The 60,578-nt window shown below is 38.7% G+C and overlaps 2 protein-coding genes across 3 annotated transcripts; one reads left to right on the top strand and one right to left on the bottom strand.

The window, feature by feature from the left end:
• Positions 1–3,486: 3,486 nt before the first annotated feature.
• On the top strand, positions 3,487–28,591 carry pax3a (paired box 3a). Of its 2 annotated transcripts, XM_058066749.1 has the most exons (10): positions 3,487–3,547; positions 3,699–3,804; positions 4,060–4,295; positions 4,434–4,563; positions 4,653–4,796; positions 18,319–18,518; positions 19,031–19,196; positions 20,721–20,944; positions 24,824–25,087; positions 27,689–28,591. In XM_058066749.1, exons 2-10 carry the CDS (start codon positions 3,720–3,722, stop codon positions 27,704–27,706), a joined length of 1,467 nt encoding a protein of 488 aa, XP_057922732.1. In that variant the 5' UTR covers positions 3,487–3,547; positions 3,699–3,719; the 3' UTR covers positions 27,707–28,591. The 2 variants fall into 2 exon arrangements, with proteins under 2 accessions (XP_057922732.1, XP_057922731.1); XM_058066748.1 differs by having other exon boundaries at positions 3,491–3,804.
• A 14,881-nt stretch (positions 28,592–43,472) lies between these two features.
• LOC131125474 (MAM and LDL-receptor class A domain-containing protein 1-like) lies at positions 43,473–54,805 on the bottom strand. The gene is made up of 28 exons (XM_058067065.1): positions 54,599–54,805; positions 54,448–54,500; positions 53,485–53,562; positions 53,238–53,375; positions 52,898–53,154; positions 52,726–52,810; positions 52,575–52,634; positions 52,275–52,409; positions 51,934–52,190; positions 51,752–51,836; positions 51,426–51,662; positions 50,138–50,275; positions 49,798–50,054; positions 49,623–49,707; positions 49,472–49,531; positions 49,171–49,305; positions 48,830–49,086; positions 48,648–48,732; positions 48,321–48,539; positions 48,101–48,238; positions 47,182–47,438; positions 47,020–47,104; positions 46,480–46,944; positions 46,144–46,352; positions 45,927–46,080; positions 45,531–45,844; positions 45,316–45,445; positions 43,473–43,910 (listed from the first exon to the last, which is right to left on the bottom strand). Exons 1-28 carry the CDS (start codon positions 54,673–54,675, stop codon positions 43,768–43,770), a joined length of 4,593 nt encoding a protein of 1,530 aa, XP_057923048.1. The 5' UTR covers positions 54,676–54,805; the 3' UTR covers positions 43,473–43,767.
• Positions 54,806–60,578: the final 5,773 nt, after the last annotated feature.

Here is a 60,578-nt window from a genome sequence, read left to right as displayed (position 1 = left end):
GAAAACAACCTGACCGGGTCGTTTTTTACCCACTTACGGAAGGTTGGGGTAGTAAGACTAAAACAAAAATTTCTTAAAATGTATAAAAGGTAAGTTAAAAATGTGAATGGCATGATATCAAAAAGATGTTTTTTGAGGAATACTAGGGATATGAAATGATAAAAATTTTTCATTACGAAGATATTTCAAGAATACAACCTGACTGGGTGATTTTTGACCCACTTATGGAAGGTTGGGGTAGTAACCCAAAACCAAAAATTTCTTAAAATGTATGAAAGATAAATTAAAAATGTGAATGGCATGATATCATAAACATGTTTTTTGAGGAATATCTGGAATATGAAATGATAAAAAAGTTTTCATTACAAAGATATTTCAAGAAAACAACCCGACCGGTTCATTTTTGACCCACTTATGGAAGGTTGGGGTAGTAACACAAAACCAAAAATTTCTTAAAATGTATAAAAGGTAAGTTAAGAATGTGAATGGCATGATGTCAAAAAGATGTTTTTTGAGGAATACCAGGAATATGAAATGATAAAAAATTTTCATTACGAAGATATTTCAAGAAAACAACCTGACCGGGTGATTTTTGACCCACTTATGGAAGGTTGGGGTAATAACACAAAACCAAAAATTTCTTAAAATGTATAAAAGGTAAGTTAAAAATGTGAATGGCATGATATCAAAAACATGTTTTTTGAGGAATACCTGCAATATGAAATGATAAAAAATTTTCATTACGAAGATATTTCAAGAAAACAACCTGACTGGGTCATTTTTGACCCACTTATGGAAGGTTGGGGTAGTAAGACTAAAACAAAAAATTCTTAAAAGGTAAGTAAAAAATGTGAATGGCATGATATCAAAAACATGTTTTTTGAGGAATACCTGAAATATGAAATGATAAAAAAAATTATTATGAAGATATTTCAAGAAAACAACCCGCCCGGGTCATTTTTGACCCACTTATGGAAGGTTGGGGTAGTAAGACTAAAACAAAAAATTCTTAAAATGTATTAAAGGTAAGTTAAAAATGTGAATGGCATGATATCAAAAAGATGTTTTTTGAGAAATACCAGGAATATGATGAAACATTTTCATTACGAAGATATTTCAAGAAAACAACCCGACCGGGTCATTTTTGACCCACTTATGCATCTAAGGGTTCCAAAGACACCACCTTTTCACCTACATCCCAAAGCTGAAATGCAGCTTTTTTTTAAAATAACTTCTGTGAACATTTTTAAAACATCAAAATGGTCCTTGCGTCCTTTCATTTTTCAGTATGTGGCCCTCGGTGGAAAAGGTTTGGACACCCCTGCTTTCCAGACAACCACAGCACTCATCTAAATTTAAGCATGCCGACTGGTTGAATAAAAGCAGGATTTATTCCAGTCTTTGAAGCAGGCATCCTGCTTATCACGCTACATGCCAAAATCCACACATGAACTAACTTTGTCTTTGAGGGACAGCAAATGACTAATTGTAAAGTCGCCACTGAAAGGCCCCAATTGCTTCTTCTTCTTGTTCAGTAAAGGCAACACACTGTGTCTTTTCAGGGACATTTTGTACTTGATTTTTAATGCATTTTGTCCGCCGCCACAGTACATTTCTGACTCAGCTTGCCCCGCTAATTGATTTGACACGCTGGATCCAATGTCCTTTTCATGATAGTCAAACTTTACTATGACTTTTATGGACATATAATGTTTCCACATGTTCTCTGTCCTTTTACTCTTTTGTCTGCATAAAGAAACATAACTATTTCATGCAGTGTGAGACTGAAAAATGCTTGTTTTATGATGCTTTTTTTGTGTTTGGCTTTTTAAAATGATTTGATATCTATATATAACAATGCATTGGTTTGTCCTGTGGAGGTCATGACCAGTCTTCTCTTGCATGGAGATGCAGGCTACTCTGCAGAATTGTCTTATTCCTGGGGGAGAAAAAGGGGTCCCAAAAAAAAAAATGTATCGGTCTGTTAAACACGCCTAATTATGATAATTATCACAACTCGACAAGGCTTCAGCAAAGTCAAATGATCCCTCATGTGCTTCTATGTGTCCATAATCGAGCATTTGCACGGATGTGTTACACTGCCGTGTGTCGGTGCACCACGTGCCCCCCCCCCTCCATTGTTGCTGCTACTATTTTAAAGGAGGCTTTTTTTTTTTTACTTTGAAAGGGGTGTTGTGTAGTAAAACACACACACACACACACACACACACACATATATATATCACATTTTAGTGCATTCGCTGTATGTGCACCCGATTTCCTTTTTAATGTGAAAAATATGGCACCACTTTGCAAGGTGTTTACTGCCCTGGTAGTGACGTGCAGCAGGCAACACTTTACAGCTCAAACCCAACCCACGCAATCTGGAAAAAAAAAACACGACAACACATCCGGGGTGTTATGAAATGATGCTTTTTTTATAACGTATATTGCAGGCAAAATTACGACTAAGGACATTAATCGCACCAAATGCATTTTCATTTATCAGCTCCATTTATCATAATCCACAAATTAAAAACACACACACAATATGATAACAATATGTCATTTATTTAATTTCATGAATAATAATAACAGCAGCAACGGCCAGTCCAAACTCGGAAAAAAGCGTAGAAACAAATTTGACTGTACAATCAACATTCATTCATATAATGAAGTGTAATTTATTTGAAGTGTGAGATTAATATCAAATATCATATCTGTATATTTGTAAACACATTTTAAGGATTTACAATTGTCCTAAATGTAACAAGATGTACAGATAAAGCATTGAGAATAAATGTAATGTACATGAATATACTTGAATAACCGGACGTGGAGGATAAATGTAATTTTTTTTAAAACAAAGTTTCCATTTACTAATATGTAAAAAAATAAAAATAAAAAAATAACTCAATACGCACATTTGAATGACTTAACTATTTGATATCTTTGCAGTAATTTGCAATAAAGCAAGACAACAACAACAAATAGGTATGTTATTTTAAAAATGATTATTGTCAACCTTTAAATAAGTCATCTATTGAACGTTTGGATATTTTGCTAAATAAACGGTCCAGTTTTGATTTAATGCCCCCCTCCCCTTCTCCCCCACCCTCAAGGAAATGAAGTTTACACCTCTCATCTGTTTAAAGACAATATGCACTCTGTCGTGTGCCTCCAAGACAGCGATCAGGTAAAAATGTGGTAATTACCTTGTCTTGTGTGTATGTGTGTGTAGTTTCGTACAAGCAGCATGAAGCTTGTGACACCGCAACCAGACGACCCTCATGAGGTCGAGCCACCCTCCAGAGGAAGTGTGTGTGTGTGTGTGTGTGTCCAATCAGAACGCTCCTCCAGCCCGTGGACGTCCGCAGCATTGCGCCAATCAGGGAGCCGCAGCAGCGAGTCAGAGGGGGACAGCCACCACAGATAAAAATGTTTGACTATCCCCCATCCTCCCAAAACATCCTCCCAATCCTCACAGGACGGGTAGAGAGCTGCACTTTGACCCAAACTCCACCGGAACCGGACTGAACTTTGAAGGGTATTATTATTATTATTATCATTATTATTATCCTTGGCTCGCATTGGTGTGAGAAACCTGTTGCGCATAAGTGGCGTGTTTTTCAAATACTTTTGAAGGATTAACAACGAGAAGAAGAAGCACTTTGGGACGAACTTTTTTTTTCATTTAGCCTGACAGACGGTCAGGAGGCATGACAGCACTGGCAGGAGGTTTAACCAGGATGATGAGACCCAGTCCGCACCAGAACTACCCGAGGGGAGGCTACTCTCTGGAGGGTAGGTCCATTTTAACGACACGTTTATTTTTAGAATTGTGTTAATAATTATTAAAATTAAATTGACACTTTAAAAAATGTTTAAAAATTACTTCCTGCTTTAAAAATTTGTTTTAATTAATTTATTTTATTAATTTATTTTATTGCTTTTTAATTTATGAAAAAATACTTTTTAGCCAATATAAACGCATAAACGTTATTCTTATTTATTTATTCTTATTTGAACCATATTTGTCGCCTCGCCTCCCCCGTCCAGTGTCCACCCCTTTGGGTCAAGGTCGCGTTAACCAGCTCGGTGGTGTCTTCATCAACGGCCGGCCGCTGCCCAACCACATCCGCCATAAAATCGTAGAGATGGCGCACCACGGGGTCCGGCCTTGTGTCATATCCCGCCAGCTGAGGGTCTCTCACGGCTGCGTATCCAAAATCTTGTGCCGGTACCAGGAGACTGGCTCCATACGACCCGGAGCCATCGGAGGCAGCAAACCAAAGGTAAATAAGAAAAACTTGATTTAAATGTCATTATTATTACGCATTAAAATAAATCTGGTGCTGTTTTTGTCGCACAGAAATGTTATTATTATTACTATTATAAATGATGTTTTTATTTACTTTTTTCTTGTTGTAAAGCAAAGTGCAACTCCAGAGGTGGACAAGAAGATTGAAGAGTACAAGAGGGAGAACCCAGGGATGTTCAGCTGGGAAATTAGGGACAAATTACTAAAAGATGGCATCTGTGATAGAAATAGTGTTCCTTCAGGTAAAAAAAAATAAATCCACATATACATATTTTAAGAATAAAATGTACCACTTCCTTTGAAATCCATTTTTTGTACCTTATGAATAAAGTGAGCGCCATCAGTCGCATCATGAGGTCCAAATTCGGCGGCGTGGGTGACGATGATGAGGATGGGGACGACGTGGTGAAGAGGGAGATGGAGGAAAACGAACCCAGGACAAAACACAGCATCGATGGTATCCTGGGAGACAGATGTGAGTTTATTCTAATTTTTATCATTTAGTCAATTTGGTTTCAAATGTGTTTTGATGATTTGAACAACAACGCACATTTATATCGGACATATTAAATCACCATTTGAGGATGGTCAGTGGTCCGAAATCTCAGGTCTGTATAAACCCTCAATAATAAAAAAACTCACCCAAAAGCTTGTACATAATGTCTTTCTATAAAGGCAGCAATAAATTATTCAGTTTTCAACCCCCCCTCCCACCAAAAAGTGACATTTGCGTCATGCGTACAGTGCATGGAGCCACTTGGCACCTGTTGATTTAAGACTTGTTGGAGTGTTTTTCCCCTCGCAAAAGGAACTGGCGTGTGTATTTAATGATTGATGACAAACTTCCCCAGTGTTCGATGTGGAATCGCGCACATTTACGCACAGATTGAACCACAACTTTTTTTTTTTTTTTGCGTTTCCACCCAGAAATGTAACTAAAAGACAGCACTCAAATAGCGCATTTGGCGCTTTGTCACGCTTTTCCACACTAGATTAAAAATCCCAACCTTTTCTTCTTCTTCACTTTCATCTCCCACAAGGAGTCCGCCGCCCTCCTCCTCCTCCTCCTCCTTTTTCCTTCCCGCCTCAGGCACCCTCTTTTACGCGCTATCTGCAGGCACTTCCTATCACCTCCTCCTTCAGAAATAAGCTTACAAATTGCAAATAAGCACTATAAATATATATAATAAAACACTTGCCTCCGTCGTAAAATGTTGTCAAGAGGACTTTTTTAAAAATGGGATTATCAAAAACAAAAATATCTGCTCATAACTTGGTGCAATATGCCATTTATTGTTCACCAGGTTGTATTGATTACATTTTTTTCCATTTTAAAAATGAAAGGATGCAAGATAAAATAGTTACAAAAACTTTCAAAACAATATTGAGCTTGGTGGACAAGGTACAGGGTATTATGATTGTAAATAATTATATAAATACATATTGAAATCCACATCTGATATAAATAAAATATATAAATGTTATAATAAATATATAAAGTTAATATTCCTGACAAATAAGTATCAAGATGGTGTAATATGTCATGTATTGTTTACCAGGTTGTATTGTTTACATTTTTTTCCATTTTAAAAATGAAAGGATGCAAAATAAAACAGTTACAAAAACTTTAAATTAGAATAAAAAAATCAATATTGGGCTTGGTAAACAAATACATAAATACATATTGGAAGGTACATCCGATATAAATAAAATATATAAATCTAATAATAAATATATAAAGTTAATATTCCTGACAAATAAGTATCAAGATGGTGTAATATGTCATGTATTGTTCATCTGAGGTATATCCCAAATTCAATAATAAAAGTATAAAACCTCAAATGTCAAAAATCGTACAAAAATATGGAGTAACTATATTCTAATATGTAAAAAAAAAGTCTGTTTTTACACCTGTGATGATGAACTCCCGATATGAAGTATTTCCATCAAATAGATGACATCCTATACAAACAGCCTGCATGCTTGCCTCCTATTCATATACAGAACAGCAGTATATCTTTCTTGTGTGTCTTTGTGGAAGTAGTTGTTGTTTTTCCCTTTTATGGCTTCTCATTAGAATGTGAAAAGGTGGGGGGGGGGGGGGGGAGAAGGAGGAGGGGAGTTTGGGGAGAGTGTCTTCTGGCCAAATATTGATTAAGTAGGTGTTTGCAGAGGCCATTGTTGTGGTGCAGAGAGGCCTGTTGCTCTCTGCCCCTTTCTCCTGCAGCACCATTGTTGCCTTGCCTCAAGTGCTCACATCAAAGCTGACTCATTTAGATTTATTTGTCTGGGAAAAGAACGGCGAAAAGGTTCGGGACATGCATCTAAAAGTGCCGGTCCAGTTTTGCTCTGTGGTCTGCATGACATACGTAAGCGGCTGAGGAGAGCATGGATGTTGTTTTCTAGTTTTGGATGCCAGTGTGCGGAATTTAAAGATGCGATTGAATTGTTTGAGCCACTTATTGCAAGATTGTGTATTAATTAAGTGATAGCATCCTCACTGCTGTTTATTGCTGTTTGCATTTTAGCCTCATTGAACCAATTGAAGCAGGCCATGAAAGGCCACTCTTGCAAATATCCATTTATGGCAGCGGGGGTGAGCCGGGAGTGAAACAGAAAAGCTCAGAAATGCAAACAGTCAAAGGGATAACTTTTCTTTTTCTAAGGGAATCCTGCCGTGCCCTCTTCAATGAGGGCCCACTTCTTTTTTTGCCCTTTTTTTTTTCCTACCGTGCCATGGTGAACGCAGTCAACATGTAATAATTGCTCTCATTGAGGCGCATTCCAACAATCTGCTGCCATTCTCCCTGCCTCAATGGTGCAGGCCAGCAGCCCCGAGGGCCGGGAGGAATCAGGCACTGACAAAACATGAAAGATTGAACCGCTTTTTGTCGCTAAAAGGAACCGAGCCGGACTTTGTTTGTGTAAATTGCACTCACCGGAATGATAATCCAATCTGAACATTTACTCTCAGAAAAGAATATAAACACAAACTTTTCTCTCATACACTGTCAACCCAGGCCTCAAACAGGATTTCTATGTGTTTGTTATTGGGTGATGGCGTTTCCACCGTGAATGTCTTTTAATATGGGATGTTTAGCGAGACAGTATAGGCCTCAATGTGGCCTCTGGAATGTCTGCTACACGGCTACAGTTCCATTTTTCCTCTCGGGGCAAGGATAATGGAATGAAATTTATATGTGGGCCTCACTCACTGTGTTTATTAAGCTTAAAATATCCAAGTACGTTGGTGGGAAATAACAAGACAAATTCAAAATCTTGTGCAAGTCTTGGGCCAGCTGGCCTTTTTTTAAATGACAGTCAATGGTATGGTATTAAATATAGGGCTACTTTTCATTTATTTTGAAGAGATGCAGTCATTTGTTTAGAGCTGCAATAATTAATCGATTAATCAATGGTTAATTAATCACCCAATTAAGCGACAGCTATTTTGGTAATTAATCGATCATTTTTTTTATTTAAATATGTAAATATACTTTGATTTCAGCCTCTCATATATTCATATTTTTTACATTTCCTTAGACATCCATGAAAGTAGGACTATTTTCTTTGTGTTTTATCCAAAACGAGACATTCACACACATCAGGATTGACTTTTTCTGATACTTTACGGACCCAACCACTAACTCGAGGTGTTTGCTTCATCGTAATTTGGCTCGTCTGTGGCCAATTAACTGAAACAACAAACTTTGCGTGACTCGGCTAAGAAAAGGATGATAATTGTATTTTTGTTTTACTGAAGCTACATGACAAACTTTATTATTTAACATTATTTGAATAGAATATTCAAGCAGCAACCTCGTGTTTGTGCACTTTATTTTCTCTCTTGTATGTCTAAATAAAAACCGGATTCATTGATTAATCCCCCAAAATAATCGACCGATTAATCGGTTATTAAAATAATCGTTAGTTGCAACTATAACTGTAGTTGTAACTATATAATATTATATTTAAGACCCCTGGGATCAGAACACTCTATAAAAAAAAGATACGCCACAACTACTCAATAAAACTGAGCAAACAAATTGCATGTGATATTATTAGTGAATCAAATCAGACTCTTAAGAATTACATGTTTAAATTATGTACATTCAAATAAAGCATAATAACAATCTTAATTGCATATGAAGCACTGAATTAAATTAATTCAATATAACTTAATGATTCTCATTTATAGGCAGTATATTTTTACATTTTAGTCTTGGAAAATATGTCCTGTGTGTCATTTGTCATTTGCAGCTAAAATATACCCCTTCAACAAATAAAACATTCTTTTATATTAATATTTTGGAATATTTTGGGGTGTAATCGTGTAAACGGTGCAGTATATGAGGAGTTGTCATACATGCATAAAGCAACAGGTGGAATGACAGTCTAAGACTTTTGCACTGTACATGTTCAGAATGAATGATGGACCCACCCCCCCCCCCCCCCCCCCCATCCCCACTGTCCCTCTTCTCCTATATAAACACACTTAACACTTTCATTGGAATGATTCTCAGGACTCTCTTCAGTCCGCGCCCCCCCAAAAAAGAAACCCGAAAGCAAATCCACTCCAAGGCTGATCTGCAACTGAATGCAGACTCTATGCTTCATTAAAGCCTCTTTCTCCGTTGGCACCAGCATTGTGATCCTCCCAATATTAATTCAAAGGACAATTAATGAATTCAAGCCAACTTTGAAGTAATGGAGCGGGGTCTTGCCCTGCGCCGGCCCCCTTAGCACTGATGTACTCTACTCGGCATTCTAACCTCAGAGACACTGTGAAGTGGCTGAAAGAGAAGCCAATGGAAGCAATGGAAGGTCAAGGAGAGGAGGCCCAATAGAAAAAGAACCCTCTTATTTCCTTGGAAGTATTAGCCAAGCAAAACTCTGTGATGGGGAGGATAAAGGAGTGGGAAGAGAGAAAAGGGGGTCGGGGGGTGAGGAGACTCTGCAAAGAAGAGCACAATGGGATAGTTAATTGACTAAAGCCAGACAGCGTTGTCAATCACTTAACTTTGTTTAGCTTTTTTTTTTTTTTTTTTTTGGTCACACTCTTTTTTTTTTTTTTTGGTCATTGGCACATTGCACATCATAGACACGCCAGCAGCATAGGGACGATTGTGTGAGTTATGCCTTTTGGATGCAGTCCATAAAGAGCAAGCACCTTCATATGTGGAGTTCTTTTTGTGTTAAACGGCGTCATCATGGATTTGAAATAAAACGGCTAACATGTAGACTTTCAGCTTTAAGCGATTTTGGACGAATATTATATTTATGTAAAATTCAGTTGTCCCTCGCTGCTTTACAGTTTGAATTTTGTGACGTCACTCAGTCACATTTTGTCTAAAATATATTCATGAATAAATAATGCTGTTTCATGGTTGAATACGGCCTATTTTTAGTTTTAAAAATATGCATATTGTAGGAAGTTTTACATACTTTTTGCCTAAATGAAGCAATAAAATACAAATATAAGGCATGCAAAAGATGCATTCAAAGACGTTGAGAATGATATGTAGTATTCCACACTGGTCACTAGGTGTAATTAACTCATTCAATCCCAGTCATTTTTCAAAGCCAACCCCTTCAATACTGGGTTCTGTGGCTATATAAACGTGGATTAGAAAAAAAATTTGTTTCTACCTTTTGCTATTCTTTAGTAATCAGCAGTATTTCAGGAAAATGTCAGTTCAAGCGTAACTTTCACTTTGACACAGATTTTTTTTTTTGCTTTTGTGACAGCTCAAATATTTAAACAACTATACCACAACATAAACAATATTAAAAAAAATAAACAACCCAAATAACACCAGGAACTATTTCCAATTTTTCATACTTGCAACTAAACTGTGTGTGCGTTTGTGTTAAAATGTCCACCTGCAATGCATAACCTTTTGCACGCTACACTCCTCCATCCTCTTCCACTTCCTCCTTTCTGTCAGTGGGTTTATACAATACATGCAAATGATCCATCAAATGCACTTCTGCTGACAAAAAAACTTAAAATGCGTATAAATACTCCTTCAGATCACATGTTTGGGTTTATAAAAACTTATAAATACGTCTTTGGTATTGAATGAGTTAATGTTATTGACACAAACGCCAGACTTGACCGCCGGAACAACAGGCTTTTATTGCTGTTTTGAATGATCTTGCATGTTAATTTCTAATAAAAGCACGGGCTACTGTTGCTGCAGCTAAAACTCAACTCTGAACCCACCCACGTGAACGCCCACGTCACTTCCTGTCCGCCTGCCGCTCAGTTCCCATTTATGGTAACACACACGAACACAACTCCAATGTATGTATATTTCCTTTATGTCAATTCTCGTAATACCCTCGAGCCCCAGAAAATGAAGGTAGTCTGCATAAATGTTCATTTTAAATGGAATATTCTTGTGGAATTCGTAAATCATGCTGTCATTGTTTTATGTCAGACACACAGTGGTGGTGTAAATCATAAATAACTGTCCTGGTAGAAGGGAATGTAGTGTTGGTGAAGTGGACTCTGGAGGGTCAGAAGCGAACCGATCTTTGCACAGGAGCTGTGAAAAGGTCAGGGGCTAAGCGAGGGTCACTTGACTGTTAAAACTATCAGGCCCCCATGTAGGAGGTTAGAATAATGTTTAGGAAAAAGCACCACGGCATGACTAGCCTCCTCAGGGGGACGATCAAAGGGTGTATTTTGGTAGTACAAACAGGTAGAAACTACGTTGTTTGTTTTGAGGACGACTACGTTTTGAGAGATAAACATGTTTTTACTTCACATTGCTTCTATGTTATTATTTTTATTCTGAATTATGTGGTATGTCTGAATGAATTGTAGTAAATAATGCACACATTTTTCATTTATTCTTCAATTCAAGTCTTTATAAACATTTTTGGCCACGATTTTGTCCTCATAACAAGCTAAACACTAATGCATGAATGTGAGTGTGAATGGTTGTTTGACTATATGTGCCCTGTGATTGGCTGGCGACCAGTCAAGGGTGTACCTTGCCTCTCTCTTGAAGACAGCTGGGATAGGCTCCAGCATCCCCGTGACCCTAATAAGGATAAATTATAATTTTTATTTGTTATTTCAGTTGGAAAGTGGCCAACCATTGTAGCTCATGGTATTAAGAGGTATTGAAAAGACTGGCTAAGATAACCAACATATGCATATTACAGCCTATTTTGATATTTTACATAATGATTTATATTTGTATACACCAAAAGTGTCCCAACAAATTAATGCAGCGATCAATTTAAGGATGCGTTTGCAACCTTGATGTTGTTTTTTGTTAATGAAACACATTAAAATCATATTTAGTTTTATTTTCGATGATCGTTTAATATTTGTGGTGCACCCAGAGACCCGGGGTTCAGTGTTTGAGTGTCCGTCAAGACCATTCATGTGATGGATCGGAAAAGCTGAAAGTGGGAAAACATTTTAAAAATGAGCCAGACTTTGGACACCCCCGGTGGAACCCAAACATAAGCAGGCTAGTTAGCAGGCCGTTTGAGTGGAACATGCAGCCTGTTGCTGCATCCCCGCGTGGGTTGTCTGCTGCCTGCTTTGTCCCTGCCCCGAGGGTGGAACTACCACCGTGAAACTGTCACCTAACTGCACCACAAGTGGAACTAAATAATAAGCGGCGCACACCGAGCGCGTATAATGGCCATGCGGTGCCATTTGCTGATTTTTTTTTATCATCAATATCAGACAGAGATGCATCATTCAATGTCGCATCACCCGCTAAGTTCTTTGTTTATGAAGTGCCAACCGCGTTGGGGCTCATTCACTGCATCTTTTTATGTCCATCATCATCACAGTCCCCCCGTTTTCCCAGGCAGCTGCAGGTTCCTGGGGGCTCTTTAGCAAGTCAAGTGAGCAGCCCACTCACTCCCATTTTTTTTTACCCCCCCTCCCCTTAACTGTTAACCCCAGCTGAGCCTATAAGCTGTCAGTTAACTATTCTTTTCCTCCCATGCATCTGCTCGCACTGACTCTATAGTGGCCTGCCAATATTTTATTCAGGGTGCCCACTCACACTATGAGCGGCGCTCTGAAAGGGGCCAGATCTACTTCCCTGGGCAAATAACTAGTTCATTTGTCTCTTCTGCCCTTTGTTTTGCATTGCCAACACATGTCAGCAGCTCAATTACCTTCTCTATTAAGAGCCCTTGGAGGAAGGGCAAAGCCGGCCCCAGCCGAGGCAAGGCTGTAAAGTGGCCCATATGCTCACTATCACTGCTGATTTCACTCCCCCGTCGCTCTTTGCTAACACTTCTTCTGCCTTTAAGAACTGTTTCACACTCTCTGATGTATGTTTTGGTTACTTGCAAGATTGATATGCAGTACTTCAAAAATCTTAAATAAATAAATATAAATTCTGCAAAAATAAAAAATGCTTTATACCAGGGGTCGGGAACCTTTTTGGCTAAGAGAGCCATGAAGGCCAGATATTTTAAAATGTGTATCTGTGAGAGCCATATACATTTTGAATGCAATAAAATGTGTGCATTTTTATGTAAGACCAACAGTTTTAGATATAATGGGCTCTAATTATGTAGACCAGGCACACTACCCCACGCCAAGGGGGTGTGGCCAGCATACTTTCGTGAGCAGCGCAGTGTCTAATAATAAATCAAATACTTGCTGCCATTAATGCAACTTCTGCTGCTGCATAGTTTTGAACCGTATTCAGTACACGTATTTCATTATTTTGGCCATCTTCACCAGAAGGCTTGGTTCTGCAGCTTTAGCTATTTGACTAAAGGAGGAAAGTTTACATTTACATGTTTTTTTGACATCTCAATGACCGAGGTAGACTACCGCATTACCCAGTAATAATCAAGTTTTGGTGTTTGACCTGGAAAATATCATCAGGAAAGATGGATATGGTCGGCCGTATTGCAGTAGAAAATAGATGGGCGAATTAAAATGCATAAGAAAGTTTTGATTTTTAATATTATTTTTAACAGTGATTTCTGTGATGTTTACTTTAAATGTTAGCAAAAATACATTTTTATTGTGGTAAGAAATGCTTGAGAGCCAGATAGCGTCATCAAAAGAGCCCTACCTGGCTCCCGAGCCATAGGTTCCCTACCTCTGCTTTGTACTATGAAAAAACAATGAACACAGGGCTAAACGGCTAGGAGACCCAAGTTCGATTCCACCCTCAGCCGTCTCTGTGTAGAGTTTGCAAGTTCTCCCTGTGCATGCGTTGTTTTTCTCCGGGTACTCCGGTTTCCTCCCACATTCCCAAAACATGCTAGGTTAATTAGCAGCTCCAAATTGTCCATAGGTATGAATGTGAGTGTGAATGGTTGTTTGTCTATATATGTGCCCTGTGATTGGCTGGCCACCAGTCCAGGGTGTACCCCGCCTCTCGCCCAAAGACACCCCGCGACCCTCATGAGGAAAAAGCGGTAGAAAATGAATGAATGAATATTATGAGTTTAATCTTGTAAAATTCCTTCTTTTTTCAGGTTGGAGTCCAATTATTTTGTCTTAATATTTTCACTTAATTCTTGGAAAATTACATACCTGCGACCCTCGTGAGGATAAGCGCTAGAAAATTAATGAATGAATTTCGTTAAACTTTTTAGTGCATGTGCATCATGTCAAGCCACACCTCTCTGTTATGACAGCACTGACACTCTTTTATAACTTTATTATGACATGGAGATATCAACAACAGTGGAATCCCAACAACACATTTGTATCGCCAACCCACAAACACATCACTAGTCCGCATCAGCATCAGTACAAGACTTCCTCGTTGTCACAAGATGATCGCAAGAAGCATTCACGGACACTTTGTCTGTGAATGCATCATCATGATAATGTTTTCATTATGCGTGTACTGTATGTGTGGTCTAAATTGGTCTAAAAGACAAATTAAATGTGAATTCATCTTAAATTACGTGGTGCCTTTGAACACAACCACAACACAATTCAAATGTTCTGCTATAATTAAAGAAACTATCCATCCATCCATTTTATATGCTGCTTATCCTTACTAGGATCACAGATATGCTGGAGCCTATCACAGCTGACTTCTGGTGCGAGGCAGGGTACACCCTGGACTGGTGGCCAGCCAATCACAGGGCACATATAGACAAACAACCATTCACACTCACATTCATACCTATGGACAATTTGGAGTGGCCAATTAACCTAGCATGTTTTTGGAATGTGGGAGGAAACCGGAGTACCTGGAAAAAACCCACGCATGCACGATCTCCCGACGGTGTGGCCTACATGCTAACCACTTGTGCACTGTGCGGCTTTAAAGAAACAAATATTAGCCCCCAAAAAAGTGTTATCTTTTAGCTTGATATACATTTTCTGTTTATTTGAAGCTGTTAATACATATGTATATATACTGTATAATTGCATCCTGTCATTTATTGTTATGTTCATAAAATTCAGGAACAATTGGCATATTTCACACAGTGTTGCAAAGGATTAATCATGATTAATTAATTAGAAAACAATTCTTAATTTAATTACAATATTTAATCATTTCACAGCCCTAAAAATACATATAACAATATATATATAATATATATAACAATTTTTATGTTATTTGAGAAAAATGAGTAAGGGTTCCATTCTGTTTAGCTGCAACTTTATATTGTTATTCACAGTATTTTTTTGTTTCAGTTTCAGTTTTGGATAATAGTCACCTTTATTGTGCATAGCCTTAGACGGGATTCGGAGGAAGGCCTACATTTCACTGCATGTGATACAATACAACTATTTCAATTAAAAATTAAATGTACAGATTTTTATTGGATTTTTTCCCCCCAAAAAAGTCATTGATGACAATGTGGGCTCTTCTTGGATAAATCCTGACTTTATTTTAGAAGTTTGTAACATAATTCTATTTGTTGCAAACCTATAAAAGCAACTTTTGGAGCATCCTTTCCTCTTCTTTTCTATTGGATGTGTGACTAAAGCAACTGAAGCTATCCTCCTAACCTTGAGGCGTTAATCTGTTTGGCGTTATCAGTGCTGTTGCACGAGTAGTGGGTCGGTAGCATAAGCCACCTGTTTTTGATGCCCTACACTAATAAACCTGTTGAATTCACCCACCATACCCCCCAAAACTCCACTATCAACCCAGTTGCAGCCAATGCAAATGTCTTGTTTTAAGGATATTCTGCTGTAGGCTCAATTTCCGCCCCCGCGAGTAATCATCTATCTTTCTATTAAGATTCTTGTTGGAGCCGCAGCCAAACTGTGAGCGGCTATGAAGTATTTTCAGCTCCCCAGAGCTTGAGCTCCAGCGTAAAATTTGATTTGGGTGTTTAAGTAAGGAGGGTGAGGCCTCCCTTTGTGTGTTTAGTATCCTCTTCTGCTGCTTGCCGTGGGGAATGTGTGGGAACAAATTCGCGACAGTGTGCCTGGTGATTGCTTTGAGAGTGGACACGTTCCGAGAGCAAAAGAGAGAGTTTGGCGCCCAACGCAAGCCTTCCCGAGCACCTTCAGGTGGCACCAGCCTCTACTCCATGTCGACCCCCTTTTTCACTTCACCATCCCCCCCCTTAAAAAAAGCCAATGATCCCGAGGCAGTCGAGGGAGGAGATGAAGGGGTGATCCCCTGCTGTGCCCCTCTGCAGCCCCCAGTGGCCCTTCTTGGACCCCTTTGTGGCCTACCCCTCTTTTCCACCCTTCATTCCCCCACTGCACCCCCCCTCCCTTACGCTCTCTTCCCTGCTGGGCAGGTGACAGGCCCCTGAATGCGGGCCCGGGCGCCCCTGATGGCTCCTACAGATGGACCGTGGTAATCGGTCCAATAGAGCCCTGCCACAGGCTTTTCCCTGCTAAGATACAAAGACTTGGCCACATCACTTCCACAAAAAAAAGAAGGACACAGAGCAAGAGAGGAAGAGAGCAAAAGAGAAAAGGAGAGGATGACAAAAGCAACACTGTCATCCGCCATTAAGGGACAGTCTGTGACGGAGTGTTTTCTCCAGTTTCTAATAATAAAAACAAGGAACAAGAGAGGGGGAGAGAAATATAGGGGGCCTAGGAAGGCGAGGTCCACCCCCACTCTGCAGTTAACACGAGTTACTGTGCCAATGAGGACCTTTTACCTTTAAAAATGCTGGGTTATTTTTTTGACCCAACCGCTGGGTTGAGCCTGTTGGGTCATTTAATTGGGTAATTTTTTATTGAATTGGGTATTATGAGAACCCAATTCGCTGGGTTATCTCTGTTGGGTGCTAAGTTATTTGCTGCTGGGTTGTGATTGACAACCCAAAGCGTTGGGTAGAATTTTGGACATGCGCACAAAGCACCGTCCACAAACTTACTTCATTCGGACGGCACATTTCATCTGAGGAGACGAATTTCAGCACGGAGCAAAGTTTGTTACATTCCCACTATTGTTTTACCGTAGAATTGACTTTATATTAGTATATACAGCTTCATAAAGTTGTTACAATGTAAGTAGAGTACTAGCTTCAGGAATCGATCAGTAACCTTAGCAAACTTCCATTCCCTCCAAAAGTGGCAAGCGAACAGATTCGCTGGCGAGGTATTTAGCAACCAAACTTTGTTATATACCAAATATAACAAATGTATGTATGTATATATATATATATATATGGTATATTGGCAACTCAACTTGCTGGGTTGAAATAACCCAGCCGTGTAGTAAATACGAACCCAGCGTTGGGTCATATGAACAACCCAATGTACAACCCAATTGTTGGGTTAAGAGAACCAACCCAACTTGTTGGGTTAAAATAACCCTACGCGAGGTTGGTCCAATATTTAACCAGCGTTGGGTTGGGAAACAACCCAGATTGGGTTGTTTTTAACCCAGCATTTTTAAGGGTGTATATGAGCTACCATAATCTTCCTTAGAATTTTTGTTTGCTGCCAATTAAGGGACGTTGCAAAAAGTTTGAAGAGTATCAAGTGATGTTTTCATAACGCCAACCACACAGATGATTCAAGCATCCAGACTGTGTGAGCCCTCATGCCGGCACTCACATGGCACTCCTTTGTATAAATGTAATAAAGACCTCCTCTCAGCATCAAAATCTTCTGTGCTGGCGGTTCGGAGCGCCGCCGACTTCCCGGGGCCCAAATCCGTGTGTAATGCCTGGTCAGACGCACACTAGCAACCGGCGCAAACATTTCCTGCTTGGCTCCGGAGGCTCCAGAGGCAAGGGGAGATCCCTTCTACCCCCCCTTTCCTCTATGTCTGACTTGGCACTTTTTAATTAAAGCTTTACATCTGGAGAGTGGGGAGACAGACCGGCCTCTGTCCTGGTGCTCGCTCTAACCTCTCGCTTCTTGTGTTCCAACGTCGAAAAGGTGCAATGAACCCTCCTCATGGATTTGGGAGTGGATTCTTTCTCTCTGGAGTCCATCTGTGTTCTTTGAGCAAAGGGCCTGCATAGGCCGAGACGTAGCAGATGCATGTTTGTGACTGAGAAAGCGAAGGGGGGACCGCATACGTGTAATTGGGGACAATAGCTGGCTGTCACGCCAGTTTGCGGCGCCTAATCATTATTTAATAGATGGGTAACCTCCCCCCCCGAACTCGGCAATAGTCCTCGTCTTCTACTTTCAGGCCTTCATTGATTCCCGTCTTCTGCTGAATTAGACCCCAAAAGCGGTCCCTCCATCGCTCACTCTGCCCTCAGCAGAACAAACAGATTAAGAAGCACCTGCAAAAGAGCCAAGTGCCCTTAACTCTGGGACCCTATCGGCATAGCGCACAGCATGGCTAAGACCAGGAGAGACACAGTGTCCCAGGGAATGGAAGCCCCCGGAGAGATCTAGTCCTCTTTAATCCGTGTTCAAGCAGCCTCTGGCTTTTGATCCCTTCAGGAACCACAGAGGAGTTTAAAAGAAGCAGTAGAAGACAATTTAAAGTGGCTCTGTACCATGTGTTGCATTCACTGACACCTTTTGTCTCTGAGCTGGCTATTGTGTGGCAGCTTAGCGAGCCTCCTGAAGTAACACTTTATTTGTTTTCCAGCCAGTCACTCGGACGAGGGCTCCGATGTAGACTCCGAGCCGGGCCTTCCGCTGAAGAGGAAGCAGCGTCGCAGTCGGACCACATTCACGGCGGAGCAGCTGGAGGAGCTGGAGCGGGCCTTCGAGCGCACGCATTATCCTGACATCTACACGAGGGAGGAGCTCGCTCAGAGGGCTAAACTCACCGAGGCTCGCGTTCAGGTTGGCTATCTTGACTGTCAGGCGATGAGCTGCGCTTGTCACGGATCTGCGGGTGTTAAAATGCCTGGAGATGTTGCCACACATTCCGTACAGCGCTCCTAGACATGTGTTAAACCCTCACAACCCTCCACAATCCCAGCCCCCCCACCCGCCCCAGACATGCATACACTGCACCCACTGTGTGTCAGGACAGCTTCCTATTTTTGTCATAGGCGATGTAAAGATCCCCAAAATACATTATGGCTCATTGAGATGGTGTGCTGATATAGGCTTTAACAGCTGGAACAGCCCTCTGGCTTTATTTGAACCCTCTGACTGGCCGCGCTACACAAAGATGTCTGTGGTTTCACTGCACGCTCCACATGTTAAGATCTCTATCAGTTCAGCTGCCTGTAATGACACAGAAGGGTCTTTACATAGTGCTGTGAAAGTCAACTTTTTTTTTTTTTTTAAAAACAAGGTCATCTGATATATAAACACAGCAAACGTGTTTCTTCTTCTTCTCCTCTTAGGTGTGGTTCAGCAACAGAAGAGCACGCTGGAGGAAGCAAGCGGGAGCCAATCAGCTGATGGCATTTAACCACCTCATCCCAGGCGGTTTCCCTCCGTCAGCCATGTCCGGCCTGCAACCCTATCAGCTGCCCGAGAGCCCCTACCCCGCAACCTCCATAGCTCAGGGTGGGTATGAATGGTACACTCTGGCACACCTGCATCAGATTCAATACTAGAGTTGTGTATACTTTATGGTGCATTAGTGTAAGCCGGGGGTGTACAATTTTTTGGGCTATACACATTCTAAAAATAGAATTTAACAGAAAAACTAAAAGAAAAAAAACAACAAAAATGGCAAGATCTGCAATAAAATTTAAAAAAATCACAAAAACAGGACAAAAAAGGAAGAATCAACTTTATTAGAGTAAACAAATATTACTAACTATTAAAGTTGGGGAAAAGCTAGAATATTATGAGAATGAAGTCAAAATATAATGGAATTAAAAGCATGTTACAATTACAATTTGGAATAAAAAACCCCAATAAAAATTAATTCATTCATTTTCTACCGCTTTTCCTCACGAGGGTCGCGGGGGTTGCTGGAGCCTATCCCAGCTGTCTTTGGGCGAGAGGCGGGGTACACCCTGGACTGGTCGCCAGCCAATCACAGGGCACATATAGACAAACAACCATTCACACTCACATTCATACCTATGGACAATTTGGAGTGGCCAATTAACCTAGCATGTTTTTGGAATGTGGGAGGAAACCGGAATACCCGGAGAAAACCCACGCATGCACGGGGAGAACATGCAAACTCCACACAGAGATGGCCGAGGGTGGAATTGAACCCTGGTCTCCTAGCTGTGAAGTCTGTGCGCTAACAATTAGACCACCGTGCCACCACCAATAAAAATCTTCAGGAATTTTCCAAGAATTAAGAGAAAATATTAAGACAAAAAAATTTGATTCCAACCTGAAAAAAAAAGAAGGAATTTTACAAGATTAAACTCATAATATTCATTCATTCATTCATTCATTCATTTTCTACCGCTTTTTCCTCCTGAGGGTCGCGGGGGTTGCTGGAGCCTATCCCAGCTGTCTTTGGGCGAGAGGCGGGGTACACCCTGGACTGGTGGCCAGCCAATCACAGGGCACATATAGACAAACAACCATTTAACCAATTTTCTTTTTTTTCTAATTTTTTTCGGACTTTTGTCATGAAGATGTAAAAAAAAAAAAAAAAGACGCAAAATTTGCACTGGAATTTAGTGGATGATCTCACAATTTGTCAAGCTTTCAATTATGACATCATCTTTTCAACATTTTCATACAGCCTCTTTGCATTAAAAATAGCAACTATTCTCCGTAAGATATGATTCTCATGTATGCACACATGTCTTAGAAAGCATTTTGAACAGCGGTGCCAAAAATGTTAGGTACAGTTATCCGGATGGGGTGTCCTAATTTTTTTTTTCCTGACTTTTGTCGTGAAGATGTAAAAAAAAAAAAAGGACACAAAATTTGCACTGGAATTTAGTGGATGATCTCACATGTTGTCAAATGTTCAATTATGACATCATCTTTTCAACATTTTCATACAGCCTCATTGCATTGTGCAGGTGTACCTGAAGTTATCTCACATGTTTCATACATCTTTCATACATGCCATAAGCATGTTTGTAAATGGTTCTGTTCTATTGCGTACAGCCACTGAGCAGCCCAGTACGGTCCACCGGCCGCAGCCTCTGCCGCCCACCTCCGTACACCAGAGCGCCCTCAGTTCATCGTCCAGCTCTCAGGACGGCAGCTCGGCATACTGCCTCTCCTCCGGCCGCCACGGCTTCTCAGGATACTCGGACGGCTTCGTGGGCCCGACCGGACACACCAACACCGTCAACCCCGCCGCCATCGCCAACAGCCTCTCACCTCAGGTTTGTCTGCACGGCTGCTTTGTTATTGCCTTGACATTGATGAGATCCTTGTTAGGTAGCTTTTCATTTGTGTTCATCCGGACGGGTTGATGAATTTGCAATGCGGCAAATGTCAGTCTTTGAGGAAGGCTGCAGATATAAGGATGCCATGCGATGACACAAATCAAAACTGAAAAGACAATTATGGTCGATTACACAGTCATCAGGCTCCATCAGTGGCTCCCTACCGGGGCCAGAAGATGGACTAACAGGCGGAAAACGAGCTTTTAGTCGCCACAAAGGGTGGCCGGGCCCAGATGCAAAGCACGCTGGGTACTAATTCCCATGATGGAGTGCATCTCTGCATCCTGTCAGGCACAGATAAACACAAGAAATGCCTCAGGCTGGTTTGTTACTAACCTAAAATGCCTGAGGATGTATGTATTTAAAGTATCTTTATTACGGCCTGCACTGGGAGGAAGTGATAGGTGCCTCGCATGCTAATGGCTGCCTTTGAAATGAAGAATGGAGGCCAAATGAAGTCCTCAATGCATTTGTCATACACATGAAAGGTGTTGCTTTTGTACCGAAACTGAAAAATTAGGAGAGACCCGTAGAGTGAACGTGGCACACTCAAAGGGTCACAGAGCGACCGGTCTGCCAATAAAAAAGGCCAAAGGTTGTGTGGACTAGTGGCTGGTTTCAGCATTAACCTTTTGCGGGCAGCTCTTCATCAGAAGGTCTTACAGCGATACGGAGTTCCCGGAATGTCAGTCTGGAATTGCAATCACACAGCTTCTTAATTGATTCGAATGAAGTACTCTATCCTGTTATAACGCAGTGTGTAATTTATGCAAATGATTCACTTTGTTGGATAATTTCTTTTAATTTGTGTATTCACTGCAGCTGTTGGAATGCATACTCGCGCCCTTTCCAGATTAAGGAATAATTAATTTGCTGATTTTGGTTAAATAAAGAGGAAGGAGTGATTACATTCAATGACATTCAGAAGACATTCGAAAGTTTCCAACTCAGCACCGTTTTCTGTTAAATCTCCCCTATTTGCTTATCGGAACTCCAATTTTGCGAATGATCTTCACTCCCCGCCACTCTGCATCCATCAGGAGATTGAGAAGTTCGCTTAACTCCAGATATGGTCATATCATGACCTAGCAGCTGATATGGATAAAGGTTGGTTTTAGATGAGGGAGATTCTTGTCGGAGGGGTTAGCGCTGCGAGTCTTCCACTTTAGGTGCAAGAGTCCCCGACATCCCTCTGCTGATCTGGTGCATACCAAAGCAATCCGTTCTCACCAAGGAAGCGAGCGGCTGGGATTTGCACCCCCCTGAGACCTAATCCCCGGAACCACCTCAAAACAGACACGGCATTGCGAACTGCGGCTGCAGAACCGTTGACGTATTTCCAAACCTTACCGCTTCAGAAAAATAAAGTTAGAGTTAAAGTTATTAAAGTTGATTATTATATTAGTATAGGTTTCCTGATTGATTTGCATAACATGATAAGGGATTAATTTTTTTAAATTATCAGCAGGAAAGGCTTAAAAAATAACTCAACATATTTCATTAGATTTTATTATTATAGTTTTTATATTTAAGATTATGTTTATTGGGATATACTAGCGTTTAACTTGTGTCAAAATATTTTTATAATTTATCATTATTGTATTTATAATAATAATAATAATAATAACCGCTTTTTCTATTAAGTCGCTTTTTCTATTATGTATCTTTTTCACATTTTCTGTAATCATAATAAAAAAGGGAACTATGAATTATGAACTATAATATTTAATTGTTTATAATAATAATAATAATAATAATAATAATAATAATTATTATTATTATATTCATTAGTCATTACGTTTTTTCTTTAAATATTTTTTTAAATAATTGTACTGATTGGATTACTTTGTTGAAACACAAGTTGCTTTTTCTATGTATCTTTTTGTGATCAAAAAAAATGTGATCAACTATCATATTTAATAGTTTTTTTTACAAATTTATTTTGCAAATTGCATTTTTGGCTTTATAAACATTTTTATTAATTAAAAACATGCATTGTTTATCATATCTCACTATAATTACATAGTCATTTAATTTGATAAACATTTATTATGATATTATTGTATAATTTTCTTCAAATTCAGAAAAGTCATAAATAAATTATGATATAATTATTATATTTACTTATTCCTTTCTTAACATTCTTTGCCGTTGGATGACAAAAACCAGTTCAATCTTGTTTATTTTCTTACTTCGCTGTCGGTGTCAGTGTGTTGAAATGTGTAAGGTCTGCTCATTGATATCTACTATCATACTATATCATATCATATCATATCATACTATCATACAATACTGTACACGACACATCAGTATGTTCATAATGCCAGTTGGCTGCCACTGTGGGAAGCCTCATGTTTTACGCATCAAACTGCCTTATTTATATCTTTGTCATACTTTATTTCCGTTGCCTTCCCATTCAACTCTCTCACCTCTTTTCTTCATTACACGGACTGTAACTCTTTCTCTGGAAGTCTTGTTCGCTGTGTTACCCCCCCACCCCCTCCCCTCCCTTTTTTTAAAAGACAATTTCATGACTTTGTTTCTCACGCAAACCTGCGTGCAGCTGTTCATGATGTATCCCCAGCAACACCGACTGCAGCCCAGACATCAGAGCAAAAACTGCTAAGAAAATGACTACACACAACAACACACACTAGTACTCTTGTATGGGTACCACACATTGACGGCGCACACACACACACATACACACACACACTGACCCCTCGTTCCCACGTACCCTTTTGGCCTCTAGGCCTCACAAGGACACGGTGATTTTGGGGCATCAAGAGATTGTGAACAAGGGGTATCTTGCTTTGAACAGACGCACCAGTCTGAAGGCAGACACAACATAAATTTTAAATACTTCAAAGTGGCATATTTTCAGGTTTTTTTTTTTACTATTTTTGCAAAGGAGATGTGTTTTCATCGCTCTTTTAGTTTTTATTTAGTTAGTGCAATCATGCTAAAATTGCTTCACAAACAAATGGAATAGGACCAGCATTTTTCAGTAAAAAAGTCGCACAAAGATTTTGAGTTTTTATGATGCACAATGTAACATGAAACATTGCCAAGAAGTTTGCTTCAGCAATTTTAAAATGCTTGAAGGTGTTTAATTTCTAGTTAGCACGATTGCACTAAAAGTGCTATATAACAATTTCCACAAAAATATTTGTGTTGTCATCGCAAATACAATTAATTTGTTCGGAAAAGACAAAAATGTTATCACAGAACATGTTTTTAATAGTTGTACAATGATATTTTTAAAATTTTAAATGCATATAAACACATATAAAGGATGAATGAAAGGCATAAATGAACATTTAAGATTGCGTTCACCGACACTGTGAATTATTTCTTGAATTGAATTTGCTTTTCTGATTGCTCGCGGCTGCAAAATCACCCAAAATGGGGCCAAAGAAGGTGAGAACAACTGAATTCAAGAAATAACTCATGGCAAAACATGCAGGTGCTGTCAAGTCCATAACTTAATGCATTCATATTCACACAAGATATGTAGTTTATACTACAGTTTATATTATTGTCATTATCAATAACTAGTATACTGTATTTATTTGTATTAGTGACCATATTATTTCCATCATCCACTTATTTTCCAGTGATTTCTGTCTATACAAAACAAACTGTAGGTCTATTTGGTTATCAGTCAGTGAAGCAGAATAAAAAGAAAGTATTAGGTGAGCCCAGTGTGTGTCTGACAATGAACAATGACTACCAAGCCCACCCGAGTGGACTTGATCGAATGTCTTTTCATTCTTTTCTTCTAATCACCCACCTTCCTTCTGTCTCCCCCCACAGGTGATGGGCCTTTTGAACCCAGGAGGAGTACCTCATCAGCCCCAGAGTGACTTCGCTCTCTCCCCGCTGACCGGGGGCTTAGAGCCGAATGGCGGTATGGCTGCGAGCTGTCACGGTTCCCAGCGACTGGAGGCTTTACCGGGTCTGTCCAGCATGCCCGCCCTGCCGAGCACGCAGTCTTATTGCCCGCCCTCATACACCTCGCCAGCCTACGCCGTGGACCACCATCCGTCTTACCAGTATGGACAATACACTCAGAGCAAGGTAGGTTCCCACAGAAGAAAGACATGAGGCAAAACTTTTTCCACAGAGGGCTGCATTCTAAAATATCTTGATATTTAAAATTTAAAACAGTTTAAATACTCTATACTGTATTTTCTAATTTTCTAATTTTTTCATTGTGTTTGTGAATCATTCAATAAATCCCAGCCATTTTTCAAAAGACAACCCTTTCAGTACCAGCTATTTGAGACAAATTTGACCGATTTTTCAAGGCACACAGAATATAGTGTTCTATGGCTATTTAAACATGGAACATACCAAATGAAAGATTATTTACACATACACTGTATTTACATGTATTTACAATTTTCACATTTGGAACTAAACTGTGTGTGTACCATGTGTTACAATATCCCTACGATGCGTAACCTTCTGCATGCTACACTCCTCCATGCTCTTCCATGACCTCCTTGCTGTCTAGTATGTTTTTACATGCAAATGTTCCATGCCGAGCTCTCATCAAATGCACTTCTGTCACTTTGTTGCCGCTGTTATGGCTCAAAACTACTAGTATGCAGTTGTGTCATCACCTCTTTTTACAAGAGGCAAAATGAGGTGATGACACAACTGCACAATAGTAGAGCTCATGTTTAGTGCAGCAGGAAGTGAAAAAGCACAGGGATAGCATGCAGGGTGTTGAGCATTGAAGTGAAAAAAAGTTAGTTATTAGTTATAAAAGTTATTTTCATGTATAACAACCATTTTTTGTGTTGTTTATGTTGTGGCATATTTGTTTAGATAGTTTGGCAAAATATAAACAGCTAAGTGAAAGTAATGCTTGAAATGTATCTTCACAAAAAGCTGTTTTTCTTCGTTTTCTAGTTAGGAACTGATATTTTCCTGAAACTTACGTATGTTCCACTGCTGATTACTAAAGAACGGAAAAAGGTAGAAACTACGTTTTTTTTTCTGATGAAAGATACGAGTCTAACCTTTCTTTTGGTAGATACCACGTCTATGTAGTCCGCGAACACAATATTCTGTGTGCCTAGAAAAATCAGTCAAAATTGTCACGGCTTTTGAAAAAATATTTTTAGCTTGCTAATACACAAAAATAGGGACCGTCTTACAATATCATCACTGGTTGACTCTGTAATTACTTGCTAACTACAAGTTACGCTACACGGGCTATGTGAAAGTAATGCTTGAAACGTATCTTCACAAAAAGCTGTTTTTCTTCGTTTTCTAGTTAGGAACTGATATTTTCCTGAAACTTACGTATGTTACACTGCTGATTACTAAAGAATGGAAAAAGGTAGAAACTAACTTTTTTTTTCTGATGAAAGATACAAGTCTAACCTTTCTTTTGGTAGATACCACGTCTATGTAGTCATCGAACAGAATATTCTGTGTGCCTAGAAAAATCAGTCAAAATTGTCACGGCTTTTGAAAAAATATTTTTAGCTTGCTAATACCCGAAAACAGGGACCGTCTACAATATCATCACCGGTTGACTCTGTAATTACTTGCTAACTACAAGTTACGCTACACGTCTCTTCTTTTCTTTTGATCGTGACTGCAAAACAACCCAATAATGCCAGTGCCGCCATTTTGATACAGACGTAGAGAAACACAACTGAATTAAAAAAATAACTTGTGGTGTCTGAGTGGATCCCGCTGACGTTAAATGTTGATTAATCCATTTCCTTCAACATTTATACGCATTTCGAAGGGTTTTCTGCATGCAAAGCGCTAACTAAACAACAAAACACATTTTGTGTGAACATGTTTGGCTTTCTGGAAGGCAGGTTCCACTGTATTATCACAATACTGTAAAGTGATGAAATATAGCTTCTCTTTTTAAGTGAATTTTTATGGCTCGCCTGTGTTTGCACTGCTGCGTTTAGGATTTCTACCTAACGTAAACCACGTTAATTGCACGGACCCTTCTGATGAGTCTCAAATCATCAAATCAGCTCGCTGTGTGCTGAAATTACAGCAGGTTACCTCCGTTTACATTAGGATCATCAAACCTATAGCCTGGCGCTGAGGTATTTTGTGGCAGGCTTTTACCGACACACACTCACTGTCCTTTCATGACCCCCGTGATGATGAGAATGGAGCTCACCTATCCATGTAATGACCCCCATGTTGGCCTGACTTAAAGAGAGAAGCCACTAAAAGTGTGTTTGACAGGACAGGAGGGGAGCGGGTGGCTCCTACACGAGCACATGTTGACTACCCCATCAGTGGCTACATCTTGATCGCATTAATTTAGCCCGTCCTGGCAGAAAACCACATGTAGCTTTTTTTGTGTGTGTTAAGGTAAGGGCTCTTTAACAGGGCGGCGATTATGACCCTTGGCAGGCCCGTATTGGAACCATGTGTCCAAGTGGAGGTCAGATTTAGTTATTGATCAACGGAGCAGAACTAGAGAGATCCAGCCAACCACACCGGGTTCAAAGGGGGGTCTCTCAAGAGATCCCCAAAGCGCTTCACCTGTTTTTTGGTGGATTTACTATTCAACCTCGGACCTCACTTTCCATTCTCACCTGCTCTTAAACCGAGTCAATTTTCCCAGCCAACACCATGCATCCACCCATCTGGTTTAACCTTCACTTCTCTCTTTCTTGTCATCTTCAGGTTCCTTTCATTATTTAAAGCCACTCGACTTGGTACACGGCTGTCTTTGCCAGCTTCTCCAAGGCCAACCGGAGGAGACGGAGAGGTGTGCTCCCTTCCAGAAATAAAAAAGGAAAACCACCTCGATGGAGGGTATACTGATGGCGACGGTCGACTGGAATAATTAGGACCAAAGGTGCAGCCTCTCCAGTTACCTTGCGCGTCTCGTCATGCTCCGAGGACGCGAGCCCGCTTGTTCATGCTTGAAGAGGATAAGGAAAAAAAAGGGCTGTGGTGGGAGGGACGGACTTAATACATTCAAGATTTGATTTTTGCAACTTGAGGCAGACTCTTTTTTTTTATTTTGCCCCCCACCCAATGCCATGCTTTCGTCAGGTCAAAGTTGTGACCAACTGTATTTGTCAGTAAACTCTACATAAAACACACCATTTCTTAAAAACACCCGAAAGGAAGGAAAGCATTTTTTTTTCAAAATAAGTGACGTCATTTTAACAGAGGAAGAACGGATTTTTATTCCTGTCAAAAGGGGCCAGATGTTCTTCCGAAGCTGACAGTGATGAAAAAGACAGTAAATCTACCCTGTGTGGACCACTGCAACCCAAAGAAAGTGCAATACCCTCATACCTCATGAACGAGCACCCATCACATGTACATGTCCTCCAAGTAATACTTTTTTATTTTATTTTAAATGACATCTGTCATACAGTATTTTTTGGGTGGAGTGCATTGCCCAGTGTAAAACTGAGAAGCCAAAAAACAAGAAAGAAAAAAAAAAAACACTTACAGGTATATACATTTCCTATTGGACAGTTATTTTATTTTTTTATAATTTTTTTTAAATAATTTTGCATGTGTTAAATTAGTTTTCATTTGGAACTTTCTGATATTTTTATTTATTTAGTGTTGCTGAAGTATTTTCTGTAATTACAAAATGCTTAAATACTGTAAGTCTTAAACAATGTTCATTATTCATGTTGTTTTTGTATAATTTTTATTTGGCATAAAATGATTTTCTTGGAAGGCTTTTTTTGTGTACAATACAGCACTATTTACTATTTATAATAAAGAATGTAAAAGTAAGTTGTGATTTTTGTGATTTACTGTACATGATGTCAATAATAACGTATGATAGAAACACACAAACCCAAGTCAACTCAACATATATCATCTATCCGCACAACTGTTGCACCCTCTTGAAGCACTCCATCATAAATATATCCCATTTCATAACCACTCCTTTGGACAAATTCCTGCTCTCTAGGGGCTCCTTGACACCCCTTAATGGCTAAAGCAGAGCTGCTGTAAATTATCCGGGCCCCAGTGGCCCACAGACACACTTGGACATCAGTCACTGACACGACTGCGCAAGGTTCAGAGGTTTTTCCACTCCCCACTCCCCCCCCCCAAAGAAAAGGAAAACACCACTGGTCACCTCCACAAAGGCCTACAAATATCACTGGTGACTTTTTATCGCTCCCACCATTGTTGGGATCAGGTGTGCAGCTGCTGGTGTCATTCATACGTCCGATATAAACATTCTTCAGCATGGATGTTTAGATTTTATGAACCCTCAAGTGTTTATATCCTTACTCATGTGTCCCAAATGAACAAAAACTGCTGTTTTTTTCACATTTAAACAGTTTGGCCTACATATCAAATAAAGATATTTGGGGCAGTTTATCCAACAGAAAAACTAAATAAAATAGTAACACACACTTTTTTTGTATTTACTTCAATCATTTCAATCTAACAGCCCCCTTGCAGGAAAAAAAAAATGTATGCTTGGAATGGAAGAAAGTAGCAACAAATATCGGGGGTAGAAACAAAAGTATAAATTATTTTGTAGCTTTTCCATGATAGGCTAATTCATGAAATAGAGATGAAAATTATGTTTTAAAAATGAATATCTTCTGGTAAATTTCATTGAACAAATCCAAAATGTTATTTTTATTATATACTGTATTTTGTGTAAAATGTTATGTAAGTCATTATTATTTGCTATTATTATTTATTCCTAATTTGATTGGTATTTGTGTGTAATTGTGGTGAGGATTTTTAAAAATGACACTGTGAACAAGGCTGTATTTTCCTGAATTTCTCTAAATAATGCATGAATCCTGATTACGGGATCCATTCCGATGCACACAGAGGTCTGAATGCCATTTTAGTTTTTTTTAATATTTCTTAAAACGTGCTAAACTTGTAAGACACAATAGCTTAAAAAGGGCACCACGGATGCTTTGGGCCCGGTGTGTCAGTGAAGCAGCAACACACTGGAGACAACTTAACCTTTGACCTTAAGCCTCTTTGAAACGAGTAGACTACTTGACCGGAGGTGACAACAATCCAAGAGTCTGTGCGGCTTCCAAGCACTCGAATTGAAAGTGAAGGAAAGAGGACAAAGAAATGTTTCCAAAAGGAAAAAAGGCAGAGAATGCTTTGAATGACAATGTCTGAGTGGAATGTTAATTGTAGCCTGTAGGTTTGGATGGAATTGGAGAAATAACATAAAAATAGGGCGCCGATTCTCTCATATGAGATGGTTGTTATGTCCAGTACGGCATGAGTTCTACCACTGGTGTGCTATTAGTGGAAAAATAAATTATATTGCAAACATATCCACCGAATTTCATCACATGGTACAAGCCAATTAACTAAGTATAAGCCACATATTTAAACCACGATGGCAAACGATGATATAACAAATCGTGGCACTGGACTAGCAAAGCAAAAATGTTTCAACACTTGAAGAGCTTGCAACCAAAAGGCGTTAATCCAATTTTCACAAAGTTGCATGTTTTTCATGAGTTTAACAGACCTCTGTCATGTGTATCCAAATCACATATTTTGGTCTTGAAATCATTTTTAAAAATATGAAAAAAAGTGATATGAAATTTATGCTTTCAACCAAAAGGCGCTATTTCCATTTCAGATTTCAACCAAAAGGAGCTAAATCTCTTTCTTTATTCTTTATTCTGATTGGCCCAAGTTTCCCATCTATTGATACTCTGACCAATCAGAGAGAAGAATACAATTGGCACTGCACATACAGAAAGCCAGTATCAGTGCGCATCCTGTTTTGTTTGTGTACATTAAGTACACGTATGATAGTTACAGTATGTTATGCAATTCAGGAGAACACAAATTGTGTTTTTACAGTATTCTGTAACATGGAAGTTTTTTTTACGCCATAAAAGGCATGTCTCTACCTTGACACCTCCAACTTTCATGAGAAACATTATTTTACTTGTACTAAAAAACATACAATGTAAAGAGTTTGTAATGAGATGATTTTTGTCACTGTCACCTTCATTGTGCAGTCAAATATGAGCACTGCTTTTAATAATTTTTTTTATTAATTTAATTAATAATAATTATTTTGTATGGTATGTTGAGAATGGCTTCTGTGTTGTAATTATTTTATTAGCATAGCACATTAAAGCACCTTACATTCTTTTACAACAATGCCATTGAAGAAGTTAAAGGTGACTTCAAATTTATTTCAGCCAAAAGGCGCTAAATCCATCATTTCAGCCAAAAGGCGCTAAATCCGAAAAAAAAATTAATAAAAAAAATATATAAAATACATGGTGTGTGCAGGATTTTATAGCATGCATTTTTATGACCTACATTGATAGCTCTTTCATTTGCAATATAGACTTGATGACCAAATAGATTGATATGTGCGTAGTTAAAAATCATTGATTTTTTCGAAATCAGTCAAAATGGATTTAGCGCCTTTTGGTTGCAAGCTCTTCACTTTCTGAGGTGGGACTTGGCGTAAAATGTTCGAGAACCATTGCAACAAGGGCAAACCAAGTTATTTCAGTGCAACGGCACCTTATCAAGACTCACAATATTCACCACCTGCTGTGCTCATTGTGTCACTTTCTTACCTTTATAGGCATTTTAAATAGCTCCCTTCCACCACAGCCCCTCCTGTTTGTTCTATTGTTCGGATGCCAGCAGCTTCTTCAGGACCCCAACGGACACCACATGGACAACAGGACCGCTCCCAGCGTCGGTGACAACCTGTAAGAAAAAGAAGACGACAAGGAAAAAAAAAAAAAAAAAAAACTCAACACGGGCCACATGGGCGAGTTTGACTTTGAAAACGAGAGCCGCCTGTGAGCCACAAGCTCGTCGAAAGCAAAGGCGGGGGGTAATGTTTTGACAGCCCTCCAAGCCAAGGAAACGTCAGCGCTGACTACTTCAGCCAAGACCTGCTAGTGATTTTGCAAAAACCTGAGGTCCTTTTTTTTTTTTTCTTCCTTTTTCGCCCCGTTACATCTAACAATCAGAAATGTCACACGAGCCGGCCTGCTGGCAGGAGAAGACAGCTGCCTCTGATGATCGTAGGGAAGGGTGGAAACATGGAGAAGTGTGGGTCAATGGCAGGCCGGAATCTCCTCCCGCGAGGCCCAATCAGGATCAATAACACACACCACCACTGCAGGAAGAAGCGATACCTCACCAACATGGCTGTGTAGTGTTGCAGTTGTCCACATGTGTGGCTTAAAAAGTAGAACATGCAAAACTGGAGCAATCATTCTACTCGGGGTATTATTGAAAAGGGTTATTTCATTATGTTTGGACGCTAGTTGACTTCCAAGCTGGTCTAATTTCAAAGGGAAATTAACTGGGTAATAAAACTAAATAAAACTAAAATAAAGCAAAACTACTTGCTCTTTGAAGATGCTTTACAGAAAGGACCAAGCTGAATTTGACCTTATATTATATTATATTTCATTATGTTTGGACGCTAGTTGACTTCCAAGTTGGTTTAATTTCAAAGGGAAATTAACTGGGTAATAAAACTAAATAAAACTAAAATAAAGCAAAACTACTTGCTCTTTGAAGATGCTTTACAGAAAGGACCAAGCTGAATTTGACCTTATATTATATTATATTTCATTATGTTTGGACGCTAGTTGACTTCCAAGTTGGTTTAATTTCAAAGGGAAATTAACTGGGTAATAAAACTAAATAAAACTAAAATAAAGCAAAACTACTTGCTCTTTGAAGATGCTTTACAGAAGGGACCAAGCTGCATTTGACCTTATATTAAATTATATTATATTGTAGGCATTATTGCAATTAATAAGTATTGTGCTTCAGTATCGGTCATTTGTGTGTGTACTGTATTTGACATCTAATTGACTGTATTGCCCATATTAACCAAATGTTACATTTATGTTACATTTATGCTTCAATGGATGTCACCACATGTTTTCTCTTTGCCATCACTACTAAGAAAAAGCAAAATATACTTCAAAGAGTTCGAGTGCATAGGTGGAGTCATGAACGCTCGCGTTAACTGAGGCAAGTGAGATCTTTGGATGTTGTTGTGGGGTCTTTTGTGACCTCTTGCATGAGCTGTCTTTGCTCTCTTGGGGTCATTTTGGTCGGCCGGACACTCCTGGGAACTTTCACCACTGTTCCATGTTCTCATCATTTGTGGATACTGGCTCTTACTGTGGTTTGCTAGAGTTCCAAAGATTTAGAAATGGCTTTATAACCTTTTCTCAATGAGACTCAGTTATGTTTTAACAGGGGGGTTAATCACTTTTTCACACAGGGCTATGTAGGTTTGGATTTTTTCCCCCTTAATAATAAAATGTTAGATTTGAAAGATTTGCATTTTGTGTTCAGTTGTGTTGTCATTGACTAATAATTGAATTTGTTTGATTATCTGAAACATTTACTGTAAGTGTGACAAAAAACAATCAGGAATATATAGGTATATACTATATAGATGTAGCTTATTGTTATTTTATCATCTGCCAGGGTTTTGAAGCTAATGTTTCAATCATAGGGAGAAATAAATATATACATACTATATTTACTAATGCTCAGCCGCACACCAAATCCTCATTGAGTGAGCACTTGGCAGACGGGCGCCCTCTACAGGCGTATGATAGTACAACCCCAAACGCCAATCCCACCACATGATGCGGATGAAACCATGCAAGTTTTGCAAGGGGGACCTACAGGTTAATCATGAGGTAAAAAATAGAACTTACAACAGTAATTGCTCAAAAATAAAACACATTTAACTGTTAATATAATGTAATTTTTATTGTATTGTAGACCAAGACCCTGAAAAATACTATTTCACTTTGAAAGTGTGACAGTGAAAGTTGGTTTAGCCTTGCCTGGTTGTTGAGTGACGGTAGGAGATGATGACAATATTGCTAATATCGTTAATTTGTGTCAACAAAACATAGAAAAGACAAAATCAAAGCCACCAGGTGCACAAATTAGAAAGAAGAGGAGAAAGAAGAGGAGAAACGGGCGAAAGATAAAGGTATGGCCCTATACCATCACTTTATGTACACCATATTATGGAGTGAATGGTCAAATAAGCTAACGTTACTTGGTGCTTATAAGCTAACTGTTGTTTAGTTTTCATTGTGTAAATGTGGATTTAAGTCTTAATTTAAGGCGAGCTTGAGTTTGTGAAATAAGTACATTTCAGTCGTTGGGAAACGCTGGTTGAGGCCTGAGAAGTGTTGTACTTGAGGGATTTGTGCACTGCAAAACATTTTTCCCTTGAATGTGTGTTGAATATTTTTTTGCTTATTTTTCAAGTAAGCTTTTGTGGCAACATATAACTTGATACTTACATATTTACATTTGTGTTTATATTGTCAGGGCGTTATTCAAGCCAGAACCGCCACTGTTAAAATGTTTTGTCACTTTGCTCTATTCCAGTGTGTGTGATCGCTCTCTGTTAAAGTGTACAGTTTTGCAATGTTGTCAACATTCTGATGGTTGCTGAATACAGTTAAATAAATGAATAAAATTAATAAATACAATTAAAAAAAATATTTGCCATATTAAAAACAAAATTTGCCGTTGCAGTGTGCCCTCCCACCAACACTACACTCCTTCAAAAACAATCCCAGAGGAAATCCTGCATGATTATGATTGAGATCTTTTTTCTTTCACTTCTATAATAAATCAATTATTTGTAAAGCATTTAATATGGGTTTCTTATAGATTGTCCCTCCTATATGTCCCACCTCAAAGTGTTGCAGTTTTATATCACTGTAAACTTTAAAATTAAGACAAAAAAAATGCAATAACCTCCAGAGACTGGGTGACATTCCTTCACCATTACATGGTAACTGATCTTTGGAGAGTCGACATGCGGCTGCAGGCTTGTCTCAACCCCTCAATGACCCCATATGATCTAAATTTACAAAGTAGTGACGAAATGTGAACCGGAGTCTGCAGAATTAACTTCAATTGTGCAGCCGGCTTGTGTTTAAAAGAGAACACGCGCTTTTAATTAGTGCACACACAGGGGAGAGGACGCGTCATATTAGCAGCTCCACAAGACAGGAGGGCACAAATAAGGTTCATCAGGGAGAGGGTTGAATAAGCACAACACAGTATTACGGCCACACTAAACAAAAAAATAAAAAATCTGATATTTCGAGAAGTCGTGTTAAAGTCGTGAAATTTACAAGAAAAAGTTCTACTCTTACGAGAATAAAGCCGTACATGTATGAGAAAGAATATTACTAATTGAGTAATTAAATTACTAACTAATTCACTTATTGAGAAAAATTTGTAATATTATGAGAATAGTCATAAATAGTCAAAAATTACGAGAATAAAGTCAGAAATTTACAAGAAAAAAAAGTTGTAATGTAACGAAAATAAAGTCTTAAATTTAGAAAAATAATATAATAATATTGCAAGAATAAAGTTGTTGAATAAGGTATGTTTATAAAAAAGTTGTAATATTACAAACATTAAGTTGTTAATTTCCGAGAATAAGGTTGGAAATTTACAATAAATAAGTCGTACATTGTAATATAACGAGAATAAAGCAGTGAGTCTACAAGACTGTACAATTACAAGCTGTACAATTACCAGAATAGTTGTAAATATATGAGAATAAAGTTGGAAATTTGTGAGAAAAAAGTTGTAAATTCACAAGATAAAGTTGTAATATTATGACAATAAAATCGTAAATTCATGAAAAAAAGTTGTACATTTACAAGAAAAAATTGTAATATTACGAGAATAAAGTCAAAGATTTACGAGACTAAAGTCGTAAATTTACAAGAAAAAGTTGTAATATTACAAGCATGTCGTAAATTGATGAGAATAAAGTTGTAAATTTACAAGATAAAGTTGTAATATTATGACAATAAAATTGTAAATTCATGAAAAAAAGTCATAAATTTACAAGAAAAAGTTGTAATATTACGAGCATGTCGGAAATTTATGAGAATAAAGTTGTAAATTTGCGAGAAAAAAATGGTAAATTCACAAGATAAAGGTGTAATATTATGACAATAAAATTGTAAATTCATGAAAAAAAGTTGTACATTTACAAGAAAAAATTGTAATATTACGAGAATAAAGTCAAAGATTTACGAGACTAAAGTCGTAAAGTTACAAGAAAAAGTTGTAATATTATGAACATGTCGTAAATTTATGAGAATAAAATGGTAATATTAAGCGTCAGAGGGAAGGAAGGAAACCTTTGCCAGAAAAAGTAGCTAGAATTGTCTCTCGTTGCTGGCGAGGCAGTAAGTCGCCGAGAGGGTTCGGTATGTCACCAGATTTAGTAACAAAGTCTGCAATTTGCCAACAGCACGGCAGATAATGATACTTTTTATGTGTACATTTTTCAGGCTCACTGAATGATTTTGATTTATTCACAATAAAACACTAGACTCAAATGTTAGGCAAACAAAAACATATCAGCCAACACACTTTTGTGAAGAATTTAACAATTTCAATATCAAAAATAATTCACTTATTCCTATTTTATTAAGTAAATTTATAGTGTAAAATACAAAACTACTATTGGTTGTTGGATTTGGTAAACAATATATCTACTCATACATCTTCTACTTCCAAGGTTGGGTTGCAGGGCCGGCAGTTTAAGCAGGGAAGCCGATGCAGACTTCCCTCCCCCTGGCTACTTCGTCTACAATGTGTCCTGGGTCTTCCCTGAGGCCTCCTACCAGTCGAACAGGCCTTGAACACCTCCCCAGGGAGGCGTCCGGAAGGCATCCACCTCATCTGGCTCCTGTCAATGTGGAGGAGCAGCGAGTTTCTCCCTGGTAATAGTGCTTCTCACCTTATCTCCAAGAGAGAACTCAGCCACTCTATGGTGAAAACTCATTTTGGGTGCTTGTATCTGCAATCTTGTCCATTGGGTCACTAACCCAAAGCTCATAACCACAGGTGAGTGTAGGAACGGAGATAAATTAAACAGTATATAAGTACAGTAAACAATTGTTTATTGTGGTTAATTGCTTCCAGACCCAACAGTCAGTTTCTGTGAAGTAGGATTCCTTATATATTAGAGCCCTCTTGACTTAATATAACACCCCTATAGTTTTACACTCATATTACCCAATTTAGTAAACATAATAAATAAATAAATAGGCGTTTACACTTTTTGCCACTGCATTGTCACGCAGTCACAGTGGCAATACATGTCTTATATATGTATTTTACCTCATTTTGACATTTCTATACTTGAAAGTTTAGGCCAAAAAAAAAACGTAAAATTTGATTCAATATGCATTTTTTTAAAACTAATATAGCTTTGAAAACCACGAGTGAATTTGGGAATTTGAAGCCCAGAGTGAACAAAAACCACAAATAAACATGAAAGAGAACTCAAAATATAAATATCATCATGCTGTTATTGATCCCAAACCGATACTCCCCTGCTATCGATTATATTCATATGTGGTGTGCCGCACTTCATCTGCCAGGAAGCAAATAGTTGCAGAAAGCGTCTATGCCGTACAATTCCCAATTCAAGTCAGACTGCGGTCAGCGTGCGACGACTAATGGTAACAATGCAATTTGGACAGAACCTTTGAATGAAGTCACTGAAGAACTGCGGGAGAGAACGCATCCAATTATGAGTGAAAACATGTTGTTCACTAGAATACTGTGCACGTTGTTTCGTGTACTTACATCTTGGAAAGCTTGTGTGGTGTTGGCAGCCCCGTTCATGTTCACTTGAGCTTTGAAGTGTGCGAGCACTGTTGGGAAAGGTGAAGAAAAAATACTGTTGATCAAACGTTTTCCAAGCGCCGTTGCAGGGGGCCACGAAGATGTTTTTAATATAGTTTAATGTTTTTTGTAAAATGTCAATTAATCATATTTTGTCCAGAGGTAACGCAGATTGAACCACATTTAGCAGAGATGAGGATGCTGAAGTTCTCAGTGGGAGTGACCCGGATGGATAGGATCAGGAACAACTACATCAGAGTGACATTACATGTTAGAAGCCTTGTAGATAAAGTCAGAGAGGCCAGACTGAGATGGTTGGGATGTCCAGAGGAGAGATAGTGAATATATTGATAGAAAGAAGACCAAAGAGGAGGTTTATGGATGTAGTGAAGGACGACATGAGGGTAGTTGGTGTTAGAGAGACAGATTCAGAAGACAGGGTTGGATGGAGGAGATTGATTTGCTGTGGCGACCCCTGAAGGGTAAAGCCGTAAAAGAGAAAGAATAAATTGGCATATTAAACTTGATCACAAACGTTCAGCAAATACAAAATGTGTGCGAGTGAGACCTCTCACACTGACACAGTGTCAGTTCAAAATAAGATTTGTTTATTATGATACTGTTTTTAAATTTGTGAGTAGAAAATTCATTCAGAAATTATTATGAAAATCAGCGGAAGTTAGGATACTCTTATGCCAAGGTACCACTGAATATGACAATAAAAACAATACCTTCACTTTCTCTGGCAGGCGATGTAATCCGTGATAACTCAAACACAGCGACAGTAGATACAAATAACGTTTGTCTTGCTACAAGAGCCATCTGCCAAGGCTTTGACGCTAACTTTTCAATCAAAATACTCTTCTTTCTCCATATTGTTAACCCGTTGACTTTGACAGACCCCAAAATAAGTTATATGCAATAATTTAAAAACAGAGCTTTGTGTTATTATTAGATATTCTACTACTAAACGCACTTAAAAGTGGTTAGCATGTTGGTCACACAGTCATCGGGAAGACCTTGGTCCGAATCTCCGCTTGTGGAGTTTGCATGGTCTCCCTGTGTGTGGGGTTTCTCAGTTATTTTTATTTTCACATTTATTTTATTTTATTATTTTTCTAATTTTTCCTTTTCTTGGGTTTAATTTCATAAAAAATATATTATTTAAAAAAAAAACACTGGACACATTGATGGTGAATAGAAAATGAATTATGCAAAGTTTAACCATGAAATAATCAAATGATAATCTTCATAGATCTAGATTTATATAGATTTAGTTATACTTTATGCCATGGCAAAAACATGCACTTTACTGGTGTTGCTGTATTTAATTATTCTATTGTTATTAGTGTTGGCCAGGCAGGCAGGCTATTGTAGATGATGTATTGCTGACACCTAGTGGTGACAAGTGGTGACCACAAGGTTGATTTGCTACATGAATTGCATTTTACTGCCATTTTACTTTTGATTGAAAGTTTGCACATTGTATTTGACAGCTGTAGGTCAAAGATAAAACAATGCATGGATAAATAATACTTTTCAGAACATATATTCTAGATCATCTTTGTAAAACTACTGAACATGGTTTATGAAACATTTTACAGGAAAGTACAGGATTTTAGCTGGTGGCAGGACTTTTTCATTCAATCATTTTCATGATTAAATACTAAATAGTAATAACGTGTCTTGATAGTGTATATGCAGTGTAATGTAGCCACTCTACGATTTATGAGGAATTATCGAAAAGCCCAAGTTCCTCTCCTGTAGGTCATTGTTACAAAATAAATAATATTTGAAGTAGCGACCTGTGAGATTACCTGATGAGTTGTTACGACCTGAAAGATTTAACACAGAAAACAGAACTGTTATTTTTTTTTTTTTACCCTTCAGGCAATTACGCTGTAAGTTGTGTTTCATAATTGTTAGAAAAACTCTGACATGTGGTGGAATGACAAAGGAAATCACAGTGCGGTTATATTCAGACTTTTTAAAGCATATTTGGCACGTTGCTACATCGAATGTGTACAGGTGTCGGAGATTACCTGGTGAGCTGGCGGTGCCTACAAGATTTACAAATGAAGACATAAATCCATGTTACTTTTTAAAATTGGAATGGTAATACAAAGGTATAGAATGTATAGAGGTGTTGAGACTACCTTGTGAGCTGGTCATGCCTTCAAGATTTACAAATGAAGACATAAATCCATGTTTTTTTTTTTAATTGGAATGGTAATACAAAGGTATAGAATGTGTAGAGGTGTTGAGATTACCTGGTGAGTTGGTCGTGGCTTCAAGATTTACAAATGAAGACATACGTAAATCCATGTTACTTTTTTAATTTGCGTGGATAAAACACACTACTTTAAGTCTGTTTTGGTCATTTAAAACTCAAGTAGAGGTTGAGATTACCTGGTGAGATGCTCGTGCCTACAAGATTTACACACAAAGACATAAATCCATGTTTTTTTTTTAAATTGGAATGGTAATACAAAGGTATAGAATGTGTAGAGGTGTTGAGACTACCTTGTGAGCCTGTCATGCCTTCAAGATTTACAAATGAAGACATAAATCCATGTTTTTTTTTTAAATTGGAATGGTAATACAAAGGTATAGAATGTGTAGATGTGTTGAGATTACCTGGTGAGATGGTCGCGCCTAAAAGATTTACAAATGAAGACATAAATTCATGTTACTTTTTAAAATTGGAATGACAATACAAAGGTATAGAATGTATAGAGGTGTTGAGATTACCCTGTGAGCTGGTCGTGTCTAAAAGATTTACAAATGAAGACATAAATCCATGTTACTTTTTTAATTCGAGTTGATAAAATACATTCGTTCAAGTCTGTTATGGTCATTGTTGAGATTACCTGGGGAGCTAGTCGTGCCTAAAAAATTTACAAATGAAGACATAAATCCATGTTACTTGGAATGGTAATACAAAGGTATAGAATGTGTAGAGGTGTTGAGATTACCTGGTGAGGTGTTCGCGCCTAAAAGATTTACAAATGAAGACATAAATCCATGTTACTTTTTATTTTGAGTGGATAAAACACACTACTTCAAGTCTGTTTTGGTCATTTAAAACTCAAGTAGAGGTGTTGAGATTACCTGTTGAGATGGTCGTGCCTACAAGATTTACAAATGAAGATATAAATCCATGTTACTTTTTTAATATGAGTGGAATGCCTAAATGCCTAAATCTGTTTCTTGTAAATTTGAACGAGTGAAACACGTTAGTTCATGTCTGTTTTGGTCAGACCGTTTTTGGAAATCCAAGGAAAAACAGCTGGAATAGGTGCAGATTCTAGAAAGATTTCTATGCGGGTTATTGTGTGTAGCTGCTCTATCGGAGTCCACAACACGAGCAGAACAAGCATAATAGGTCCTCTTTAATAACAAAAGGTGCCCTCTGCAGGAGGGGAAATGTGCAAATGATAACAAAATACAAAAAGAGTCCACAGGTAAGGAAGGAACAAAACAGGTCAGCAGAAAAAATACTCACACACAATAACTTTCAGTGAAACAGAGCTGATATGGAAAAACTAAGCTAAATACCACAAGGTAAAAAAAGGATAAAGAATGAGCGAGGTAAAATGACAAAGCGCTGGTGGAAGACCAAGCGGGATACGGTAACAACTAGCATGGAAAACGAAAGCCAGTACACAGCAAGCATACTACACCAGTAGGCCGGGCAGGGTGGAAACCGTGAGGTATGGTCTGGCAACGACCAACTGGCAACATGTGTGTGCTGACGGCTCTGCCCCTGCCGCTACAGCGGCGTGCTGCAACACAAGAAAAAAAACAATGACAAAAACACTGACATGGACGCTTCAGCAAATTGTGTAGTTAACTGCAATAATATGTCCATGTGTAATCGCTAGATTTGGACATTTTGAAGCATATTGGCAAAGAATGTTGAGTAAATGTAGTTGGTTACTTGATTCACTGTATGAGCTCATTTTCATCAAGAGCTAGTGTAAAATGGGTTAGCTTACTTTAGCGGAGCATAATAATGTATGAGAATATTTGATTGTCTGTTGTAAAACCTTGTTACAAAGATAAATATACACCGTGTGAAGTACAGGTGTTGGAGATTACCTGGGGTTGCGAGGATGCCTAAATCTTACTTTTAAATTTGAACGAACTAAAATTTGAACTAAAGTGAAAACACATTAGTTCAAGTCTGTTTTGTTCATTCAAAAAAAAAAAGAGACATGAACACTTAAGCAAATGTGTGGTTAGTTGCAAGAATATGTCCAAGTGCTATTACGGCATTTAGACATCTTAAAGCATACAGTATTGGTAGAGACTGTTAAGTAAATGTAGTTGGTTACTTGGAAATATTGTCTATTGTGTGTGTGTGTGTATATATATATATATATATATATATATATATATATATATATATATATATATATATATATATATATATATATATATATATATATATATATATATATATATATATATATATATATATATATATATATATATATATATATACTAACCAATGCATTGCCTATCCCAGCTGACTTTGTTGCTTTAATATCTTTAGAATGCACAGAAAAATTGTTACTTTGGGTGGAAACTTTCTGTTTGTTATCCATATGAAAATTGGAATGGATTGCATTTTCACCTAAAACTATCATGTGGAGGAAGGCTGGCTTCATTGTTCTTTCACTGTTCAGTACAGATCAGTGATGGAGGCTACTAGCTAGGAACTATTAAAATAATAATTCAGACAGTTAAAATTATTACTGTTTCACTTGCCTGCATCATTGCACTTTCCTCCAAAAAATGTTAGAAACTATAATACATAACTAATATACACACAGCAGTTTTTTTGCATTTTGTTCCAATCCAGTGCCGTAATTGAACTAAACCGAGTCATTAAAACAATAGGGGGGTAACTGTGATCATGCCGTACTGTTACACCCCTAGTAATTACGCATTGTTCATAATGTTAAATTATATACTTACACATAATCGAATGTCGAATGTTTGGATTATATTGACATGCCATGTACCATGTTACAATGTGCATTATAGTAATGGTAATGGTTTTATTTCATTTGAACATGCATCAGATTACAATTGAGTGCATCCCATAATCAGTTCCCAGTTCCACATGTCCAAAAGCAGTAGGAAGAAGCAAAGCTTATTAAATCCTACCCCTCCATATGGTATTTTTACAATCACTAACTGTTACATTTGTTCACTTCCTGCTTTCCATAATACAGTTAAAGTTTTTTTTTTTGTTAATAATGCACTTTGTACCGAAGTAGGAGGTGATATGACCATACAATGACATAATGGGTACCATAGTAACTGCCAATATAGTGACTATATATGAATGAATATATTATATTATATTATATGGATATATTCTAATTGTTTAATAAAGACGAGTTATGCCACACATACTCAATAGCAACTAAATCAAGTGAAAATGACTCACCAATTGTTGAAGGTACGAGTAACAATAGAAGTAAATATCCCTCAAAACGATCCATCATTGTGTGACTGCTTATTGTGGCTTCTGTTACACCAATCTGACGCTATCATTATGTGTGTCTAAGTTATATAAGTTATATAAGTTATAATCCCTTTTGTCAAATAATTTGCTTCACTTGACACACCCTCCGCTGTTATTCGAAGGAATGTTGCTTGGCTGCTTGCAGTGGCAGGAGTCACAACTCATTTTTAATTTTTTCATTTGAGTGTGGCATCTTTGCAGAGACCCAACTACACCAGCAAAATGCTGAAGACCCTTCTAAACAGAACAAACTTGAATATGCTGCATGTACACTGGGTTACAATAAGTTATGGGATCATGCATGGCATTCGCTTGAAATACTGCACATAGCATTTTTATTAAGTTCTAGCAACAGTTGAGCAAAGTACACACATTTCTCAATAAAATATGAATCTGTGAGCAGTGGACAAAGCAAATGACGAGTCAGATTTTGGGCAGAGAGAAAAAAACAACATATGAATGCAGATGTTGTTATCAAGCTATGACGTATTGGAGGTCAAGAGTTAGTTATTAAGAGCTGTTTGTTTCATCCAATTTATGGTCACACTCTCCAGCTCTCTCCAAACTCTTGAACAGTCTTGGCCATGGTACCATCAGGCTTCATCCGGTCATTCAGCATTCTGCCGTCAAAGTTTCCGCAGAGACCCCCAACCTTTCGTTTGTATACACGTGGTAGAGTTATTTCTGTGGGAACAAATAAAATAAAAATAATTATTTCATTAACCGCTGACCCACTGGGATCACATTCCGTGGCTTGACACTAAGCTCTATAATCAAGGTAAGTACAGGGTGTGGTTCTATTATCTGAAGCTGCATTGTGACATTCTAGATGTTGATGACTGTCACTCATGTTGTCCGCCATCATTCTTCAATGGAGGAATAGAACCCAGTGGAACAGCCACACACTTTTCCCACGTTGGGCAATCAGTTAAAAAAAATGCAGGTGCTACATCCATTCATTTTCTATGCTGCTTATTCTGACCAGGGTCATGGGGCTATGCTGACTGTATGCTAGCTGACTAGCTACCCAGCTGACTTCGAGCGAGAAACAGGGCACAGAAAAACAACCATTCAATTCAACAACCATTGGCAATTAACCTAACACGTTTTTCGGGCGGCACGGCGGTCTAGTGGTTAGCGCGCAGACCTCACAGCTAGGAGACCAGGGTTCAATTCCACCCTCGGCCCTCTCTGTGTGGGTGTTTGCATGTTCTCCCCGTGCATGCGTGGGTTTTCTCCGGGTACTCTGGTTTCCTCCCACATTCCAAAAACATGCTAGGCTAATTGGTGACTCCAAATTGTCCATAGGTATGAATGTGAGTGTGAATGGTTGTTTGTCTATATGTGCCCTGTGATTGGCTGGCGACCAGTCCAGGGCCTCTTGCCCGAAGACAGCTGGGATAGGCTTCAGCACCCCTCGCTCACAAGGGTCGCGGGGGTGCTGGAGCCTATCCCAGCTGTCTTCGGTAGAAAATGAATAAATGAGTAAAAAACAACAGATGCAGATATTGGCACGTGTACTCCATGCCTATTGCCTTGCTTATTATGTGTACTATATTGGGTAATAGCAGTGGTGAGCATAGGGGTGTTACTTAATGTCTAGAGGGCTCTAATAATGTTAAAAACTGTGTTTAAAAGGTTGCAAACAAATTTTCTATGCCAACAATGAAAATATTCAATTTTTAAATAAGAATTGGCGACTTCAAACTGTCCATAGGTATGAATGTGAGTGTGAATGGTTGTTTGTCTATATGTGCCCTGTGATTGGCTGGCCACCAGTCCAGGGTGTACCCCAGTGGTATGAATGAATCAATGCATGTTTTTCGAATTTTGCGAGCAAGCTAAGGATGCTAACAAGGACATTGTTGATAAAAATACATTAAACAACACATTTGGACTCATGCAGTGTATTAATACCACACTAAGACGTGCACCATATTGTACTAAAACTTCAAAATGTACACAAATGGAGGCAAAATGTTGGTGTAAATTTTTGAAATTTGTCGAAAAACACGCTAATCAAGGTTCTAGTGTAAATATCAATGCTATATGAAGTTTGAAACGCTACTAAGAGATAAATAATAGTTACCTGCATCGTTGCGTCCATCAAACTTCACTTTGAGACCAAAGTCAGTCTTGGCGTAGATGTGAGAGGACTTCTTCAGAATCTTCAAACCAAGTGATGGTGAAACCGGAGTCTTAGTTCTCTTTCCATCCAACTATAAGGAAGTAGAATAATGAACCATTTGAACAAGTAACTAACAATACAATAAATGCATAGTTATAAAAGTCCTTCGAACTTACAAATAATTTCTGACCCTTCTTGAATTCCACCGTGTGGTTGTACACCTTGATCGTGAGCCCATGTAATCTGTGGTGTTCATCATCCTCACTGCTGTTATTATCATTATCATCATCATCGTCGTCATCTTCTTCACTACTACTGTCCTTATCATATTTAATGGGTGCATTGTTGCCCTCTATGTAGACATCCGGGAGATTACCGGGCAAATTTTTGCTTCGGACCAGCACATAAGAGTGCTCACCCTCAAAGTCATGCTTCATGTTATCAAAAGTTCTGTACTCTGGATCTCCATTTATCAAGCACGTATCAAAACCTGTTGGGCAAACAATTACAACAATTGGAAATACGTACGAAAGGCACAACCAGCTTGGTCACTTTGTTGTCACTTTTGGTACCTGTTTTCTGGCAGTAGTAATCTCCCTTATCATTTTGAAGACAAACAGCATTATCGTCACACTCATGTTCATCACAGTCAATCTCCCCGAGGCCGTCTTCCCTCTGACATTCGCATTTGTGACTGCAGCGGCTGGTGTACCACACTTGACCAAACTGAAACAAGAGAAAGCTGTCACAGTAGTAATGATTTAATTGAAATGATGCAAAGTCACTTACGCTGTATTTATTGCCATCTGCGTCCACACAACCACATTGCCGGACAGGTACACAAACGCCCCGTCTCAGCACATAGCCATCATCACACTCACATCCCGGCTCACAATCCTCAGTGTCATTGCATCGTGGTGGGCCATTGATATATCTACAGGTCGGGCTGCAGGCGGAGATACAAGCTGTGTAATGACTATGCTGTGGACAGGGGGGCGCTGGGGATAGAAATATAAAATATAGATATAAATGTAACATCCAATATAACATTATGCACTTCTCAATTTAGCAGCAACGGGGACGACACTTAATCTGTTGTTGTGACTACAGGAATTTCTTACGTACTTGATCCAGCAGTGGTTGGAAGCTGCGGTCGAGCAGTGGTTGCTGGTTGAGTTCCATTTGGATGTTGTGGTTTGGATGTTGCTGATTGTTGTTCATCGGTTGTTGTTGGTTGTGTAACTGTTCCGAGTGGAGTTTCTGGTTTCATTGATGTTTGTGGGTGGGGTCCAGTTGGTAGGGGTGCAGCTGTGGTTTCGGGATATGTAATCGCTGTTGTTATTTCCTCAGCTGTTGGTTCCGGTTCCGGTTCTTCTGTTCCTTCATCTACTTGGTGGTCGGTTGTAGCTGCTGACATTGTTGTTGAGGCGTTCGGATTCGGGGTCTTTGGTGTTGCGGTAGTCTGTGGGTTTACGCCAGTTGTGTCTGTTGTTGTTGATGTAGAGTTTGCATTTTGTGGTTGTGTAACGTTTGAAATGTCTGTAACCGAATCAGTTGTTACAGAAGGAGGGAGCGTTGGATTAGTCAGATCTGTAAAATACATCAACCTGAATCAGATACACTGCTTATAACGAGAGGCGACTTTCACCTGGAGTATTTGATTACCTGCACAGCGCCCACGATATAGTGATACATCATCTATAGCCACATCTGACCGATCAGTAGAACCTCGTCGTCCCTCGAAAAGGATCTGTTATTAAGAACAAATGTTACGTCCTATCATCATTTCTGTCAAAACTGGCACATTAACACTGAGATTTTTCTCACCTGAAAATGTCCAGCTGTGGTGAAGTCAACCTGGGCGAGACGCCACATATTTCCTTGGTTATTTCTCATCCACAAAATTGCATCAGCTCTTTTGTCCTGCAGCAAATACACATGGAGGCCCATAGTATCGGCTGAGCCGTACATGTGGTACCAGAACTGCAGACACTGAGGACCGGTGGCAGAACATTCAGAACTGATGAGACGAGCTGTGTCTCCATGGTATGCACCACTGGCTTCAGTGTACAGATAGTGGCCATCTGCATCATGAAACAGGAGTGTGATTAGTCATATGAATTAGATTCTATAGTATGTGATTAAACAATATTCATTTACATCAAAACGTCAATTCACTATTTCTGTGTTCTGCACTCTAAGCATCATGGGAACTGCAATTCTTTAAGTGTAAACATGAAACTAATCTATTGCAATCCTCTTTACATGTGTCTTAACATAACTACACATCAACATAAATAATAAGTAGTAGCAGCTACAACTGCCATCGTTATTTTAAGTTTTATCATTTTTAGTTGAACAATTAAAAGCATAATATTAAGGTCATGTATGCAAAGTTATAGAACATTTAAAAATGTACATACATTGTTTTATGACTCAGTTTAAAGAAGTCTGTTGGTCCAGTCCTATATATTGTCATTGTACTTTTCTTAAAAGTAATGTTAAAATATTGTCTCATATTCAACCTTGTATTGTATCATGTATCGTATTGTCTCATGAGCTGAGTGCATTGTGACACACCTACTCAAATTAAACAAATCGACATCCAAGAATTATCTTAAGGTGTGCCTGAAGGCTATTATATCCATCTATATAATAGGTGTACAATAGGTGTCTATCTATTAACTTTGTGGCTTCATTAACAACATAAGCTACTTCATGGTGGATGTGTTAGAAGGTTAATTACGTCCTGTGGTGTGATCTGAAGAAGGCCCCGTCTTCAAGGAGGGAGTTGCCCCACTGTGTCTTGTCCAGTCGAAAGCATCAGCAAGCAGCTGACTCCACTGACATAAATCTTTTTCAAAATTACAACTAAGCTGGCACTCTGGAAAGTCAAAAATATACCATTAATAACTCAACAAATAATGTAAAAATCCTACAGTACTGTCATAGAACCATCACTGTACCTGAGTGTTGTGATTTGTTCTGTGTAATAGAATCAGTAGTTTCAATGATGGGAGGTAGGGTGGCATTTGCTACAGGTGGCCAAGCTGTATCAGGGAACTTATCAGTAACATTCACTGCAGGAAGCTCTGTAACTGCAGTTACAGGCAAAGTGACATGGGGGGGAGCTGTGGCGTTTCCATCAGGTTTAGGAGGGTACGTGGTCACCACATCACTTAGCTCTAAACAAGCATAGATCATTAAAAAGAAAGATTAAAAAGATCATTTTAAAGAGTTTGTAACTGACAGTAAACAATACATATGTATATGTCTGGATGCATCTGCCACACCTGAACATTGGCCATGGTAAAGCATGACATCGTCTATGGCGACATCCGATTCTTCATTGGAGCCCCTGCGTCCTTCAATGATGATCTTAAGGCAGGAACAATAACAGATTATTCTGTATACCATATTTGTAACCGTACTGATTGAAAACTCAGAACTGGATGTTTGATAAAAAATATCTAACCTGGAAGGCTCTTGTGGCGGTCAGGTCCACCTGAGCCAAGTGCCATTTGTTACCTTGATCATTCCTCTTCCACCAAATAGCATCTGCTTTTTTCCCTTGTAGCAAATATACATGGAGGCCCATAGTATCGGCTGAGCCGTACATATGGTACCAGAACTGTAAACACTGAGGACCGATGGCAGAACATTCAGAACTGATGAGACGGGCCGTGTCTCCATGGTACACACTACTGGCCTCAATGTAGACGTAGTGACCATCTAGATGGGAGACAGGATTCTATTTGTTAGCTAAGTTCCCTTTGGCAATCTGTTCTATAGCCTTTATTCTATTCTATTTCCTACCACCAGAGTGGTCAGCAGAGGGCCCAGTCATTAAGGTCGGTGTAGAGCCACTTTTCCATGTCCAGTCAAACGCATCCGTACTCATCTGATTCCATCTGCAAAAACTGCTGTCGAAGCTACAGTTCAAACTGCAAACTACAAGAGGAACCAAACATAGGCAAATTATAACTTGCGATTAATCAACTAATCAAAAGCGTATTCGGTGTACAGTAAAGAACATCGATGTTAATGCGCAACACCACATCCACTTTTTGAAAGCGGAAGGTACTGAGTAATAAAGTTGAGCTTTCTTGGCACAAACCTGGGTCTGAGGGAAGGACTTCTGCAGTTGAGGGAGGTTTGTTTCCACTCTCCAGGCTACCTAAAGAGTTTGATAAAGATTTACACTTTAACATCATAAGATGCTATGGTGTATCATTCACTGATTTTATGAGAAATGTGTTTGACATTACTTGAGCAAGCTCCAAAGTGAATGGAAATATCATCAATGGCCACATCTGACAGAGCATCAGAGCCCCTAATTCCCTCCACAATGACCTGGCATAGTCAATATGAGAATAAACAAAGTAAGATCAAATCAACTTTACTGACTGGCAACAAGAATATCCAAATAAGCCCAAAGCTTACCTGGAAAGGGCTGGTGACGTTGATATCGATTTTTCCTGGATGCCATTCCTGTCCCTGGTTGTTTTTCATGGACCAAATCTTGGTAGCTTTATTTCCTTGGAGCAGATGCATATTGAGGGCCATGGCTGTGGCTGAACCATACATATGGTACCAGAAGTTGAGGCAGGCTGGGCCGTTGTAATGGCACTCAGAGCTCAACAGACGTGCTGAGTCTCCATGGGTTACACTGTCCCCCTCAATATACAGATAGAAGCCCGCTAGAAAGACAAATCATACAGAATTGTCTCACAATGTAATCTTCCAATCATGATGTGATGCGGTGGTGGCATTTGGATTTTACCCCCAGTGGTGTGGTCATGGTTTGGCCCGCTTCCGTTTGTTGGAGTGGCGCTTGAATATCTTGTCCAATCAAAGGAATCCTGCATGAGCTGCTGCCATCCACACAGATTCTTCTCAAAGTCGCAGTTAATGGGACACTCTGTGATGACACCATGCACAACATCAGGTGCATTGCAGGATGTATGCAGTCTGTGTGTGCTCATAGCCATGTATTGAAGAAATCAACTTACTGTACACGACCAGTCAAGGATTTGGAGACACCTTCTCATTTAGTAACGTTTAAAAAGTGTGTCCACACCTTTGACTGATGCTGTACATTTTGATCGTATATTGTAAAGAGGTTGAAATTATGGTGGAAGAAGGGTAATTATTGTACGCCTGGCAACACCGAGCAGGAGTCATAATGGTTATACAGTTGTTATTTGCCATTTCACGCTTTGACTTTCGTGGCTTCACTCAATCACAGTTTTTTCAAATACATTTATGAAAAAAATCATATTGGGGATTCCACCCTGTTTTGCAGTTGACTATGATGTTTGGTAAAAATATGTATATTAAGCAAACTGTAAGTGGTTTTGGCCTAAATTAAGCATTTTAAAGCATAAACATTGTTACAAGAGCAAAAATACAAATATAAGGCATACAGAAGACATACTATACTCACGCATTCAAAGACTTATGGCTGGTTTTGCGTATCAAACATAGCATCATCATCGAAATAATTGCAGAGTATTTACAGTTTAGTGGCCATGTATAAGAACTGTACATATATGTGCGTGTGTCAGTATAATGTACAAGTACATAAGTATGATTACCATATCAGTGTGTTGTCAGCGTATCAAATGAAACAAACCGTTGCTAGGTGTATGTATGTTGCGAGAGAAACAAGCGATTAGCTCTCTGAAACCCAGCCCAAAACAACGAAGAGCTTGGAAATTTGCAAGTGACTTTAGTGCCTTCGACACTAATGTGAGTGTGAGTTGTGTAATTTTCTTTTACTATGACAACTACATTCGGTAATACGAGTATAAAGGTGATTACAGGGGTGCTATTTCATGTCTAGAGGACTCTAATGCTAAAAAACGGAAAAAAGGAAAAATATACAAAAAGACATAATGTGAAAAAGCTGAAACGCTGACACTAATAATACTAATAATAAAGGTTTGTCTTTAAATATGTGATTAACTGCTTTACTGCCTTTAAAAAAAGTAACATTAATAACTGTATACCCTCAAATCCAAAACAAATAATTCAGATTTCCTTGATTTTCTTTTGAACAATCACTGTACCTGAGTTTTGTGGTATGTTCTTTGCAGCTTCAGTAACATTCTTAATGAAATCAGTAGTTTCAATGATGGGAGGTAGGGTGGCATTTGCTACAGGCGGCCAAGCTGTATCAGGGAACTTATCAGTAACATTCACTGCAGGAAGCTCTGTAACTGCAGTTACAGGCAAAGTGACATGGGGGGGAGCTGTGGCGTTTCCATCAGGTTTAGGAGGGTACGGGGTCACCACATCACTTAGCTCTAAACAAGCAGGGAAAAAGATCATTTTAAAGAGTTTGTAACTGACAGTAAACAATACATATGTATATGTCTGGATGCATCTGCCACACCTGAACATTGGCCATGGTAAAGCATGACATCGTCTATGGCGACATCCGATTCTTCATTGGAGCCCCTGCGTCCTTCAATGATGATCTTAAGGCAGGAACAATAACAGATTATTCTGTATACCATATTTGTAACCGTACTGATTGAAAACTCAGAACTGGATGTTTGATAAAAAATATCTAACCTGGAAGGCTCTTGTGGCGGTCAGGTCCACCTGAGCCAAGTGCCATTTGTTACCTTGATCATTCCTCTTCCACCAAATAGCATCTGCTTTTTTCCCTTGTAGCAAATATACATGGAGGCCCATAGTATCGGCTGAGCCGTACATATGGTACCAGAACTGTAAACACTGAGGACCGATGGCAGAACATTCAGAACTGATGAGACGGGCCGTGTCTCCATGGTACACACTACTGGCCTCAATGTAGACGTAGTGACCATCTAGATGGGAGACAGGATTCTATTTGTTAGCTAAGTTCCCTTTGGCAATCTGTTCTATAGCCTTTATTCTATTCTATTTCCTACCACCAGAGTGGTCAGCAGAGGGCCCAGTCATTAAGGTCGGTGTAGAGCCACTTTTCCATGTCCAGTCAAACGCATCCGTACTCATCTGATTCCATCTGCAAAAACTGCTGTCGAAGCTACAGTTCAAACTGCAAACTACAAGAGGAACCAAACATGGCAAATTATAACTTGCGATTAATCAACTCATCAAATGCGTATTCGGTGTGCAGTACAGAACATCGATGTTAATGCGCAACACCGCATCCACTTTTTGAAAGCGGAAGGTACTGAGTAATAAACTTGAGCTTTCTTGGCACGAACCTGGGTCTGAGGGAAGGACTTCTGCAGTCGAGGGAGGTTTGTTTCCACTCTCCAGGCTACCTAAAGAGTTTGATAAAGATTTACACTTTAACATCATAAGATGCTATGGTGTATCATTCACTGATTTTATGAGAAATGTGTTTGACATTACTTGAGCAAGCTCCAAAGTGAATGGAAATATCATCAATGGCCACATCTGACAGAGCATCAGAGCCCCTAATTCCCTCCACAATGACCTGGCATAGTCAATATGAGAATAAACAAAGTAAGATCAAATCAACTTTACTGACTGGCAACAAGAATATCCAAGGCCCAAAGCTTACCTGGAAAGGGCTGGTGACGTTGATATCGATTTTTCCTGGATGCCATTCCTGTCCCTGGTTGTTCTTCATGGACCAAATCTTGGTAGCTTTATTTCCTTGGAGCAGATGCATATTGAGGGCCATGGCTGTGGCTGAACCATACATATGGTACCAGAAGTTGAGGCAGGCTGGGCCGTTGTAATGGCACTCAGAGCTCAACAGACGTGCTGAGTCTCCATGGGTTACACTGTCCCCCTCAATATACAGATAGAAGCCCGCTAGAAAGACAAATCATACAGAATTGTCTCACAATGTAATCTTCCAAACATGATGTGATGCGGTGGTGACATTTGGATTTTACCCCCAGTGGTGTGGTCATGGTTTGGCCCGCTTCCGTTTGTTGGAGTGGCGCTTGAATATCTTGTCCAATCAAAGGAGTCCTGCATGAGCTGCTGCCATCCACACAGATTCTTCTCAAAGTCGCAGTTTATGGGACATACTGCGGTTCAAACAACTACAGTGAGTTCACCATTAAATTATCAATACTTGGCTCACAAACAATAATAGGTGTGTCTGCTTTCTCTGATTTTTTTTTGTTACTCTCTTACAAGCTGGATCCAGTGTATGAGATGGAAGAGTTGAAGAGGGAGTCGTTTCTGGAGGATTTTCTGTAGTTCCGGGCTCGGCTGAATGGGTAAGATGAAACAAACCAAAGAAATGAAAACGAAGAAAAGCAAAATATAAAATAACACAACATACCAAACACAAAATGAATATTGACTCCCCGACTGGAGTTTTCTAGAGAGAAGATGAAAACAGTGTAGTATAATATTGAGTGAAAGGCGCAACCTGTTTTTTACTGCCAATTTTGCATTAGAGTCCTATTTTGGTAGTGGTCAGGGCCAGAAATCCAGTTTTACACAAGTGATCGGATGATAATGGAAACCATTCATTGCTTTTAACTTTATTCCAAAATGACTGAATAATACACAAGATATTTGGTGCATCTGGATGCATGGAAGGGATGGAGCATTATTTAAAGTTGGCTTATTTATTAATTATTAACAAGAAACCATGCGCAAGTTAGGAGACCCGAGTTCAATTCCACCCTCGGCCATCTCTGTGTTGCATGTTCTCCCCGTGCATGCGTGGGTTTTCTCCGGGTACTCCGGTTTCCTCCCACATTCCAAAAACATGCTAGGTTAATTGGCAACTCCAAATTGTCCATAGGTATGAATGTGAGTGTGAATGGTTGATTGTCTATATGTGTGCCCTGAGATTGTGTACCCGCCTCTCGCCCGAAGACAGCTAGGATAGGCTCCAGCACCCCTGAGATTCTCGTGAGGATAAGCGGTAGAAAATGAATGAATGAATAAGAAACCACATTACTTATATGTAGCTATACATTGAATGCGACATCATTTAAAAAAAAAAAAAGGTCTTTCTGTATTGATTTTTCGATTACATTTAAACGTTTTTTTGTGGCCTGGTTCAAATTATGTCTACTTTTTAAAATCCATGTTGTTTGAAAATGATCTACAGTATGTTGTAAAGACAAAAACAGTGAATACCAGCATCTGTTCTCCAGTCTGGTAAAGTAACAGGCGACCAGTCATTTTCTGCCCTGAAAATGGAAAGAATATTATAACATTTTGACAAATTACTGCAAAACCCATATGAGCTTAAATAAAAGGGAGAAGCTTAAGTTATTGTTCGACTTACCTGCATTGAGTGCCAGTCTGAGTTAGAAGGAGTAGAGTCGCTGTGACTAACAAATCTGTGTGGAAGCCTCCAAGCATGGCTGATCCCTGCTACTAATACGCGCCCCTTGATGAGCTTCAGTATGAATATTGATGACTAGCTTATTTTTTTGGGTGTGTTTAATATAATGAACGTGACCTTTCAACTGCCAGCGCACTGTGATGGACACGCTGGTGTCAGTCTGAGAGCGAAACGAAGGGCGTGGGGCATTTATAGCCCACTGCCGAACCACGTAATCACAGCAGTGGGTGGAGACAACAGGTCAAAAGCTGTGGCATAAAAGAAATGTTCTTCCACTGACAACGGCAGCAACACAGTTTTACAGGAAGTGGCAACAGATAAGGTCAGCGTTTTAGTGTTGCTGGGCTATAAAAAATAAACGTCATAGAGCGTCAAAGATACACTAACCAGGGTAATACAGAAATCTGTTCACAAAAAAGTTACAGACTTTCGGAAGGTTAGTCGTACTACAATTTATAGTACAATTATTCTAACTGACAAGGGCAAAAATGTACACCCAGAAACCAGGGGTCTCAAACTCAATTTACCTGGGGGCCACTGGAGCTAGGGTCTGGGCAAGGCTTTCTTATTAAAAACAGAAAAATATACAAACTTTTTCAGTGCTTTGGTTACGATTTTCTACAATAAAAGCTCTGATAAAACATTCCACTGTTGTCAAATATCTTAATTTTTATTTTTCTGCACAAAATAAGATGAAAAATAAATAAACAAATCAAGATTAAAGAAAATCAATCAGTAATAAATAAATATAATAATAATAATAAAACGGCAAATAATAAAAACTTAAGAAACCACATATAGTTGGTGGGTAGACAAATTATTTTTTTCAGATTAAAATGAACAAAGCATTATTAGAGCCCTGTAGACATGACAAAACACGACTATAGTCACATTTATACTCTTTTTATTTACAACATATTGCGCAACTGCAGGGTCTTGAGACACATGCTAACTCGCAAACTAGAGAGCTAGCGACCTAAACGGTAGCCTTCAAGTTATTTCCTTTAAACTTAAATAGCCAAAAACCACTTCCACACGGATAGGGAGGATAACTATTAACAGTTATTTAACCTTTAACATGAACATTAATCAAACGTAATAATTTTTTCTGGGTACATGATACCATACAGCATCCATATCAAACTTGCGCGGGCCGCACTAATATAAACTTTCATATCAAGGCGGGGGCCTCAAACTAGTGTTCTGCGGGCCACATTTGGCCCGCGGGCCACGTGTTTGGGACCCCTGCTGTAACCCATATTTCTTCAACTGTGACACAGTAAGCCTCCCCTCAGAAGATATAACACAATATTTCCAAGATACGTTTATTTTTCCTCAAACTGTTGCACCTTGAACACTTTGAAAACCCTTTGCTATGTTAGTCAAATAAGAACAATATATTTACTACCTGGAACTACATTTTTCATCATCAAAATCCTACCAGAACTGGACTTAGGGGACCGAGTTTGGGGTAAGTCACAGTTGATGGACTACACCGCTGACTTCTTGATGTAAAAAAAAAAAATCCAAACAATTCCTTTAATGCAGAGGTAGGGAACCTATGGCTCGGGAGCCAGGTAGGGCTCTTGATGACTGTATCTGGTTCTCAAGCATTTCTTACCACAATAAAAATGTATTTTTGCTAACATTTTAAAGTAAACATCACAGAAATGACTGTTAAAAATAATCAACAACTTTCTTATGCATTTTAATCTGTCCATCTCTTTTGTACTGCAATACGGCCAACCATATCCATCTTTCCTGATGATATTTTCCAGGTCAAACACCAAAACTCGATTATTACTGGGTAATGCGGTAGTCTACCTCGGTCATTGAGATGTCAACATGTAAATGCAAACTTTCCTCCTTTAGTCAAATAGTCACCTAGCTAAAGCTGCAGAACCAAGCCTTCTGACGAAGATGGCCAAAAGAATGAAATACGTGTACGGAGTATGGTGCAAAACCATGCAGCAGCAGAAGTTGCATTAATGGCAGCAAGTATTTGATTTATTATTGAACACTGCTCACGAAAGTGTGCTGGCCACACCCCATTGGCGTGGGGTAGTGTTCCTGGTCTACGTAATTAGAGCCCATTATATCTAAAACTGTTGGTCTTACATAAAAATGCACACATTTTATTGCATTCAATGTTTTAAAAAAATGTATATGGATCTCACAGATACACATTTTAAAATATCTGGCCTTCATGGCTCTCTTAGCCAAAAAGGTTCCCGAACCCTGCTTTAATGCGTTTTTATCACAATACCTCCTTGTTAGCAGCTTCCTAATACGTGGAAACTATAACCGGAAGTCAGCTCAGTCACCTGACTATGATGTCAACAGCAGTTAACTCTGTAGCTCTTTGCTAACTAGCAAAGTTACAGCACGGGTCGAAAATATGTTAGCACAAACGTATTTTGGTCGTGTAAAGCGAGAGCCTTTGCGGTTTGCTGTACCCAAAATGGAGCCAAAGAAACTTAACTCAAAGTTATTTATCCCTTCTATTCGTTATTTATATGTATTTTGAATTGTTTCCTGCATTATAAAACTGTAAACACATGTTTGTGTTAATATTTTTGGCTTCCTGGACTGGATTCATTGGATTTACATGATTTCTTATGGGAAAATTTAATTTGGTTAGACCGTCTGGAATGAATTAATGATGCTCACTAAGGTGTTACTGTATTTTACATGAACCTCCACAAGAATTTTCTCAAATTAAATTGTTATATTTTCCGTTGAAATCTGTTCATTTTGATAGCTAATGGAAGCCCTGTCCTGGTTTAAGTACACAATGAGCGATGTGATCTGATAATATAACAAAACAGACCTCAACCGCGATATGGCGGAGGCTATTTAGAACATGTCGACAAGATAGCACAGCATCATGTAAAAGCAGGTGCTGAGCGAGATAAGAAGGACATCCACCTTGTACATTCCTGAAGCCCAGCCGGTATGTGTCAATATAGGGATAGGCCCCAAAGACAAACATTAATACTCTCCACGCTAAAAGAAACTCTTTGTCAATGAGCTGTAAATGATCTATTGCTTATAAATCTACAGTGTAAATGACTTTACTGTGTATATTATTTTTGTATATATTAAGATCGAGAAGACGATGCGAGAACTCTCTTAACTACTCAGATAATCTTGCCGTTATGTCATGAGACCCCTGGCTGATTTCTCAATAGATAATGCAGATTTTATGCGTCTCAGCTGTTTGAGACGTTTTACAATGGAGATGTTAAAGTAACTAGAGAGGCAATTTGTGGCACGGCTATGTACAGCTGATATTGTAAATCTGCTTGGTTAATGTTTGGTCACAGTCTGTTATTCATTTGCTCTTGAAAACCAATTCATGGTACGATGTTACTCAAGCAAATCGGGAAATTATGAGGTCACTCAATACCGTAGGCATGTATGATTACTGGAAAGTGATTGTTGGTGTGATGATAAGACCTCTGGGGTCAAGTACATTCTGTTCACTATCAAGAAACGCTTCAATGATCCATGCACCAGCCGAGTGAGAAGTGGCACTGTAGCACTGTAGTAACCCTACATTTTTAAATAATTACGGCATATGATTAATCAACATAATGGTATACCTATACTGTAAATCCATAAACCTACAGCTGCCCTCAAACATCCTGCATGTATCAGGCAAACAAATAAAAGAGTCATTTGTTATCAACTTCACCCACTGAAGGCAGGGCCGGTATTGAATGAGTAAAGTAAAGCAGCGTCAACTCTTTGTGGAATAGAAATGCCCTGATCCATGATTAACTTGTGTTTGCTGTATGGCTTTTTGTGTGAAAGCATCACATGGAACGATGCAACACCTTTGTAAACAGCATCTAAAAAAATTACATCTGTAAAAAAAAGAACATTTTAGAGACTTCATAACAAATCTCAAGGACATCTGCACTGTGAGGCAATGTTCCATTTAAAGTTGCTTTTGTATGATTATAACATTTTCTTTTCAGTATTGAACAAAGCAAAATTTGTTCTCAATCAGAAATCACTCCACACTCTTTATTGCTCTCTGGTTCTACCATATCTTACTTATTGTGTGGAAATATGGGCTAATAACTATAAAAGCAATCTTCACTCACTAAATGTACTGCAAAAAAGGTCAGTAAGGATAATTCATAATGCCGCCTACAGAGAACATACTAACTCCTTATTTCTAAAATCACAAATACTTCCACTTGCTGATATAGTTCATCTTCAAACAGCTAAAATAATGCATAAGGCTAAAAACAACCAATTAGCTAAAAATGTCATCCAATACTTCTCTACAAGAGAGGAGAAATATGATCTCAGGGAAGAAGTACATTTGAAACACTTCTATGCTAGGACTACGTTATGCTAGCCATAGCATTTCAGTATGTGGAATCAAACTATGGAATGGATTGAGTAAGGAAATCAAACAATGCACAACGATGAGCCAATTCAAGAAACAATACAAGCAGTTGATGTTTGCTAAATACAAGGATGAAGAGTCTTGAACCAGTCATGATGTGCTATATATATCACTATATTGACATGCACTATGGTACCCATTATGGCATTGGATGCTCATATCACCTCCTACTTCGGTACGAGGTGCATTATAAAAAAAAAAACAACCTTAAACTGTATTACGGAAAGCAGGAAGTGAACAAATGTAACAGTTACTGATTGTAAAAGTACCAGATGGAGGTGTAGAATTTAATAAGCTTTGCTTCTTCCTACTCCTTTTGGACATGTGGAACTGGGAACTGATTATGGGATGCACTCAATTGTAATCTGATGCATGTTCAAATGAAATAAAACCATTACCATTAAAAATTTGACTCAAAACAATGTAGCATATACACCAGCCTTAGTGACGCACGGTGAAGTTTATGGCTGGTGAGGCATTCCTCCTCTGGAGTTTTTGGTTGCTCATTCAGAGCATTCAATTAAAAGAAGGGAATATTTCACTATTTTTCACATTTAAAAAAAAACTTTCATATACTCCATAGTCCCATCTATTTCACTAACTGAAAAATATTTGTGGTCTTACCTTTTATTTGTATATGAAATACATGCACCTTATCCTCTGATACTTTGTTGTAAAACACTGATCACCTCCTGGTGAGCTTGTGTATATAATACTCCATCTTAACAGTCAAATTCATTCATTCAGCAGAGCATAAAAATATATTTAATGCATTTGACTTGTTGCTCTCCAGCTGGTCCTGTTGCAAAACAAACAAAAAAAGCTGGCTTTCCCTCAGTTATTTCTCTGTACAGTAATCCCTCATTTATTACAGTTAATTGGTTCCAGACCTGACTGTGATAAGTAAATACCCTTATTTATAAATACAATTTCATAGGTAAGAGGGCAGAAAACTTGTTTTTGACCTAATTACGGGTTTTAATATCATTAGAGCCCTCATGACATCAAGTAACATCCCTATAGTCACCTTTTCATACAATATAGTGGACATTATAAGAGTAAATAAAACATTTAAGACATAAATAAGACTCATGCCCATGTGTGTTACTACATGGGCAGACAAGATTTGACGTCGGGGGTTCAGAGTTGAGTTTTTGCTTGGTGTGGGTCACTGCAAAAACAGTAGCTTGTGTTTTTATTAGGGATTTGTATAATGTATTATGGTTCCTGTTATGAGATCATTCAAACCTTGATCGATTGTGTCTCACTGAACATTACAGTAACGTTATTGACACCCAGTGGCATGTCGAGGCAGCCTTGTATCTGATTGGGAACTGTGCAAATTCAGCAATTTCTACTGAAGAAAATGTTAAAATCATACAGAAAATACATGTATAATACAGTTCAATGTACAAATATTAATACTACTCTTATCAATATATATATATATATATAATTTTAATTTTAATTTTAATTTTAATTTTAATTTTAATTTTA

The sequence above is a fragment of the Doryrhamphus excisus genome, chromosome 3 (genome assembly GCF_030265055.1).
Source record: "Doryrhamphus excisus isolate RoL2022-K1 chromosome 3, RoL_Dexc_1.0, whole genome shotgun sequence".
Lineage (NCBI taxonomy): Eukaryota > Metazoa > Chordata > Actinopteri > Syngnathiformes > Syngnathidae > Doryrhamphus > Doryrhamphus excisus.
This window is presented reverse-complemented; position numbering and strand designations above follow the sequence as displayed.

What these genes read in the sequence shown, in the direction of transcription:
- pax3a (XM_058066749.1), top strand. Translation starts at nt 3,720, where the DNA reads ATGACAGCACTGGCAGGAGGTTTAACCAGGATGATGAGACCCAGTCCG. An exon ending in GGGAGGCTACTCTCTGGAGG is followed by an intron (nt 3,805 to 4,059) that starts GTAGGTCCATTT and finishes TCCCCCGTCCAG; the next exon opens with TGTCCACCCCTTTGGGTCAA. An exon ending in TCACCGAGGCTCGCGTTCAG is followed by an intron (nt 18,519 to 19,030) that starts GTTGGCTATCTT and finishes TTCTCCTCTTAG; the next exon opens with GTGTGGTTCAGCAACAGAAG.
- LOC131125474 (XM_058067065.1), bottom strand. Translation starts at nt 54,675, where the DNA reads ATGCTTGGAGGCTTCCACACAGATTTGTTAGTCACAGCGACTCTACTC. An exon ending in TCACTTTGGAGCTTGCTCAA is followed by an intron (nt 52,635 to 52,725) that starts GTAATGTCAAAC and finishes CAAACTCTTTAG; the next exon opens with GTAGCCTGGAGAGTGGAAAC. An exon ending in AGTCCTTCCCTCAGACCCAG is followed by an intron (nt 49,306 to 49,471) that starts GTTTGTGCCAAG and finishes TTCCTCTTGTAG; the next exon opens with TTTGCAGTTTGAACTGTAGC.